Source organism: Aegilops tauschii, chromosome 2 (genome assembly GCF_002575655.3).
Source record: "Aegilops tauschii subsp. strangulata cultivar AL8/78 chromosome 2, Aet v6.0, whole genome shotgun sequence".
Classification (NCBI taxonomy): Eukaryota; Viridiplantae; Streptophyta; class Magnoliopsida; order Poales; family Poaceae; genus Aegilops; species Aegilops tauschii.
The window spans coordinates 125,404,521-125,476,609 of NC_053036.3; the positions used below are offsets into that span (position 1 = coordinate 125,404,521).

Genomic DNA, 72,089 nt, shown 5'->3' on the forward strand with positions numbered 1-72,089 from the left:
ATTTGTATTATATGAGTTATGTGATTTGGTGACCGAATGTTGTTCGGAGTCCCGGATGAGATCATGGACATGACGAGGAGTCCCGAAATGGTCGAGAGATAAAGATTCATATATAGGACGATACTATTCGGACACCAAAAGTGTTCTGGGGTTACCGGGTACGTATTGGGTCACCGGAAGAGGTTCCGGGCTACCCCCGACAAACTATATGGGCCTTATGGGCCAAGAGGGGAAACACACCATTCACAAAGGGGCTGGTGCGCCCCCCATATGGGCTGGCCAAATTGGAGAAGGAAAGGGGAAGGAGGAAAGGGAAAAGGGAATAGGATTCCCCCTTCCCCCTCTTCCCTTCCTACTCCGAGTAGGAATAGGAAAGGAGGGAGGCTGAATTGGGAGGTGCCCAAGTAGGATTCCTCCTACTTGGGACGCCCCCTTGGCTGCCTCTCCTCCCCTCCAACCTATATATATGAGGGGGCACCACTAGAACACACAACAAACATTTTTAGTCGTGTGCGACGCCCCCCCCCCCCCCACAGTTTACGCCTCCGGTCATATCCACGTAGTGCTTAGACGAAGCCCTACGCGGATCACTTCACCATCACCGTCACCATGCCGTCGTGCTGACGAAACTCTCCCTTGACACTTTTCTGGATCAAGAGTTCGAGGGACATCATCGAGCTGAACATGTGCAGAACTCGGAGGTGTCGTACATTCGGTGCTTGATCGGTCGGAACGAGAAGAAGTTCGACTACATCAACCGCGTTGTCAAACGCTTCCGCTTTCGGTCTACGAGCGTACGTGGACACACTCTCCCCCTCTTGTTGCTATGCATCTCCCAGATAGATCTTGCGTGAGCATAGGAAATTTTTGAAATTGCATGCTACGTTCCCCAACAGTAATATTCAAGGAAGATCCAAGCAACTAAGCTTGGGGATGCCCCGGAAGGCATCCCCTCTTTCGTCTCCAACAATATCAGTAACCTTACTTGAGGCTATATTTTTAGTCGTCACATGATATGAGGTTTTCTTGGAGCATCGCTTTATTTTGTTTTGGTTTGATTGGTGTTATTTAGAATAATGTTGTGTATCTTTTATTTCAATAAAAATGTCAAGTATAGCCTTTGCCTTGCTTATTTTGCAAATCTATATGTTGTTGTTTGAAAACAGAAAGTTGCACTCTAGTGCGTGAATTCTTGAAAAAAGTCAGAATGTGATAAAATGTTGAAAGTTTTTGCACAATAAGTTATGATAAATTTTCTACAGTATGCTAATTTTTCAGAATTTTTGGAGTTAGAGAAGTATGAATGTTCTTGCACTCTTTACAGACTGTCCTGTTTAGGCAGATTGTTGTTATGTTTGCATTGTTTGCATATGTTTGCTTGTTTAATGATTCTATCTGAGGATATTAGTATTAAACATGCAGAGGAATTTAGTATGCAATGTTAAATAATAATTTTAGTGGTTTACTATAGTAGATAATGATAAGGTTTTGCATTGATTTATACTAACTTATCTCACTAGTTCTTGTTGAGTTATGAGTGGATGAAGTTTTTGAGATTTAGGGAAACCGTGATATAAAAGGAATTAAGGAGACAAAAAAGCTCAAGCTTGGGGATGCCCAAGGATCCCAATATTATATTTCAAGAAGTCTCAAGCATCTAAGCTTGGGGATGCCCCGGTAGGCACCCCACCTTTCTTCATCGACAACTATCGGTTAGTATCGGTTGAGCCTAAGTTTTACTTCTTCACATGAGTTGTGCTATTTTTGGAATGCCATGTTTTGCTTGTTGTTTTAATAAAATACTTAGATCTGAAAGTTTTAAAATAAGAGAGAGTCCTCACATAGCTACCTATTTTCTCAACTACTCATTTGATCTTCACTTATATCTTTTTGGAATAGTTTGTCTTTTTCTCTCATGATTCACTTATATTATTTTGAGAGATGACATTTTTTATGCTCATGTTCTTCACTTAAATTTGTTTGAGCTTGTGAAAAGCAATTGCAACTTATGAAACTAGTCCCAAAGTGATAGATATTCAAGAGGGATATAATAAAAACTTTCATAAAGATCATTGGACAAAATAAACTTGATTCTTTTTAGTAGTTTTGAGATATGATGATAGTGATATCTGAGTCATGTTGATGAGTAATTATGCTTTAGTAAAAATATTGGTGTTAAGGTTTGTGATTCCCTATGCAAGCACGAGAGTCAATAGTTATGCAATAAAATTACATCCTACTTGTAGTGCATTATTCGGTGTTAGTTCTGCTTAATGCTCAGTTATGAGATTTTCCGTTTCTTGGTTGGATGCTTCTCAATCTTTTGCTAACCTTCACTTGTACTAAGTATGATTACTACTTGTGCATCCAAAATCCTTAAACCCAGTTTTGCCACATGAGTCCACTATACCTACCTATATGCGGTATTCTTTTGCCGTTCTAAGCAAATTTGTATGTGCCATCTCTAATCTTCAAAATAAATTTCCTTTTTGTGTGCTCGTACCGCTCATGAAATGGTAGGGGGTGGCTGATATTTTTCCATGCTAGATGTGTTATTCTAAAGATGAGTGTTTATTCACTTGTCATTGCATGAGAGTACGGCAAAGGTATTAGGGATGCCCAGTCCCGAAATGAAAAATGAATTTACTTTATGTTGTCAAATAATAAATTCCTTGGGAAGTGTTGGTATGGACGGCACACGTGGATTCGGTTAGTCGTGGAATGTGAAAGTATGGTGAAAAAGGAATAAACTTTATTTTTTGTTTGGGAACCGCCTATGATATATCTAGCATGGAAAGTATTGGGAACTACTCGATCGTTTTTGTTGAAAGGAAAGGCATGCCGCCCAAAATGTTTTATCTCTATCTTTTTTTGCTTTGAGCTCTGGCACCTCTACAAATCCCTACTTCCCTCTGTGACGGGCCTATCTATTTACTTTATGCAATTTTTTTACTTGAGTCTCCATCTTCTGTTATAAAGCACCAACTAGGGAGCACTATGATCGTACTTGAGCATTGGATGTACCTAATATGCGAGTGTGTTTCATGAATGGATCAATGATTGAGCATGATGGGCCAGGGATAACTTGCTTTAGTGTTGATATTTTGAAAGGCATGGTTGCTTGTTGATATGCTTGAGTATTGAAATCTTCATGTCAAAACTAGACTACTGCTTTGAACCATATAAAAGTCCATATGTCCATGCTACAAAAGAAAAGAATGTGATGAACACGATAGGCAGCATTCCACATCAAAAATTATGTTTTTATCATTTACCTACTCGAGGACGAGCAGGAATTAAGCTTGGGGATGCTGATACGTCTCCAATGTATCTATAATTTTTTATTGTTCCACGCTGTTATATTATCATTCTTGGATGTTTTACAATCATTTTATAGCAAGTTTATATCATTTGTTGGGACTAACCTATTGACATAGTGCCAAGTGCCAGTTGCTGTTTTTTGCTTGTTTTTTACTTCGCAGAAAATCAATATCAAACGGAGTCCAAACGTAGCAAAACTTTTTGGAGATTTTTTTTGGACCAGAAGACATCCAGTGGGCCAAAGAAGTACCAGAGGGGTGCCCCGAGGGGGGCACAACCTACCTGGGCGCGCCTGGGGGCCCAGGCGCGCCCTGGTGGGTTGTGCCCACCTCAGTGGCCTCCCGCACCACCTCTTCGCCTTATAAATTCCCAAATATCCCAAAACCCCCGAAGATAACCCTAGATCAGAAGTTCCGCCGCCGCAAGCCTCTGTAGTCATGAAAAACCAATCTAGACCCCGTTCCGGCACTCCGGGGGAGGGGGAAATCATCACCGGTGGCCATCTTCATCATCCCAGCGGCCACCATGATGAGGAGAGAGTAGTCCACCCTCGGGGCTGAGGGTTTGTACCAATAGCTATGTGTTTAATCTCTCTCTCTCTCTCTCTCGTGTTCTTGAGATGGCACGATCTTGATGTATCGCGGGCTTTGTTAATATAGTTGGATCATATGGTGTTTCTTCCTCTCTATCTTGTTGTGATGAATTGATTTTTCCCTTTGAGATTCCATTCTTATCGGATTGAATATTTTTATGGATTTGAGAGCACTTGATATATGTCTTGCATATGAATACCGTGGTGACAATGAGGCCTTATATTGATTCACTTGATATATGTTTTGGCACTCAACTCGCGGATTCCCGAGGTGACATTGGGGTAACCTATGCATAGGGGTTGATGCACATTTTCGTCCTACTTTCTCTGGTAGAAATCTTGGGGCACTCTTTCAGGTTCTTTGTGTTGGATTGAGTATTATGAATCTGAATTTGCTTTGGTGTTATTTTAGTACGAACTCTTGATAGATCGATCGGAAAGAATAGCTACAAACAATTTCTTCTTATGTTCTCCGCTAGATAGGAACTTTGGAGTGATTCTTCATCGCACTTTGAGGGATGGTTATATGATCCAATTAGATTAGCATTGTTGAGAGATTGCACTAGCGAAAGTATGAACCCTAGGCCTTGTTTTCAAGCATTGCAATACCGTTTGTGCTCACTTTTGTTACTTGCTACCTTGCTGTTTTTTATTGTTCCTATTACAAAAATCAATATCTACTATCATTAATACACTTGTATCACCATCTCTTCGCCGAACTAGTGTACCTATACAATTTAACATTGTATTTGGTGTGTTGGGGACACAAGAGACTCTTTGTTATTTGGTTGCAGGGTTGTTTAAGAGAGACCATCTTCATCCTACACCTCCCACGGATTGATAAACCTTAGGTCATCCACTTGAGGGAAAATTGCTACTGTCCTACAAAACTCTGCACTTGGAGGCCCAACACGAGTCTATAAGAATAAATTTGCGTAGTACACATCAGACCTCATACCCACGTTTGTTTCAACTCTAGTGTTTACACCCCTAAGGTTGTTAAAGGACAGGTCGAAAACTAGAATTTAATTCTCTTGCAAGAACTTGTCTGAACCCTTGTCGTAGTGCACATGCTCTCGTTCGATAACTTAGGGTCACTCCTTGGGGAGAAGGCTGGGAATCTTTCTGCTATCCAAACCAGATATTAAAGGGCATCACCTAGTCCAATAAACAGGAAAACCCCACTCTGAAGAAGCTAGATAGAGTTCATATGTGTCATCTGACTGGGAAGATTTTTATTCCTTGGCCTTCGCAAGGAATCTAGTTAAAGGGATGTCCGACCATAATCCCTTGCTTCTTGACTGTGGTTTAGCTTCTTCTAGAGCTACTGGCAATAGATGTTTCAAATTTGATGTGTCATGGTTAAAAATGCTGATTTTCTCCCCCTTGTTGTTGATATTTGGTCCAAACCTGTCTTAACTTCTGTTCCCATTGATATTTTAAATATCAAGCTTAAAAGGATTAAGAAGTACCTTAAAGGGTGGGGTGTAATATTTTGGGAATAATAAAGTTAGAAAGGACCTATCAAAGCTTGAGCTCTAGGAGTTGGAGTTACTTGAGGAATCTTGTGATCTATGTGGGGCTGCTTATGAGAGGAAAGTTAATATTCATGTAGATTGATTTATATGCTGATGAAGAGATTTTATGGCACCAAAAATGTCATGAGCACTGGCGGATAGTAGTAGTAATTTCTTTCACAAAGTTTCTAATGGTAGAAGGAGAAAAAGAACACCATGCATGCTCCTAAATATGAGTACTTGCTTATTGAAGGGGAAAAAAATAAATTGTTGGCTCGTGCCACAGACTTTTATGGAAATTTATTTGGTCTTGCACCTTGTTTTTTCTTTACACAGATCCTGCTCTATGGATGAACAGTGAAACTTTATTAGCTGCTGGTAATGCTAACTTGACTAGGGCTTCTACTCATACTAGCTAAGTTTTGGAAATATGCTCTAGAGGCAATAATATTGTATTATTATATTTCCGTGTTTATAATTAAGAGTTTATATTCTATGATATAACTACTATGATCCTGGAATATGCGATTCAGTGGAAAACTCGTATGCACGTGTGAAATGATAAACGGTAAAATATAATTCCTAGTCTTGCCTCTAAGATAGCTCAAGTGTTGTTGGTGGTCACGTTTTCTGGATCTTATAGGATATCCTTAAGTGTAACGATGGTCCTAAAACAACATTGAGAATATGATGTTGGAAGAACGATCATATTGAATTGACCCAAACTTGTTTGTTATACTTTGAGATGCAATCATCACAAGTCAACTGTTATAAACTTATAACATGGAGAGTGAATGTGTGATTTAGCTCCTTAGACCAACAGAGTATCGCAGTCACTTCTTACCATACGATGTACTTTGGGATTGCTCAAACGTCACATGTAACCAGGTGATCGTAACGACAACTTACAGGTGCATCGGAAAGTTTGACAAGGGACTACATAGCTCGAGAGTGGAATTTGCTCCTCCGACGATGGAGAAATATTCTTAGGGCCCTCTCGGTGTGACGACATCCATCATTGTCTGATCATACATAGGTGACTATGTCATGGGGATGTCGGAACACGTCAACAAGAAAGAAGAATAAAACTGGTAACGAGGAGACTGGTATAGTGATCATGTGTATGACTCAAGTGGATACCGATATATCTCACCTCGGGTTTTGTAAACTATCACAAAGCAAAGGGACATCAGACAATAACCAAAAGGTCACTTGAATGTCATTCGTGTACTCACATGGATCGATATGGACGTCCATGGTTCCGCTATCGGTCATTGAACGAATGGGGTTGCATTCATGTCTATGTTCACCGAACCTACAAGGTCACAAGCTTAAGGTAATCATGATTTGTTGAGTGTTAGTAGGATGGGAATAATGAGAATATATTTGTGAAATAGTTTCATTAATATACATAATAGGTTCGAGAGGAACAGGAAGCGTTTGGGGTCACCGGAAGGGTTTCAGAGTTTATCAGGCAATACCGGGTATTTTTGATAAATAATATACAGGGGGGAATGTTTGTAGTGATGTTAAATTAATAATAAAAGGCTCTAGTAATTGCTAGGAGGCTTTTGTAATTAATTTAATATCAACGGGTCTTAAAAGGCCAAGTGACGGAAGACTACTTGGGCCCAAAGGAGTTGGTGTCCCCTTCTCCCCATGGAAAGGGGAAGGGGGTGCAGAATTGGATGGGGATTCCCCCCCTCCTTAGCCGGCCAAAGGGGGAGGCATTCCTTACCCTTGTGGTGCCCCCTCTCCCCTCCCTCCAACCTATATATACTAGAGGATTTGGCACTTTTGAACACACAAGTTTTGGAGCCTCCTATAGTTACTTAGTTCCTCTAATACACATAATTAGAGCTAGTTCTAGTTCCTCTAATACACATAATTAGAAGCCTCGCGTGGCTCTAAGATCCTCCTCTAGTTCTCCGGCAGCGATTGGTTCTGGACGGCGAAGTGTTGCCGGATCATGAAGACCGTACGCTTGCAAAGTATAGAGGTTGTGGTTTTGGTCTTTGGTTCGAGGGACTATTCATGGGTGGTTCGCGGGATTGTTCGTCTACGGTTCGAGGGACCCAAAGTACGATCTACACCAACTCATCTACTTCCTCTGCTACTCGGGGTCGGTAATGATCATGACCCAAACCTCTTATGCATCTTCATATTGTTCCTGTGTGATCGTAGGGCGATTTTTTTGTTTTCTACTATGTTTCCCAACACTAAGCACACTAGAACTGAACGGAGCCCTTGGATTTTAGAGGGTGTGGATAGACAACTGAGAACGGAGCACTTGGATTTTAGAGGGGGTGGATAGACAACTGAAAACAATTCTACCAAAAATAGAGGTCTTTATCCAGTTTAATTTTCTGTTGAAAAATTGTAAGTAGCTAGTGGTTAAAACACCTTACACATGCAAGTCTACAACAAGTAAAGCACGTAAGCAAAACTTGCATGAAATTAAGGGAGTGAGATTAGGAGACTGCAAACACGGAGAAGTTTGACCATGTGTTTCCTATAGTTATGGACACTTTGAACCCGAAGATTCTAGGATCATGGAGACCCTGATTGCAAAGTACATGGAGAACTATGCTAACAAAGGGTTTAAGGAGAGCAACCGAGCTATTCTACCATGGCTTATGAGTGCGAAGTCTAGCCTCGGCGGGGGTAGATCTTCACATAGTAGGATCTCCTTTACCTTACAAACTTATTGGTTCCTTCACACCTTGAAGACTCCTAAGCACACTTAACCCATCTAGGAGGCACACACTCTCCAAAGGTATTAATATAAGGTTGCTTGGTGATGAATATCTTGCTTGTTCTATAAAAGAGAACCTCCTTCAAACTCAAACTCTCAATCGATACAACTGTATTAGAGAGGTTGTGTGTCCTGATAGTAGGATTGGAATCAAAAGGAGAAGAGAGATCCGAAGACATGCCAAGAATGTTGGTGTGGAATGTCCTTTGAACTCAGGACAAGTCTTGAAGCACTCCAAAAAATGGATGTTGAAGTGAAGCACTTCTTATGTGATGTTGGGTGAATTGGTGGAATATGCGGGGTTATATATAGGCTAGATCTAGTAAACTTTTCATACAACCCAGAGACATAGAATGGTTAACTCAGAGGATCCGACTCAAACTAAAGGTGGTGATTTCATATCGCTCGGTGAGTCGGACCTCATTCATAGGCTCCGACTAGCAGTGGCTCACCGGTGCATGCAGCTGGACGTTGTTAGGAATATTCGACCGAAGTGATTCAAAATAGTGCCCAGTGGCTATGAATGGAGTCTTCGGTAACTCTGAATGAACTCATGTTTACAATGGATATCTCTGTGATGGATCAGAGGATCAGAACGGATGTGTCTCGGTGTCCCAAACATGGAGTTGATATAGTGGAAATGGTTGAGGTGCTTTGGGTAATTTTGGAGTTTGATCTCCAACCACATAACAAGAAAAGTATCACCACTCATACTTGACCCCCCTTTTGATAGTATCGACATACCCGTGGACTCGTTGTGATCTTGGATCACCGAGGATAAAATATATGGCATTATCCTTACCAACACTTATCGTTGGAGAACCAAGGGTTATCAAGCATCTTACAGTTGCATCTTTTGGGACATTATATGAAATATTGTTGAATGTGTGTTAGTCAGTTTAGCTATGTTGTCATTCATCATGAAAAGACACCTAAGGGACAAAGATGCACTTTCAAGAACTGGGCATGTAGTCATTTGCTTCACAACAAAAGGTGTAGTAAATTAGTAACTATTGGAAATATGCCCTAGAGGCAATAATAAAATGGTTATTATTGTATTTCCTTGTTCATGATAATTGTCTATTGTTCATGCTATAATTGTATTAACTGGAAACCGTAATACATGTGTGAATACATAGACCACAACATGTCCCTAGTAAGCCTCTAGTTGACTAGCTCGTTGATCAATAGATGGTTATGGTTTCCTGACCATGGACATTGGATGTCATTGATAACGGGATCACATCATTAGGAGAATGATGTGATGGACAAGACCCAATCCTAAGCATAGCACAAGATCGTGTAGTTCGTTTGCTAGAGCTTTTCTAATGTCAAGTATCATTTCCTTAGACCATGAGATTGTGCAACTCCCGGATACCGTAGGAATGCTTTGGGTGTACCAAACGTCACAACGTAACTGGGTGGCTATAAAGGTGCACTACAGGTATCTCCGAAAGTGTCTGTTGGGTTAGCACGAATCGAGACTGGGATTTGTCACTCCGTATGACGGAGAGGTATCTCTGGGCCCACTCGGTAATGCATCATCATAATGAGCTCAATGTGACCAAGTGTTTGGTCACGGGATCATGCATTACGGTACGAGTAAAGTGACTTACCGGTAACGAGATTGAACAAGGTATTGGGATACCGACGATCGAATCTCGGGCAAGTAACGTACCGATTGACAAAGGGAATTGTATACGGGATTGATTGAATCCTCGACATCGTGGTTCATCCGATGAGATCATCGTGGAGCATGTAGGAGCCAACATGGGTATCCAGATCCCGCTGTTGGTTATTGACCGGAGAGTCGTCTCAGTCATGTCTGCATGTCTCCCGAACCCGTAGGGTCTACACACTTAAGGTTCGGTGACGCTAGGGTTGTAGAGATATTAGTATGCGGTTAATCGAAAGTTGTTCGGAGTCCCGGATGAGATCCCGGACGTCACGAGGAGTTCCGGAATGGTTCGGAGGTAAAGATTTATATATGGGAAGTCCTATTTTGGCCACCGGAAAATGTTCGGGAATTTTCGGTATTGTACCGGGAAGGTTCTAGAAGGTTCCGAAGTGGGGCCCACCTGCATGGGGGGACCCACATGAACGTGGGTAGTGGGGGCAAGGCCCCACACCCCTGGTCAAGGCGCACCAAGATCCCACCTTAGAAGGAATAAGATCATATCCCGAAGGGATAAGATCAAGATCCCTAAAAAAAGGGGGATAACAATCGGTGGGGAAGGGAAATGATGGGATTTCTTTCCCCCACCTTTGTCAACGCCCCAATGGACTTGGAGGGCAAGAAACCAGCCCCCTCCACCCCTATATATAGTGGGGAGGCGCATGGGAGGAGCACCCCAAGCCCTGGCGCCTCCCTCCCTCACGTGACACCTCTTCCTCCCCGCTTGCGCTTGGCGAAGCCCTGCCGGGATCCCGCTACTTCCACCACCACGCCGTCGTGCTGCTGGATCTCCATCAACTTCTCCTCCCCCCTTGCTGGATCAAGAAGGAGGAGAAGTCCCCGCTCCGTACGTGTGTTGAACGCGGAGGTGCCGTCCGTTCGGCGCTAGGATCATCGGTGATTTGGATCACGACGAGTACGACTCCATCAACCCCGTTCTCTTGAATGCTTCCGCTCGCAATCTACAAGGGTATGTAGATGCACTCCTCCCCTCTCGTTGCTAGCATCTCCTAGATTGATCTTGGTGACACGTAGGAAAATTTTGAATTTCTGCTACGTTCCCCAACAGTGGCATCATGAGCCAGGTTTATGCGTAGATTCTATGCACGAGTAGAACACAAAGTAGTTGTGGACGACGATTTGTTCAATTTTATTACCGTTACTAGTCTTATCTTGATTCAGCGGCATTGTGGGATGAAGCGGCCCGGACCGACCTTACACGTACGCTTACGTGAGACAGGTTCCACCGACTGACATGCACTTGATGCATAAGGTGGCTAGCGGGTGTCTGTCTCTCCCACTTTAGTCGGATCGGATTCGATGAAGAGGGTCCTTATGAAGGGTAAATAGAAATTGACATATCACCGTTGTGGCTTTTGCGTAGGTAAGAAACGTTCTTGCTAGAAACCCATAGCAGCCACGTAAAACATGCAACAACAATTAGAGGACGTCTAACTTGTTTTTGCAGGGTATGCTATCTGATGTGATATGGCCAAAAGGATGTGATGTATGAGATTGATCATGTTCTTGTAGTAGGAATCACGACTTGCATGTCGATGAGTATGACAACCGGCAGGAGCCATAGGAGTTGTCTTAATTTAATGTATGACCTGCGTGTCAATGAAAACGCCATGTAATTACTTTACTTTATTGCTAACCATTAGCCATAGTAGTAGAAGTAATAGTTGGCGAGACAACTTCATGAAGACACGATGATGGAGATCATGATGATGGAGATCATGGTGTCATGCCGGTGATGAAGGTGATCATGCCGCGCCTCGAAGATGGAGATCAAAAGGCGCAAGATGATATTGGCCATATCATGTCACTTTATGATTTGCATGTGATGTTTGTCATGTTTACATCTTATTTGCTTAGAACGACGGTAGCATAAATAAGATGATCCCTCACTAAAATTTCAAGAGATGTGTTCCCCCTAACTGTGCACCATTGCGAAGGTTCGTTGTTTCGAAGCACCACGTGATGATCGGGTGTGATAGATTCTAACGTTCGCATACAACGGGTGTTGACGAGCCTAGCATGTACAAACATGGCCTCGGAACACAAGCAAAACACTTAGGTTGACTTGACGAGCCTAGCATGTACAGACATGGCCTCGGGACACAAGAGACCGAAAGGTCGAACATGAGTCGTATAGTAGATACGATCAACATGGAGATATTCACCGATGATGACTAGTCCGTCTCACGTGATGATCGGACACGGCCTAGTCGATTCTGATCATGTATCACTTAGATGACTAGAGGGATGTCTATCTAAGTGGGAGTTCATTAAATAATCAGATGAACTTAATTATCATGAACATAGTCAAAAGGTCTTTGCAAATAATGTCGTAGCTTACGCTTTAGTTCTACTAAGATATGTTCCTAGAGAAAATTTAGTTGAAAGTTGATAGTAGCAATTATGCGGACTGGGTCCGTAAACTGAGGATTGTCCTCATTGCTGCACAGAAGGCTTATGTCCTTAATGCACCGCTCGGTGTGCTGAACCTCGAGCGTCGTCTGTAGATATTACGAAACATCTAACATACACGTTTTGATGACTACGTGATAGTTCAGTGTGTGGTGCTAACGGTTTAAAATTGTGGCACCAAAGACGGTTTTGAAACATCGCAGAACATATGAGATGTTCCAAAGACTGAAATTGGGATTTCAGACTAATGCCCACGTCAAGAGGTATGAGACCTCTGACAAGTTTCTTAAGCCTGCAAACTAAGGGAGAAAAGCTCAATCGTTGAGCATGTGCTCAGATTGTCTGAGTACTACAATCACTTGAATCGAGTGGGAGTTAATCTTCCAGATGAGATAGTGATGGTTCTCCATAGTCACTGCCACCAAGCTATTAGAGCTTCGTGATGAACTATAACATATCAGGGATAGACATGATGATCCTTGAGCAACTCGCGATGTTTGACACCGCGAAAGTAGAAATCAAGAAGGAGCATCAATTGTTGATGGTTAGTAAAACCACTAGTTTCTAGAAGGGCAAGGGCAAGAAGGGATACTTCATGAAACGGCAAATCAGTTGCTGCTCTAGTGAAGAAACCCAAGGTTGAACCCAAACCCGAGACTAAGTGCTTCTGAAATGAGGGGAACGGTCACTGAAGCAGAAATACCCTAGATACTTCGTAGATGAGAAGGCTGGCAAGGTCGACATAAGTATATTGGATATACATTATATTAATGTGTACTTTACTAGTACTCCTAGTAGCACCAGGGTATTAGATACCGGTTCGGTTGCTAAGTGTTAGTAACTCGAAATAAAAGCTGCGGAATAAACGGAGACTAGCTAAAGGTGAGATGACGATATGTGTTGGAAGTGTCTCCAAGGTTGATGTGATCAAGCATCGCATGCTCCCTCTACCATCGAGATTGGGGTTAAACCTGAATACTTATTATTTGGTGTTTGCGTTGAGCATAGACATGATTGGATTATGTTTATCGCAATACGGTTATTCATTAAAGGAGAATAATGGTTACTCTGTCTATTTGAATAATACCTTCAATGGTCTTGCACCTAAAATGAATGGTTTATTGAATCTCGATCGTAGTGATACACATGTTCATGCCAAAAGATATAAGATAGTAATGATAGTACCACATACTTGTGGCACTGCCACTTGAGTCATATTGGTATAAAACGCATGAAGAAGCTCCATGTTGATGGATCTTTGGACTCACTCGTTTTTGAAAAGATTGAGACATGCGAACCATGTCTATTAGTATATATGCATGAAGAAAGTCCATACAGATGGATCATTTGGACTCACTTGATTTTGAATCACTTGAGACATGCAAATCATACCACATGGGCAAGATGACTGAAAGGCCTCGTTTTCAGTAAGATGGAACAAGAGAGCAACTTGTTGGAAGTAATACATTTGATGTGTGCAGTCCAATGAGTGCTGACGCACGCAGTGGATATCGTTATGTTCTTACTTCACAGATGATTTGAGTAGATGCTGAGAATATTTACTTGATGAAACACAAGTCTGAATTATTGAAAGGTTCAAGTAATTTCAGAGTGAAGTTGAAGATCGTCGTGACAAGAGGATAAAATGTCTATGATATGATCATAGAGATGAATATCTGAGTTACGAGTTTGGCACACAATTAAGAAATTGTGGAAATTGTTTCACGACTAATACCGCCTGGAACACCATATTGTGATGGTGTGTCCGAACATCATAACTGCACCCTATTGGATATGGTGCATACCATGATGTCTCTTATCGAATTACAACTATCGTTTATGGGTTAGGCATTAGAGACAACCGCATTCACTTTAAATAGGGCACCACGCAATTCCGTTGAGACGACACCGTATGAACTATGGTTTAGAGAAACCTAAGTTGTCGTTTCTTAAAAGTTTGGGGCTGCGACGCTTATGTGAAAAAGTTTCAGGCTGATAAGCTCGAACCCAAAGCGGATAAATGCATCTTCATAGAATACCCAAAACAGTTGGGTATACCTCCTATTTCAGATCTGGAAGCAAAAGTGATTGTTTCTAGAAACGGGTCCTTTCTCGAGGAAAAGTTTCTCTCGAAAGAATTGAGTGGGAGGATGGTGGAGACTTGATGAGGTCATTGAACCGTCACTTCAACTAATGTGTAGCAGGGCACAGGAAGTTGTTCCTGTGGCACCTACACCAATTGAAGTGGAAGCTTATGATAGTGATCATGAAACTTCAGATCAAGTCACTACCAAACCTCATAGGACAACAAGGATGCGTACTACTTCAGAGTGGTACGTAATCCTGTCTTGGAAGTCATGTTGCTAGACAAAAATGAACCTACGAGCTATGGAGAAGCGATGGTGGGCCCGGATTCCGACGAATGGCTTGAGGCCATAAAATCCGAGAGGATCCATGTATGAAAACAAAGTATAGACTTTGAAAGAACTACTTGATGGTCGTAAGGCTGTTGGGTACAGATGGATTTTAAAGGGAAGACAGACAATGATGGCAAATGTCACCATTAAGAAAGCTCGACTTGTCGTTAAGATGTTTTCCGGCAAGTTCAAGGAGTTGACTGCGATGAGACTTTCTCACTCGTAGCGATGCTAAGAGTCTGTTAGAATTATATTAGCAGTTACTGCATTATTTATGAAATCTTGCAGATAGGATGTCAAAACATTGTTTCCTCGACGATTTTCTTGAGGAAAGGTTGTATGTGATACAACCAGAAGGTTTTGTCAATCCTGAAAGATGCTAACAAGTATGCAAAGCTCCAGCAATCCTTCTAAGGATTGGAGTAAGCATCTCGGAGTTGGAATGAACGCTTTGATGAGATGATCAAAGATTTTGGGTTTATACAAAGTTCATGAGAAACTTGTATTTCCAAAGAAGTGAGTGGGAGCACTATAGAATTTCTGATGAGTATATGTTGTTGACATATTGTTGATCAGAAATGATGTAGAATTTCTGGAAAGCATACAGGGTTATTTGAAAAGTGTTTTTCAATGGAAAACCTGGATTAAGCTACTTGAACATTGAGCATCAAGATCTATAAGGATAGACCAAAAACGCTTAATAGTACTTTCAAATGAATACGTACCGTGACAAGATTTTGAAGGAGTTCAAAATAGATCAGCAAAGAAGGAGTTCTTGGCTGTGTTACAAGGTGTGAGTATTGAGTAAGACTCAAGACCTGACCACGACAGAAGAGAGAGAAAGGACGAAGGTCGTCCCCTATGCTTAAGACGTAGGCTCTTCAGTATGCTATGCTGTGTATCGCACCTGAAGTGTGCCTTGCCATGAGTCAGTCAAGGGGTACAAGAGTGATCCATGAATGGATCACATGACAGCGGTCGAACTTATCCTTAGTAACTGGTGGACTAAGGAATTTTCTCGATTATGGAGGTGGTAAAAGAGTTCGTCGTAAAGGGTTACGTCGATGCAAATTTTGACACTAATCCGGATGACTCTGAGTAGTGAACCGGATTCGTATAGTAGAGCAGTTATTTGGAATAGCTTCAAGTAGCGCGTGGTAACTGCATCTACAAGATGACATAGAGATTTGTAAAGCACACACGGATCTGAATGTTGCAGACCCGTTGACTAAAACCTCTCTCGTAAGCATAACATGATCAAACCCTAGAACTCATTGAGTGTTAATCACATGGTGATGTGAACTAGATTATTGACTCTAGTAAACTCTTGGGTATTAGTCACATGGCGATGTGAACTTTGAGTGTTAATCACATGGTGATGTGAACTAGATTATTGACTCTAGTGCAAGTGGGAGACTGTTGGAAATATTCCCTAGAGGCAATAATAAAATGGTTATTATTGTATTTCCTTGTTCATGATAATTGTCTATTGTTCATGCTATAATTGTATTAACTGGAAACCGTAATACATGTGTTAATACATAGACCACAACATGTCCCTAGTAAGCCTCTAGTTGACTAGCTCGTTGATCAATAGATGGTTATGGTTTCCTGACCATGGACATTGGATTTCATTGATAACGGGATCACATCATTAGGAGAATGATGTGATGGACAAGACCCAATCCTAAGCATAGCACAAGATCGTGTAGTTCGTTTGCTAGAGCTTTTCTAATGTCAAGTATCATTTCCTTAGACCATGAGATTGTGCAACTCCCGGATACCGTAGGAATGCTTTGGGTGTACCAAACGTCACAACGTAACTGGGTGGCTATAAAGGTGCACTACAGGTATCTCCGAAAGTGTCTGTTGGGTTGGCACGAATCGAGACTGGGATTTGTCACTCCGTATGACGGAGAGGTATCTCTGGGCCCACTCGGTAATGCATCATCATAATGAGCTCAATGTGACCAAGTGTTTGGTCACGGGATCATGCATTACGGTACGAGTAAAGTGACTTACCGGTAACGAGATTGAACAAGGTATTGGGATACCGACGATCGAATCTCGGGCAAGTAACGTACCGATTGACAAAGGGAATTGTATACGGGATTGATTGAATCCTCGACATCGTGGTTCATCCGATGAGATCATCGTGGAGCATGTAGGAGCCAACATGGGTATCCAGATCCCGGTGTTGGTTATTGACCGGAGAGTCGTCTCGGTCATGTCTGCATGTCTCCCGAACCCGTAGGGTCTACACACTTAAGGTTCGGTGACGCTAGGGTTGTAGAGATATTAGTATGCGGTTAATCGAAAGTTGTTCGGAGTCCCGGATGAGATCCCGGACGTCACGAGGAGTTCCGGAATGGTCCGGAGGTAAAGATTTATATATGGGAAGTCCTATTTTGGCCACCGGAAAATGTTCGGGAATTTTCGGTATTGTACCGGGAAGGTTCTAGAAGGTTCTGAAGTGGGGCCCACCTGCATGGGGGGACCCACATGAACGTGGGTAGTGGGGGCAAGGCCCCACACCCCTGGTCAAGGCGCACCAAGATCCCACCTTAGAAGGAATAAGATCATATCCCGAAGGGATAAGATCAAGATCCCTAAAAAAAGGGGGATAACAATCGGTGGGGAAGGGCAATGATGGGATTTCTTTCCCCCACCTTTGCCAACGCCCCAATGGACTTGGAGGGCAAGAAACCAGCCCCCTCCACCCCTATATATAGTGGGGAGGCGCATGGGAGGAGCACCCCAAGCCCTGGCGCCTCCCTCCCTCACGTGACACCTCTTCCTCCCCGCTTGCGCTTGGCGAAGCCCTGCCGGGATCCCGCTACTTCCACCACCACGCCGTCGTGCTGCTGGATCTCCATCAACTTCTCCTCCCCCCTTGCTGGATCAAGAAGGAGGAGACGTCCCCGCTCCGTACGTGTGTTGAACGCGGAGGTGCCGTCCGTTCGGCGCTAGGATCATCGGTGATTTGGATCACGACGAGTACGACTCCATCAACCCCGTTCTCTTGAACGCTTCCGCTCGCGATCTACAAGGGTATGTAGATGCACTCCTCCCCTCTCGTTGCTAGCATCTCCTAGATTGATCTTGGTGACACGTAGGAAAATTTTGAATTTCTGCTACGTTCCCCAACAGTAACCACATGCAATGCATGTTGCCTTGGTTTACTTACAATCACATTTCCACTGGCTTTTCCCTTAACTTGGTAAATATGGTTTACTTACACATGCATAACAATGTGACACTATCTCTAAGCCATTGTACTGCATATGATGTCTACTAATTAAAGGGAAGTCGTCACCGGAGTATATATGATGTCTACGATTTTTCATTTGTCGAGGATGTCTACAATTTTGGTTTGTCGTGTTACCTCAGTTTTTTCATGAGAAGTTACTTGAGCTCATATTCTTTTTTGTTGATATGTTGACGCATTTTGTGTCATCTTTCAATGCTATGGGTGGGTGCATACAATATCTTTATGTCTACATATGCTCTTATGTTTAGCAAATCGAACATAACCGATGTTGAGCCACACTTGTTATCTTATCTCTCTTTATTCCAGCATCCTCATTAAGCCCAATAACGTGTTGATGTTCCCCCGGGGAGGTCACCCGAGTGAAATATCATTCCTCCTGCCAGGTAGAAACGAAAGAACATTTTCGTTCGCTAAAAAGAACCATTCCCAGCGAACGCATATACATTTGACATGCTGTTGTATAAGGATTTGTCATGTTCTAAAGTAAAAGTTGTCATGTTGTATAAGTAAATGCCAGAAAATTATCATGCCACAACATAGTGATTGACATGCCTTTTATGGATTTGCAATGATTGCAACTTGGAGAATTGCAAGCCTAAAACAAGGAAAAAGGTGAAAAATACCATGCTCATGATTTGCCATGATACACCAATGGGAAAAGGCAAAATATTACATGCTCTCAAAACAGAAATTGCCATCCCGAGCAAACCATTTAGTGTCGTTCACTCTTAACCTCCTTTTCAAAGAACAAACTAACATCGGATTTTTAGGTGTTCCGAGTGAACGCCTAAGGCACGCAGGATCCCGCGCATGAATCATAAAGTGTTCGCTCCCACGTATCCCTCTAAGCGAACTAAGAGCACGTAATATCATTACGGTGCACACGTCCATTTAAAAATATATTAAGTAGAAGTACAGAACAACCATTACAAGATGTGTATTTAACACCTACAACTAACTTAGCTTTCTCCACGCCTTCAACAAGCAAGACTGCGAGATCCTGACAGATGTGGGCTACACCACACCTCCCTTGGTGAAAGGGTGTCTCTTCATAGGACAACGATATGAAGAGACATCCATTGGTGAAAGATGTCTCTTGGTTGAAAGACACGTCTCTTGGTGAAAGGATGTCTATTTGTGGAAAGACATATTAGAAAATAAAATTAAAAAACACAATAATTGTTAGATTAAAACGTTACCAAATTCAGTTTGTAGTTTTCCAAACGATGTGGCCTTAGTTGAGCTAAAGAACTAATGTACCAAAATTTAACATTTCAATTCATTTATGTACCTCAACAACTTTTTCCTTTTGCAACTTACTTCAACAACACTTGAACATTGCAACCCTATACTTTATCTATAAACATTTTAAAATAATTCACCAAAACCATCTAATAATACCCGCATCAAACCATGAGCTTTACACTAGTTCCCTACAAAGTAGATTCCAAACTCTAGGCAAAAAATACCGCGGGACGATTGTTGATTGTTCTATGGTCTTTGGGTAAAAGACAGTGCAGCTGTGTAAATAATTCCGGACGGAGGGAATACTGTACTTAAAAAAAAAAGATGTATGCAGAACATGTGATATCGATGCCAAAGTCAAGGCCTACTCCACAAAGAAAGTCAAGGTAGCTAGCCAAAGTTTGGAGCACATTAAAGAGTAGAACTATTAGAGCACGTTGTGGACTAGAACTACTATAGGAGTGACGGATGTCTAAACCATCTTTACGAGGATATACTGTATGCGGCCTGTACAAACTACCTTTGCGGGGACATCTGGTTGTGTTTGTCGGCACGAAACTTCCTGCTCCCTTCCTGCTTTGTCAAACAACACATTGTTGTCATTTTCAACCAATCTAGGATGATATGGATCGTCCTTTATTCCAACCTATCGAGGTGCTTCATTTGCAAGAGTTTTTTATGTAGTGCTTTATATAGTGGAGCAGAGATAGCTCAAAACTGTACTCCTGAACTGTATCCGTATGCCCTAAACTGTATCCGTATGCCCTAAACTCTTACAAAAAGAAGCAAAACACTTTTTAATTAGTTCTCACTCCTGTGATCCTATCTGAGTTAAAATAAATAAATTATCATCATATCTGAGTTAAAATAAACAAATCATCATCCTATCTGTAAACTACAGATGGATCAGCTGGACCAAACTGTCTTCTTATCTCGAGTAGGCGTGTACTATACCAGGCAAGAGCAATTATGGCCCTGTTATTTTATTTTACCTTTTGAGATTAGTCATGGCCAAGTGGGCTGTAGAAATCGAAATGAGACCTGGCCCGGTCTTAATTTTTACAAGAAGATCCCACTAATTGTTATCAGTGCTCTTCACACTCACGTAGTCCGTTGAATGATATCTCCTGATTCAGATGGGAAATCTGTTGAGCATGTATCGTCTTCTATTATGCGTACAACTAAAGGTAGAAGTGAGACGCATCTGACATAGAAACTTTAGATTTTTCTTCTGAAACAACGGCTCTCCATCTGTTTACACTAAAAGAAACCGCCCACAATTTTAACGAAACCTTATGGAAATAATAAGCAACATCAAAAGGAAACTACGCTACTTTGCATAGAAATCCTACATGCAGTAAGAAATGATGTTTTTCCTATTTTGGAATATCCACGTTTCAGGTAATGCACATATGTTTTGTCTTCAAAAACTATAAAAAAACACACACACTGGGTTTTAAAATGGAAATACCAAGGCAACCAAGTTCCTACCAATAATAGGACATCTGATTCGTGACTGTGGCCGCCTTCCTTGGCTGACTAGTTGATGGCAGTGGCGGCATTTGATCATGACTTAAGACTTCCTTGGCCATGGCCAGTTTGACTTCATTGTTGGCGGAATAAGCCACGGCGACGCGTCGAGTGCGCGTGTGCGCGCGTGCTGGTGCGGTCTGAGCCACCCTGGGTCCGTGGTGGGAGTGCATGGTGTGTGTGTGTGTGTGTGTCTGCGCGTGTGTGCACGTGGGCCGTTGTTAGTTGGCGAGAAGTGTGGAGGGGTGACTCCGTCGGGCGCGGGACCCGGGTCATGTAGACTGCGTGCGCGCGCGTTGGGTGCGTGAGCCAGGGAGCGCGGGACGTGGGGGGTGCGTGGGAGCGCGGCGCGTCGTGTCAGTGCACGCCCATATAAAACCTACTCCCTCCTATACATTGTAGGTCGCGGGTTGAGTTCGTGCTCAAGAGAAAAAAACATCGTCCGAGCGGTGGTGGCGTTCGTGCACCGGCAACTCAGTGTCCATCTTGCTTCCTTCCTCTTCGTTTCTTCTTCGGTGTGTGTCAAGGAGAGAAGTCCAGAGAGTGAGAGGTAGAGCGAGGGCGAGCTAGGGTTCGGGCTAGAACCCAACATTTGGCATCAGAGCCGTGGGAGGGGTCCTGCCGGCGGCCATGGCGATCGTCCCACACGGCGTAGGCGGGGGCACGGTGTCGATGGCGATGCCCATGCTCATACCAGACAATTACACGGTGCGAGCGATCAAGGCCGAGGCCATCCTCAACGCCCAGAGTCTCTGGGAGGCGGTGTCGCCGGCAGTCGACGCCGGGAAGAACAATGCGGCGAAGGCGGTGTTGTTCGGTGCGCTCTCCGAGGACCTGCTGATGCAGGTATCAACGAAGACGACGACGGAGGTGTGGGCCAGCTTGAAGACCTGTTTCGTCGAAGCTGACCAGGTCCGGGCGGTGCGGCTAGCCACCCTCCGCGGCGAGTTCGAGCGACTGCGCATGGCGGACGGGGAGACGTTGGACGTGTTTGCCAGAAAGATCGGCGGAATGGCAGCGCGCTACGTAGGGCTCGGGACGACGGCAGAGATGGTGAAGAAGCTGCTGGACTCGGTGTCGGACCGGCTGTACGCGGCGGTTGCCGGCATTGGGCAATTTTACAACGTCGAGACGATGTCGTTCGAGAGGCGCTCAGCCGGCTGAAGACATTCGACGAGAGGTCACGACAGCGGCGCACGCAGGCCGACAGAGAGCGGGCGGAGGAGCAGCTAATGCTCACGGCGGCGCAGTGCGTGGCTTGGCGGCTTCGACGACGTTGATGGCGATAGCAGCACCTCGTCGGGCAGCGGAGGGAAGCGTCATGGACGCTGCTACAACTGCGAGCAGCGGGGTCACTTCAAGCGCGACTGCACCAAGCCGCGGAAGGCGCCAGCGGCGGAGCATGCTCTTGTGGCGGAGGTCGGCGACGACGACGGGCCAACACTCCTCTGAGCCGTGGCTTAGGGGGTAAGTGTTGGCGGAATAAGCCACGGCGACGCGTCGAGTGCGTGCGTGCTGGTGCGGTCCGAGCCGAGCCGCACTGGTCCATGGCGGGAGTGCACGTGTGTGTGTGTGTGTGTGTGTGTGTGTGTGTGTGTGTGTGTGTGTGTGTGTGTGTGTGTGTGTGTGCACGCGCGTGTGTGCGCGAGGGCCATTGTCAGTTGGCGAGAAGTGTGGAGGGGTGACTGCATCGGGCGCGGGACTCTGGCCACGTCGACTGCGTGCGTGCGCATTGGGTGCGTGAGCCAGGGAGCAGGGGACATTGGGGGGGGTGCGTGAGTGGGGTGTGTGGGAGCGTGGCGCGGCGCGGCCCGTATAAAACCTACTCCCTCCTGTACATTCTAGCTCGCGGGTTGAGTTCGTGCTCAAGAGAGAGAAAATGTCGTTCGAGCGACGGTGCGTTCGTGCGCCGGCAACTATGTGTCCATCTTGCCTCCTTCCTCTTTGTTTCTTCTTCGCTGTGTGTCAAGGAGAGAAGTCCAGAGCGTGAGAGGTAGAGCGAGGCGAGCGGGTTCGGGCTAGAACCCAGCATTTATGGACGCCATAAATTTCACCGAAGTTGCATATGTCATAACCCACAAAATTCTGCTGTGCATTGGGGTTATGCCATGTATTTTATTTGTGATATATTAAACTTTTTTATAGGAAAAAGTCATAATGGAAACTTTATTTAATTTTCATAAAAGTTATATTGTTTGTTAATTGTGCTAAGATAAAAGGAGGTGCCTGCTGCTACGTGCTAGCAACAAATATCTCACAATCCAGGCTAAGGTATGCACAATGTGTCCCTGAAAAAAAAAGTATGCACAATGTGATTGGCTTCCCTACAACAGTGTTCGAACTTGACAGTAGCAAAACCTCAACATATAAATTAGCATTCTTCAAATATTGCGGCTCCAACACCGATTGAGTTACCTTTGTTCTGCATCGTGTCAACAACATCAATGCAATCTGAATTTACCAAGATTTTGTTGCGCCCCACCTGCCTTGCAAAGGACCGCCTTCACCATGGTTGCCCAATCGGCGTTGGGGATTGTACATTTGCTCACCGCTAAAATATTTTCATGGTCATTGCGTAGCACTACACTAGTAGCATCATTTTCCTTGAGGATGTGAAAAGCTACATCGACATTAAGTTTAATATAATTCTCGGGCGACACCTCCCAGCCGCATATGCAAATACCTGCACTTTTCCTCTTTGTTCGGGAACAACTGAGACTTAATGTGAGGATCGGGTGAGTTCACCTCGCTAGCGCTTTGACCACTTTGCCTCAGACTGCCTGCCGATGCTTCCACTACATGTGACATGTGAAAACTGCTAGCAACTCATCCGAAGCAATCTCCGAAGGAATAGCCGCCCTAGCTTCTCTTGTAGTAACACTTGAGAATGGCCAGTCATTGTAGTTGACTAGAGTAGCTTCAGATATTGCCACACCCACGCCTAAATGTCCTCAATTTTCTCTCACTCCGAGGCACAAGAACACGGCGTGCTCGAGGCTCTTACAATCAACATAGAAATTCGTACATTGTGGATGTGCCTATTCGCCAGAACTCCTTGCACAGTATAGCTTCTTTCGGTACTCTCCAAACATTTTGTTTCTTTGAAGGCACTTAAAGTTGTTGACGTGTATATGTGGATTGCCTAGCTTTTTTCATAAGTTCAAATTTTTGGTTGTGTTGGCTAGTGCATGAAGGTTAACATGGTATCATAGCTAAAGTCTTGAGTTCAAGTCCTGACTTTCATAATTTATCTAACATTGTTGTTGCCCCCCTTTATGTCCAGTATAGGTTTCTTGAGACATACCTGGGGTGTTGAAGTGTATATGTGCATAAGCTTAACAACAGTGACCATATTTTCTTTCACAATATATCTCTACAATAGGAGCCAAAGTCAAAAGTACTTCCCAATTTATCACCACGTTGAAAAAACCATTTGCAATTGTAGGCTGAGTTAACTGAAAGGAACCGTTTTTTTGTGATCCTCCGGAATATAAAACCCTCTATCGTCCCAATTACCAAGGATATATTAAGAATACACTGGACGTATACAGGCCAGAAGATGTCCCATACCAGTTCTTCATCATAGGATCTAGTTTAATCATTGGCCAACTCACTAACCTTGGTTGGTACAGTAGACCCCCTTCCCATATTGATTCTCCTCGATGAACTAATAGGTATTCATGGGTCACTCCAAAATGTTAATTTTTTATCAATCACCAACCCTCCAATATATCCCCTTTTAAAAGTTAGAATGCCTTCCCAAATACTCTGCCAAGTATAAGACTAGCTTTCTTTAGCTTCGAATTTAGCAAACGACCTAAAGTTGAACATTTTGCTTTCAGAATTGTGGCACATAGAGTTAGGCTTACAGAGAAGACACAACATTGTTTTGCCAACAAAGCTTTGTTAAAACACCATAGGTCGCCGAATTCCATTCCTCCATTAATTTTCTGGGTGCACATCTTCCAGCAAGCGAATCAGTGCACTCAATCTTCCTAGCAGTATTTGGACATACATGAGATAACCCCTTTTCATACTTGAGCGGGTAGCTTAAACACTGACATTGCATAAGCATAAATTGCATGTGCGACAACCTTAATTAGCACTTCACTTCCAAAAGAAAGTTTCTTCTGTTCCCAACTTGCTAGAATTTCTGCAGACTATGTCAGTAGGGTGTTGAAAACAATCGGTCATGTCAGCCCCGACCTAAGTACTCATCCTTGATTGCATTAGTAAGGATATTCAATATGCTACACACCCTCCCTAGTATCAGCAAGCATACACGGGCTAAAAAGGATACCAAACTTTGCTCCGCTCACTAGTTGACAAGATGCCATGAAGTATGCGTTAAGGGAACACCGAGGACTGGTAGCATCACGTCTGTCAGTTCACATAAGGATGAGAGAGTCATCCGCAAATATTAAGTTTGAGTCTGAAGGTATTGATCGCAAGAGCCAACCAAATTCAAAGCGACGTTGAACCGCATTGCAGCTCCTCCTAGCATCCCATTGATGAGATGAGGTAGAGGAGGGAGAAGGCAGTCGAGTATTGGAGATCGACAAGAAAACTCACTAAGAAAGTCAAGGTGCACTGTACCGCCGGACACATTTTTGGTTCAACAATTTTGCGTATGATCGGCCAATGCGTTGTACCGCCGGACACGAGATGCGTGACTTCAGCTTCAAGAGTAGCTGGACAACACTATCATATGACCATTTATATGCTTCACATGCGATAGCATCCCCAGCTCAAAGTGTTCCATGGGTGATGCCAATGGAAGGCTGGACTAAACTGAATACGAATGGAGCTTGGACAACTGATGGTGGTGCAGGTGCTAGCATAGTACTCAGAGACAGTGCAGGCCACATCATTTATACATCATGCAGGGTGCTATTCTCTTGCATAAACGCCTTAGAAGCGGAACTTAGTGCATGTATAAAAAGGGTTGTCACTTGCAATTCAAAGAACGGAGGTGCCTATTCACGTGGAAATGGATTCCCTGTAGATGTAGGTTGTGAACACGGTCAATGATGAGGTCATTGATAGATCAATTTTCTCCTCGCTGGTGAGGAAAATTAATCATTTGAGGAGTCTTCGTAGAACTATAGTTACACATGTTTATTGTAGTTAAAATTGTATCAGTGATTTCCTGGCTATGTTTGCTAGAACTAAAAGCAGAGCAGTTGAAGAGGTCGTTGATCTTTGTAACTTGAATTGTCACCACCTGAGTAATACAAAGTTCACCCGCAAAAAAAAACAACAACAAAAAACTAGCATATCTCAGCATGTGTAATGCGCAGCGTGCCATGGAAAGCCTAAATATCGTTTTTTCTTCACCATTTTCTATTAAAAAAGAAAAAATCCAACAAATTCATTCCACCCAAATTAAGTGCGGCTACTCGCTCGACGGGCTTGCAGGCAGCAAAGGCGTTCCCGTATGGCGGCAGCGCGCCAGCTCCACGGCCTCCTCCGCCTGCCGCCTCCCCGCCCCCTCCGCCCCGTCTTCGTGCCACCGCCTCCCTGCCGCGCGCGCCCTCCCCCCGCCTCCCTGCGTATTCCACACCCACCATCTCCTCTCCCCACGAAACGCCTCTCCAGCGCTCCCGAAGCCAAAAGCGAGACGGCGGCGCCGCTATTGGAGGAGGGGGAGAATGGAGCGACGGAGGATGAGGCGCGGGGGGCGCAAGAAGGGGCGGAGGGATACGTGGAGAGCGTTGGCGCCGGGGACCCCGCGGGCCCTCCGGCCCATCACCTCGCGGTCCGCGCTGGTCTTGGGGACCCGGTGTTCTTCCTCCTGACTTTCGTCGCCGTCACGGTGAGGCACTGAGTCTCTGCCATCTAATTTCAGTTTCCATTAGAGTTTTTGAAAGATTAATTCTTCCATATTGCTGCAATCTTGAGGTCATGGAGTGTCTCTTCTTATTTCCTACATCTTGTGTTGCCTTGTCAGACATCCGTTGCCTTCATCAGCATGGTAGCGGTGGCGATTCCTACGATGCTCGTAAGTCTGGCTTCTCAATGCAATTTCGAGTTGATGTTACTAGAAAACGGGAAATGAATGAGCACGCGATTTTAAATTTGTTGTTTGGTGTGGGGGAGTGGAAATTGAGAAGGGATTAGGCATAAAAATTTGTACTCATGCCAAAAAAAAATGCATTATGTTAACCCTTCACCATAATTTACATTATCTTCCCTTATCTATTCCCTCGTTGATTCCCACGAACCAAGCAAAGGAATAAAGTTTCCTAACATTCTTACACATAATTCTTATCATGCGCCAAACAGAGGGTTTGGAATAAAACAACTCATCCCATTTCTAATGTCAATACAACTCTCTGCTCTAAACTCATACTCCCCTTCCCAAATACTCCCTCCCTTCCGGTATGGAGGACCTATCTCAAAATATTCAGATTTCCGTTGTATTAGTCCCACTTTTATATTAGTCCCACTTTGAGTCTCAGTGAGTTAAAAATGCTTCGAATCCGACGCAACATTTAATCCATGGAGATAAGAGAGGGGGAATTACACTCTTAGGCTGTCCTCAATGGGAGTGTCATAAGCATATCATGCATGTCAACTTAGACATTTTCGCTGATGTGGCACACAATTAAATGAGAAAAGAGAAGATTTGGCATCATATCATGATACCATATCATATTAAATGATGTACATTGTGTCATGCATGATAGTAAATGAGGCAATCTAAGATACTAGCTTATGATACTATGCACTGTAGAAGTAGTATCATACACTATCATCATACTAGTTGGAGATGGGCAAATGATGATAGTGTATGATATTACTTCTACAGTGCATAGTATCATAGTACCATATCATACACTATCATCATATGCGATGTGCCCCCTCCCAAAGAGACGGGGTCCTCGGCCGTTTCTTGCACAAGTGGCAAATGTTGGGTTCTGGACGATGGCCCTGGTGAGTTCTTGGTAGCGCCGACCGGCCATGGCCATGGGGTGATGGGGATGGTGCGCCAGTCTGGTCTGGCGATGGGGTGGGCTATAGCTCGGCGTGTTTGCCCCGTGGTGAGCGGCTTTGAGGTACTTCGGTGGCGATGTGCCCTTGGCCAGACGATGCGTCCTCGCGGTTTAGACATGGGAGGGGAGTCGACGACGCTGCAGCCCGGTGTGGCTTTGGTGGCCCTGGTGCCAGCGTTGTGATGCCCAGCGGCAGGCGTCTGCGCTCCACGAAATGCTACGGCTTGGTGCTAAAGCGGTGCTCTTATCGGCGTGGTGTTGGGAAGAGTTGCCAGGGCCGACTTGGATGCATACTTGCATGGTGTAGGGGTTCGAGTCCAAGGTCGGGCCGCTGAGGCTGCCCATGATCTTGTTGGCTTGGTGGTCGTGGTAAACTCGATCATACCCAGGGCCAGGCCTGGTTTCAGGCCGGGCTTTGTCAAGCCTGAAGTGACAATCCCAAGCCCGAAGCCCGAAAATATGTGCTTTCTCAAGCCCGAGCCCGGCCCGAATGCAAGCCTGAAGCACGAAAGCCAGCCCGAATCCAGTTTTTCAGTCTACACACGTGTAGGCCCGATCCGAAGCCCGAAAGTCCGGCCTGAAAAGGTGAGAAATGGTAGCTCGACCCGAATATTCTTTCGGTCTGTAAAATGAAGCCCGAGCCCGGCCCGAGAGGCAAGCCTAGCCCGGACCGGCTCAGGTTTTTCGGGCCGGATCATTGGACCGAGCTTCCCATGAACGGGTTTAGGTGGTGGTGGCGGCTGTTAGGAATAAGCAACTTGTATTCCCATGAGGCCATAGGCCGATATATATACATGTACAGGTGTGGAACATATGCAGGAAACCCCTTATACAACAGGATAAATACAAAGGGGTACATGACTTATATTATAACTCTAACACCCCCCCTCAAACTCATGGTGGATGAACAACACTGAGTTTGGAGAGATAAAAGCCATGTTGTGCTCTAGTCTGGGCCTTCGTCAGGAAATCAGCCAACTGTAACTCGGAAGGCACATACTGAAGAGCAATAACCTGATCCTGCACAGCAGCGCGCACATAGAAAGCATCAACACCAATATGCTTGGTGAGCTCATGCTTCACAGGATCGCGCGCAATGCTAATAGCACCTGTACTGTCAGATAAGAGCAGAGTCGGTGTAGTGACAGAAACACCAAAATCCTGAAGTAACCAGCGTAACCAAGTCACCTCTGCCGTCAAAAGAGCCATGGCTTGCAACTCAGCCTCAGCACTCGAACGGGAAAGTGCAATCTGTTTCTTCGTCTTCCAGGCAATGAGAGAACCACCAAGAAAAACACAGTAAGCAGAAAGTGAATGGCGATCAGAAGGATCACTAGCCCACGTAGCATCCGAATAGGCCTGAAGCTGTAAAGAACTGGAGCTAGGAAAGAATAGACGGTGAGAGATCGTGCCCCGAAGATATCGAAGAACACGAAGGAGATGACTATAGTGAACCGATGTGGGAGCAGAGACAAACTGACTCAGAATATGAACCGGATAAGAGATGTCCGGACGAGTGACAGCAAGATAGACAAGACTGCCAACGAGATGACGATAACGCGTCGGGTCAGGGAGAGGAACACCATCAGTAGCACGGAGGTGAACATTGAGCTCCATAGGAGTCTCAACAATGCGTTCGTCAGTAAGAGCAGCACGAGCAAGAAGATCCTGGATATACTTTTCCTGGGATATAAAAAAGCCATCAGAGGTAGAAGAGACTTCAATCCCAAGAAAGTAGCGAAGAGGTCCAAGATCAGACATAAGAAACTGCTCACTAAGACGGGCCTTTACAAAGGCAATATACTCGGGGTCATCCCCAGTGATGATCATGTCATCAACATAGAGAAGAAGAAGAGTCCGACCACGAGGAGAAAGGTGAATAAACAATGCTGGATCATGAGCACTTGCTGAAAAACCAGCAGTAGTGACCACAGAGGCAAAACGCTCAAACCAGGCGCGAGGGGCTTGCTTAAGGCCATAGAGAGAGCGACGAAGACGACATACCATGCCATCAGGAACATAATACCCAGGTGGTGGCTGCATGTACACCTCCTCACGCAGCTCACCATTAAGAAAGGCATTCTTAACATCAAGCTGAGATATAGACCAGTGGCGTACAGAGGCAACAGCAAGAAGTGTACGAACAGTGGTCATATGGGCCACAGGAGCAAAAGTCTCGTCATAATCACGACCATGCTCCTGCTGAAAACCACGAGCCACAAGACGAGCTTTGTGACGCTCAAGAGAACCATCAGAGCGAGTCTTAACCTTGTAGACCCACTTACAAGTGATGGGACGGACTCCGGGAGGAAGAGAAACAAGATCCCAGGTACCAGTGCGTTCAAGAGCAGCAATCTCCTCTGCCATCGCAAACTGCCATTCAGGATGAACAACAGCCTGACGGTAAGAAGTCGGCTCAAGAACAGCAGCACCAGCGGTGGGAAAGCCAAAGCGATCAATAGGCGGACGAGGACGAGAACGCAAACCATAAGTAGGCTGAGAGGAAGAGGACGACTCATCCAAGGAAGCATCCACAGGTCGGGAACGACGAGTGTAATGCTGAGGCAAAGATGGAACAAGAGAAGGAGGAATCACCAAGGTAGAATCGGGGGGTGGCGACGAAGAAGTCACCGGAGATGAAGGTGTAGAATCCAGTGACATGCTAGGTGAGGAGACCGGGGAAGATGGTGGCGGCGAATCGACGAGGGGTGGAGAAGCAGAGGGAGTGGAACGAATAGGCACAGGCGCGACGGGGGTGATAGGTGAGTCAGGAAAAGTGAGGAAAGAGATATCCTCCACTGAAAAAAACGAGGAAGATGGGCGTGGGTAGAAAGGACAAGACTCATCAAAAGTCACGTCTCGAGAGATACGCATCCGACGACCGATAGGATCCCAACAACGATAGCCCTTATGCTCATCACTGTAGCCTAAGAAGACACACTCAACAGACTGAGCGGTCAGTTTGGTGCGTTCGCGAGGGGCAAGAAGAACATAGCAAACACAACCAAACAAGCGAAGCATCGAATAATCGGGAGAACGATCAAAAAGACGCTCAAAAGGAACACCACCCTGCAAAGCAGCGGACGGCTGAAGGTTGATAAGATAGGCGGAAGTGGAGATAGCCTCGGCCCAAAAATGAGGCGAAAGAGAGGCGGCGATCATCATCGCACGAGCCGTCTCAAGAAGGTGACGATGCTTGCACTCAGACACGCCATTCTGAGCATGAGCACCAGGACAAGAGAACTGGGCAAGAGTACCCTGCTCAGCAAGGACCCCACGCAACAGCTTGGAGATATACTCGCCAGCAGAGTCAGCACGGAAAACACGAATAGGTGTAGAGAACTGAGTGTGAACCATGGCAGCAAAACGCTTATAGATAGATAACACCTCACTACGAGAAGACATAAAATATATCCAGGTGTATCGAGAGAAATCATCTATAAAAATAATATAGTAGCGATGACCGCCTTTCGAGGCAAAGGGAGCTGGACCCCAGACATCGGAGTGAACAAGGTCAAAAGGACGCTGAGACATAGTGTCACTATGAGGATAAGGTAACTGGACCTGTTTACCAAGCCGACAACCCTGACAGTCTAAAGACACACCGCCGGAGACAGAGCCAAGAAGACCACGTCGAACTAAGGATGAGAGACGAGAGCCACACAAGTGACCAAGGCGATGATGCCACTGCTGAAAAGAGCTGGTAGACAAGGCAACAGAGGGGGAAAGACTGGCGGCGGTGGCAGCGGAGGGAAGGTGAAGCCAGTCAAGCTCCCAGAGACCCTGAGAGTCACGGTGTCGGGGGCCAGCACCAAGGAGAGCACCAGTGTGACGGTCCAGAACAGAACAAGAGTCAAAGTCTAGAATCACCCGACAACCGGAGTCAACAATCTGATCACCAGAAAGGAGCTGCATGGTAAGTCGAGGAACATGAGCAACATCAGGAATATGAAAAGATGAGGTGCTAAGAATGCCTCGACCATTAACCGGGAGGGAGGTACCATCAGCAGTAAGAACATGAATAGGAGAATCAAGAGCACGAATAGAAGACAAGGTGGATGAATCATGAGTCATATGAAAAGATGCTCCAGTATCAAGAATCCATGGAGATGTACCTGACTGTGGTGAAGGTGGTCTCACAATACCAGAGGAGTCAGTAGCAGAACCAGTAGAACCCGTCGGTGAAGAACCAGAGCATGCAGCGAGCAAGCACCGAAGGCGCGTAATCTCCTGCTCAGTCAGGAGCTCAACGGAAGAGGGCGACGTAGATGCACCCGGCAATGAAGAGCCGGAGACAGTCAGCAGACCACGAAGTCCCACAATCTCCTGCTCGGTGAAGTACATAGCTGAAGTAGACGACGCAGTAGCACTGGGAGAGAAGCGGCCACCAGGCCCACCACCACCTGTGGAAACCGCCAGAGGAGGCGACAGAGCATAACCAACATCATCCGTAGAGGCCATGAGAGGAGCCGGTATATAGCGACAATCACCATGTGCAGAGGCTGTAGGAGGAGTCACAGAAGAGCAACCACCAAGACCGTCTGGAGAGAACGATGTAGAACGACCATCACCATCTGCGAAAATCGCCAGATGAGACGACTGCACAGATGGATGAGCACCAAGCACCGAGGAAAGGCACATGTGCGAGACAGGATCAGTGTAGGGTACACCAAAAACACCGTCAAAAATCACCGGAGACGCCTTTTTTTTTAGAGTTCAGGAGGCTCGATCTGGCCTCGAGCGGAAGTTAGGGCGAGAAGCGAGTGGGCGGGCAGCTTCGATTCCGGGGCGTCACGTCGAGCAGAGAGGAGGACCAGCAGCGGGATCGGACGTGGGGACCGCGGCGGAGAGGGAAGCAGCCGCGGCGCCACGAGAGGAACGACCTGATGCCGATGGAGTGAAGGACGGCGTCCGGCGGCCGCGACAGCAGCCTGAGGAGTCGGCGATGTGAACTCCGGCAGGGCTTCGGCGGGAGCGGCGCCTCTCACGCCAGGCTGGAGCGGCGGGAGCGGCGGACGGCGGAACCGGGCGGGAGCGGCGGGAGCGGCCTGGCGGGAGGGGCGGGAGCGGCCTGGCGGGAGCGGCTGGAGCGGCCTGGCGGGAGGGGCGTAGCGGCGGAAGAGGCGCCGGCGGGAGACGCAGCAGCGAAGAGAAGACGCGGCGGCGGCGGGATGGGATCGGAGCACGAGTTGCGCGTGTGAAAAAAGAGACCTAAAGCTCTAATACCATGTTAGGAATAAGCAACTTGTATTCCCATGAGGCCATAGGCCGATATATATACATGTACAGGTGTGGAACATATGCAGGAAACCCCTTATACAACGGGATAAATACAAAGGGGTACATGACTTATATTATAACTCTAACAGCGGCGACGCGGCGGGGTGTGTCTCCTCCTGCTGTGGTGGTTGGCCTTGTCGGCATACTCCGGTTTGGTCTAGCTTCGGTGGACTTTGGGAGTTGTGGTCATGGCTTGGGAAAAATTCTTACTACACGTGGCCGAGTCTGACGCCTGCGGGTGCCTTCCCCTCCTTGGAAGCGTTGTCATGGCTCTGACCACAACTCCCTTCCTCGTGCACCAGGGGAAACCCTAGATCCGGCTCTTTGGACTAGGTGGCGGCAACGCCGGTGTCATGGTGTTGGTCCCCTCCTTGGAGGCATCGTCCAGGTTGCTCGTGGAGTCCCCCATGGTGGCTGCTGCTCAGGGCGTGGGCCTTCAGGTACAATGTACACCGACATCAACACTTCCTCGATGACGCTTCCTTCAGGTCCGGCCGGGTCCCGCTGTCCATATGCCGACTCCTTCTAGGCGCATAGGTGAGGGGCACATTGGTCCAAGCTGTTCGAGAGTCATGGTTGTTGCAAATGTCTCCGACTTCAATCATGGTGCAGTCCGGTTGCTCCCTGTTTTGCCTCATCGTCTTCAGCTAGATGTTGGACTGGGTGAGGCATGTTCGTAGTAGGCATGGTGGGTGTGGTTGCTAATCCTGGAGATTAGTGTTGTAATAGCCGAAAGGCATTGTACCTGGCTTTTTTGCCTATTCTTCTTTAATGGATGATACACATGCTATGCATATTCTAGAAAAAAAAGGAATATGCTAGATGTCTTAGTAATATTGCTACACCACTTACCATGTTAAGAAAGATGGGAGCACCAATGTATGTAGCCTAATGGCATGCCATGTGATTTCCCGAACTATTTCCCTATATACATATGACCTTCTTCACTTGAAAGAGGCGGCCGGGGGCAAGACTTTGGACGCTTACTTGCTCACTTTGGGCGCGTTTGTTATCTAACTGAGGAAATATAGGCTCCCAACAATGTTCTGCATTTCGTTTGGTTCCCACAAAGCCCAGGTTGCATGACAACAGTAATGCAAACACGACGTTTGGTTGCAAGTATGTTGTCCCCAGATGAAATGTGCTGCTGTTTGGTTACGTGCAAGACATGCGGTTGGGGTCGCAGTGTGGATCCACATGGCTTTGAGGTTACGGGCGCTGCCCGAACTCACGAGGGACTGCCGCGAGGGGCGCTGCCCCATTGAACCTGGTCACATTTGCCCTGAGACTAAACTAGTGCTAGAGTTCCCTTTGGATTAGCCTAGTGCTAGAGTTTCCTTTGGACTACCCTAGAGCTAGAGTTGACCTTGGACTAGCCTAGTGCTGGAGTGCCTTTGGTCTAGCTGAATGGTAGGGTTGCCTTAAAATCCGGCGATAACCAATGTGGTCCTTGGACACTAGCTAGAGTTAGAGTTGCCCTTGGGTCTACACTGCCAGCCGTCACCCATGAGGACCTTCAATGAGGACATCACCAAGAGATTGCAAATCCCCCCTACCCGGGGTTGGAAGTGCTGTGGAGTTGGGTGATGGAGAGAAAGGAGTATCTCGTCTCTCTGACGAACTACCCTCGGACCCAAGCGTTCCCACAAATCTATTTTTCGGGCTTACCTGACAACACTCTTATCTCTTTAACAGAAAGTCTGGAACTCATGACTGGACCCACATGGAACTTCATGTCTTCATGTATATATTCCAAATGCCAGTGTTAACATATTATCTTGTTTTGGAGCTGCTAATAATGTGGCATGTCGTTAGTCATAAAACCAATGTTTATAACAGTAACATGCTGTATCGACTAATATACTTTGTGTCAGTTTATGTTATGTGTGCGCAAGTTAGGAGAAGCAATGGTTGTTTTGACGATAGGGGGAAATTAAAAAGAAAAAGTTATGAGAGTTGAGGAGCTGATTGCTGAAGATTGAAATAAGAGAATGTGTGGTGTCCGAAAATGACAGGTTGAGAGGATGGTTATGTGCTGTGAAAATACCCATCAGCTTCTGCACATCGTTTTGCCCCTTTTACATACTATTAGTATGACTTTTATTTGATGGAGTTTTCAGACTCGGTTCTATTCAACAGGCTATGAGGAGAGCTGCAAATTCATTTGCTCTGCTGGCTGATGCAGCTCTGGATGAGTTACCGAGTACGATGACAGCTGTAAGGCTCTCTGGCATGGAAATCAGTGATTTCACCCTTGAACTTAGTGACTTGAGGTAAAACAACATAACTATATACCTGAGTTTCATATGGATGCTCATCTATTCTTTTGGTTATAGGAAACCAAAGATTTATCCATCTACCTATGTTGTAGCACTATAGTTGCAAATTGATGTAGGTTTATATTATTTGACACACATTAATTGCAGCTGACCTGCCCTCAATTTCACATCTGTAGACCGAACTCAGTTTTAAATCCGCACACTGAATATGATATTGATCTAAAGTTGCTTACAGTTAACATCGTAGACACATATAGTCGAAATCTGAAGAGGCCTAATTTTGCGAATCTGTCATAAGCATGAGAACTCTTGATAATTATTCAACTCATTAGTTCATCCCATTGTGTCTGTTCCTGAAACAACCATTTGCAGCCAAGTGATAGCAGATGGCGTGAACAAGTCAACCAATATTGTTCAAGCAGTAGAAGATGGAATAGGACAAATGAGGAATATAGCTCGGCAGAAGACTAAATGTATGTGTCCGTAATGCTTATACTTACCACACCAGTGCTTATACTTGTTGCATCACTTGATCTCTGATATATATGGTGATGCACGCAGAGAATGGTAGACAAGCGAGGAACTTGCGGAATATTACCACCGCAGGGCCAGCTAAAAGTTTAAATGATTCGTCTAGCCAATACATCGACGGTAGAAGAAATGATCAATCATCTGTTAAGAGTATCTCGACACTTTTCACAAAACGAGATGACTCGTTGCGCCAAATGGCGCATAAGACTGCTTTTGGATGGGAAGTGAACGCTTAGTAATATATTACCTCTGTTCATTAATACAAGATGTTTTTTAGACTGAACAGAGGGAGTACAATTGTTGGTAAGCCACCTTGGTTCTATATGAGGTAGAATGAGAAACTGAAGAGGCAACGAATGGTCTTCGATTTATGAACATGCATACACCGTGTACTTAGGATGCTCCAATTTGGAAATATTGTGCAGCGCCGAAAATGAACTTGTGATAGACGAATTAAGTGTTCTTCCAAAGATGCAATCTGCACATTTTAGGTTGATACTTTTGGATTTTTGGTTTTTATCATAACATAGGTTCACGATCGACAATTTGACTTGTGACTGTGGCCGCACAGTCAAACCATGTGGCTTGCACCACGCAGAGAATGATGCAATTGTGGACTGAGGTTAAGGTGAACTGGTGCTAACACGTGGTCAACTTCTTTGGCTGACTCGTTGCTGGCCATACCGAGCTTGACTTCCTGGCCGCCGCCCGAAATTTGACGGAAGCTGCGCCTGTCATAAGCCACCAACCAAACTCGGCTATACATTGGGGTCACGCGATGTATTCTGCGGCAACCTTGGAGCATCTCCAGCCGCACCACCAACAGGTCCCCCAGACTCCTTTTTTGGCGCCGGCGTAGAAAACAGCCCTATCACGCATCAGAAGCCCAATTTTCGCCGGTTAGGGCCGAGACTGGCGCCGGCGGACCCAGGCCGAACCCGGCGGGCTAGGGGCGCCGGGGCGATCGTTTTTGGCGTGAAAGAACGGCGGGCCCGCCGAGTCAGCGACCCGCGCCTCGTCGTCCTCACACCGCCTCGGTTTTCCGCGGGGAATCAATGTCAAGGCTGCCGCCGGTCAACCTTCCATTGATTCCTCACGGGGCGGCGTTGTGCGGCGACGCGCCCCCTTCCCGCCACGCGTACACACGGCGTCACCCCCCCGGCCGCTATATAAAGGAGTGCTTCCCTCGCCGGTGGACACACCCGCTCGCAGCCCCTCTCTCCCCGTGCACCGCCACCGCCTTCGAGCCCTCTTTCCTCTCCCTCCCCGTTCACAGCCACCGCCGATGATGGGCGAAACGTTCCCCGGCGATGGGGCGGCGGCGAATGGCTTCGGTCGCCGCTCTCTGCATGAGTGGGAAGCCCATCTCCTGCACGAAGCCAACTACCCGGCGCCTCCCGACATGCGCGCGCCGGGGCAGTGGAGGCTTAGCGTCGGGGCGTCCCCGACGTCACACGCCCCGACTACTTCCGCGCCGAGATCGGGCGTGCGCGGGCGTCTCTGACGGAGGAGCAGCGGGCCCTCCCGGAGTACAACGCTAGCAACCACGAGGCGTGGGCGGCGTACTTCGAACGTCGGCAGGCGGAGCAGGTAGCCTCCACCAACAACGTGCCGGTGGTGCGGGGGACCAAAAACAGCGACGGCCGCCGCCTGTGGTGGGGCGCCCCGGGCCGCATGCTCCATGCCGTCCTCGAGCACCTCGAGGGCGGCAACGAGCCTCCGCTGATGTACCCGGCCGCCCCGGTCCCTCGCCGGAGTGGCGGCCAATGGATGCCGAGGAGGATCGGCTCCTCTTCCTCCTCCTCCCACTCCTCCGGGTCGCCGGCGCTCTTCAGCGTTGAGGCCGAGCCCGCGGAAACGCCGCTCGGCCGGCGCACCCGCAGCGCCGGCATTGTCATCAATGAGGGCGGGCGCGCCTCCTCCTCGGCTCCTCCCCACTTCGTCAAGCCGAAGATGCTTGACGGAGCCGGGGCTCGCCGTCGTAAAGACGGAGCCGGAGCTCGACGACGAGGCGGCCATGAAGTGGGCGCGGGGGGACTGGGCGCGGCTGGAGATGGAGCGCCAGCGCCGCGCCCTGGCAGAGATCGCCGCGCGGCGTCGTGGGCGCGAGGAAGGGGGCGTCATCGTGCTTGAAGACAACGACGATGACGCGCCGCCACCGGCCAAACCTGTCCGCTAGGGCGACCCCGGGCAAGGGTCCAACAGCGTGAAGAAGAAGAAGGACGACGGCGACTACGTCGCGCTCAACGAGTTTTTTATTTTGTAAATTTGAAGTTTTCTATGTAAAAAGAATGAAGAACGCTGAAATTTATGTCCTATTTGCCGAATCTTTGTAATGTTTGCCGAATTTTAGCCGAATTTATTTTCAAAAATATTAGAAAAAGGGCGACTGGGCGGTGGCCGGGAACCTGATTGCCCCCACGCTGATTTTTAGCGTCGGTTCGCCCTCATGCGGCGATTTTCCGAGCCCTATCCAGTGCTTCAACAATATCGATACAAGTTCATGTAGTCATTCGGGTTTTGGACGGTCCACGCCACTTCCGCCCCTCGTCGGTGTCTCGCGGGCCCACCTGGCAGTGACGCTACTGCAGCGGCTCCCATCTGTCACGCTCACGCCGGAACGATGGATCCTGTCCGTTGGATGAAACCGCACTTGCGTTGGATTCCCAGCATACCTAGCCGAGGAGCAGAGGCCAACAAAAAACTTCGTTAAACCCCAGCAGAGCGAGGGCGCGCGGCGGCGGGGCGGCGGGCGTAGGCGGCGGGGCTCGGCGAGAATGTTCGGTTGCGCCACTAGCGGCGAGAGTGCGGGGCGATAGCCGACGGCTTGAGCGCGTGATTGAATTAGCGGTCAAGCGGGGGACGCGCCGGCTCGGGCTGCGGTAATTCCCCAATCGCCTCTTGCTTCGGCGCCCGAGATTGAGAGCCCCCACGGGCCAGGCGCCGCAGGACCTCACCGGAGTGGTGGGCATGCCGGCGGCGATGAGAGGTTGCCGTGCCGGCGGCGAGCGGCGATAGCAGGCTGTCTCCCTCACATTCTCAGCCTACAATGTTAATCGAAGCTGCGCTAACTGGCTCGGGTTGATTTTCCAATAAAAGGTTTGCCCCGGCTCCTTCGCAATCCTGGCTCCGCAGCTGCTGCCCTCAAGTGTTCATTATTATGCAAAGCTAGGCCACATTTCTGTTGTAGTAGTGAGTACTGGCAACGAGCTTTTTCCTATAAGATGCCTAGGTTTTTTTCCCATCCGACTGCATATAATTTACCTTTGCTGCCTAAATTGCAATATTTATGCTCCCAGCTTTAATCTGGCCCAAGTTGTAATGTCATATTCTGTCAGGAGCAATGGTGGATATACTCTGAATCATGCCCAGCTGAAAACATCTGTGTACAAATTAATTCTGCCGAAGTAACATCCTTGCTATGTTTGCATGATTTAAGTCCTCATTGTGGATGTAGCTGCTCTCTTCTAACAATAAGCATGCTATGTCTGCTGTTTTTTTCTTCATGTTCGAGTCCTTTCTTTTGCTACAGACAGATTTCCACTGTTGTTCCCTTCTTTAAATGTTATTCCTTGGTTGGGTGCTTTTAATCAGGTACAATGGTTCCTGCCAACCTAAATTTAATCCTGCACCATATGTTCTGAAAACAGAAAGCTTTGATTTGTTGCTCTAAGCGAGCCTTGACACTGAGGATAACAGTTGCAACGTTTTTCTTTTGCAGGAATTTTTCATGTAACTTGTCCTATTATTTCCTGGGTGGTCCTCACTGTTAACTTTTCAAGGAAGTTTGCTCCATGAAGTACAAAAGTAGTGGACATTCTTCCTTCTTCCGCTTATGCTGTCAGTGTAAGGAGGGGATTGGCGGCCCTCTTCTATGCACCGAGCAGTGCTAAGTTTCATGCGTCAAGCCCTTGTAAAAAGAAGCTGCCCTCCGGCGTTGCGACTTTACTCTGTGGCTTGTTGCTTGAAGAGCTTAGATCATCAAGAACCTGCTGGAAGCTTCTTTTTCAGCGAGTATAAAAACCCGTGTCTTCCTCCCTTGATCACACTAGCAGTTCGTACATCAAACTGGAACAAGGCCAGGAAGATTACCTTCAGGGAGTGTGTGAAGTTATATGGGCTATCCCGGTCAGTTGGGCTGTTTGCATTGCTTATGCAACCCTTCTTGCCGCGAAGAATCAGAGAGATCCGGTGCTTCATACGGAGCATTGTTGATTACTGTGGAAGTGCTGGCCCAGAGTTGTTTGAGTTGGCACCTATGTTGGTCAGTAATTTGGGTGGGTCAATGACATTACTACAAGTTCATGCTACAGCCATTCGGGTTTTTGTAGAGTTGTCAATGTTTGAGGATGCTCTTCTCACTTACATTGAGGCCAAGAAGGTTGGAGTTGAACTGCAGTTGTGCAACTTCCTGCTGAAGTGTTTAGTGGAGAGGAATCAAATCATGTCTGCGAGGAGTTTGTTTGATGATATGAATACTTCTGGTCCATCACCAAATGTGTACTCTTATTCAGTTTTGATGAGTGCTTATACACATGGAGATAGGTTATGCTTGGAGGAAGCTTTTGAGCTTCTGTGTGAAATGGAAATGAAAGGCGTGAAACCGAATGCGGTAACCTATGGCACTTACCTCTATGGGCTTTGCCGTACCAGACATGTGTCATCTGCATGGAATTTTCTTCAAATGCTTTGTCAGAGAGGCTACCCTCGCAACAGTTATTGTTATAATGCTGTGATTCATGGTTTCTGTCATGAGGATCAGGTTCACAAAGCCATGGAGGTGTTTGATGGGATGAAGAAGGGCGGGTTTATCCCAGATGCCCATAGCTATAGTATATTAGTTGATGGGTTATGTAAGCAAGGGGATCTATTGGCAGGCTATGACGTGCTTGTCGAAATGGTAAGAAATGGGATTGCTCCTACTCTGGTCAGTTATACTTCACTTTTGCATGGTCTTTGCAGAGCTGGAAAGGTTGAATTGGCATTTGACTTGTTTAGGAGGCTCAAAGAACAAGGTGTCAAGCATGACCACATAGTTTACAGCATTTTTCTTGCTTGTTGTTGCCAACATTTGGATCTGGAGGTTGTCTATGACCTTTGGAATAACATGGTTCATCATAATTTTATTCCAGATGCTTACGACTATACTAGTCTAATATATGCATTCTGTAGACATAGTTACCTCAAAGAAGCATTGGGAGTATTCGAACTCATGTTTGAGAAGGGAATAAGCCCGAACATTGTGACATGCACCATTCTAGTTGACAGTTTCAGCAAAGAAGGGATGATCAATGAAGCCCTCCTATTCCTGGATAAAGTACGCCATCTTGGAATTGTTCCCAACCTTTGTATGTACAGAGTTATCATAAATGGTCTGTGCAAGGTCAACAAATGCGATGATGTGTGGGCCTTTTTTGCAGACATGATAAAAAGAGGCTGTGTTCCTGATACTTTCATCTATAGTATTATTATTGATGGCTGTGTGAAAGCACTGAAACTTCAGGAGGCTTTCAGATTGTTTCATAAAATGTTGGATGAGGGTACAAAACCTAATATATTCACATATACTAGCCTAATAAATGGTCTTTGCCATAATGACAGACTTTCTGAAGCTGTGACATTGTTTAAGCATATGATTTGGGAAGGATTGACACCAGACAGGATTTTGTATACATCTCTTATTGCATGCTATTGTAAGCGTTCAAACATGAAGGCAGCTTTGGAAATTTTTAGAGAGATGGAGAAAGGGGGTTTGTCAGCAGATGCTTTTGTTTATACTTGTTTAATTGGGGGCTTCAGTAAAGTGCTTGCGATGGATGGCGCACAATGGTTGATGGAAGAAATGATAAATAAGGGGCTTACACCTACTGTAGTAACTTATACAGATATCATAGTTGGATACTTCAAAACTGGAGATGAGAAGAAAGCTCATATGATGTATAACAGTATGCTCCAGGCAGGCATTACACCAGATGACAAGCTGAGTAGTATGTTGGGATTTGGCAATGATGGAGATAGTTTTCAGGACTCCCTGGAAGAGAAGGATATATCATAAGTTTTCAAATTGTGCTCTATGGGTGAACGATTACTTTCAACAATTCACTGGTGGTGGAGAGGGAGAGCAGTTGAAAAACTTGGTATACAGTGAGCAGCTCTCAGTGCTGTAGCGAGCTTGTACAAGCGATACTAGAATTGCGAGGGCCTTGTGTATCAAAGTGGCCTGAAGACATAAGCATGTCTATCCACGTATTCCTTAAGTTTTCTTATTTGATAGTCAACTGAGAAGCATTTTTATTGAGATGAAAGCAGAGAGCAGCCGTGATTGATGAGATCTGGCATACAGCATGTCATTACAGACCCAGGATCAGATCTAGACTGGTGTCTGTGTGTCAAGTGAACAGTGCTAGGCAGCATCTAGGCAATCTCAGAGATGTATATGATAACCTACAGTTCACCAGGTTTGCAGCTGTTATATTGTTTTACTTTTTTTTTCAGTCCTTATTTACACCGAAATTCTACTGTCGGTGTTCTACACCACTTGGTTCCATGCCAACCTTAGAAAAGGAACCTCTCGAAATGGTATATTGGTATTACACCATGCTGCAGGGAAATGTTCTGCACCTATAATATCTTAAGCTAATAGGTCGTCGTATGAGTTGGTGAGTTTCATACATACCTTTGTTGTTTAATGAAATCAGAGCACCTCTGGACCCTCTTTGTACGCATACTGATCTGTACATCTGTTTTCCTGTTGAAAGTTTAGGAGGATTTAGTTTTAGTTCGGTAAATTGAGCAAAATATAGTCCAAAAACGACTAAAAATTAATAAAAAGATATAAAGAACAGTGTAAGTATGTATTTGTTACCTTTTCCGCATCCTTCTGGTGCATGTATTCCAAGTTTACTTCTTGTCCATCATTTCAATACCATTCCATGTTTCTATCTCTACTGGGTTAGTTTTTGCATGTACAAGCATTCATCATTTGCAGCAATATTTCTGACAAAAATTGTTGGATTGCATCTTCCTTTGGACGATTGAGTTGCTTGTGTTAATATCCGCTAATGCCTTCATCAGGGTTTCGTGTTACATGGACTTCTGTGGATGAACATATCAAAGACGATCTTGATCTTCAGAGTACTGCTCAAGAGGAAGAGGTAGCAGATTCTGCTCAGAATTTTCTACAGCATATTCGAGCGAGTTTCCATCTCGTTGGTGATACTTAAATGGTGCTAATGTGCTAGGTGCAGGCTATTATACTTGTAGCAGAAAGCATGGGAGAAGGCACTCGGCGTGCTTTGAATAAAATTGTGCAGTTGAGGCTGAGAAACTTGTATGTTGCTTCATATTCCTCTTTCCCTTCAGCATCACACTTCCTTTATACCATGTATTTTATGTGTGATAGAAAAATCATATAGTTTTGGTCTCTGTCTGTTCACATTCATATTGCCATGTACCGAAGTATAACAATTCATAGGTTCACTTTTTTAACTAAAACCACGACAAGAATTATGGAACGTAGGGAGTACATAACAATTCATGTCACAAGACACAAGTGAATGCTGCCAGCTTTCCACAGTTGAACTAAGCCGCTTGATTGGGGAAATCAAATTTGTATTAACAAATGTAAATCTAATAACAAGAGTGTTTGGTTGATTGATTCCATTAATTCTGTAAATAATTGAGGGGTGGAATCTTCCTTTCTAAAACTTTGAATTTCATGGGTACATTTTAGTCATTTTGTTTGTTACTCTTCATGGCTACTATTTATTTCAAGAGCCAAAACATCAATATTGCTACCTGTATCTGACCATTTGAAAAGAGAATATTGTTCTTTTATATAGTGCAGCCCGGTACATGAATATGGCATGCTATTTCGCAAGAGAACGTGCACATCAATTACTGTTAGATTTAGGTTTAACTTCATTACCTATCCTAAGCTAGTGCACCTATATGAAACTCTAGTGGAAGTGTTGGGTCATTACCATAGTTGAAAAGCAGAGTCCCATGGTCGTGTGCCTCCCACTCTCCCAGCAGCGAGGAGTTGGTCAACAGACGTGTAGGATTCCCGCGGCACAACCTTGTGGTGGCCGGTGGTGGTGGATGGTCTTCGCCTCTCTCAACTAGGTATAATGTGTTTCTTTTGCACCGTGCCGATGTACTCCTGTGTCATTATAATAGGACTTATGTTTCTTTTGGGCCTATGTCCCGGTGAATCTCAATACAAGTAATGCATGAGTCATCACCAAGATCACTTGTGTCATAATTGGGAGATAGGAAAACTCTTGGTTGGTCAATGGGATTTGATGGTGAATTTATGCCTACCCCCCTCCTAGAATTAAGGTACCATTGTCAGAATGCTCGTCTTAATTCATAATTTGAATTATTTAGACAACACGATTTATGTTACCTTTCTTTCATGACAAAATCTTCTAGTTGAGCCATGTAAAACATTCTTAATGAAGTCAAAATTAAAACATGCCATGATGGTAACACAAACATCATCGATTGCATAGTCGATACAAGAGAAGAGATGTCATTACGATCAATATCTTCTTTCTTTATTCACGCCTCGCTACAAGTCTTCGTTTGAACCTTTTGAGATTTTCCTCAAGAGTCATGTTTGATTTTGCAAAGCCATTTACACCCTACCATTTAAACTCATTTGGAAAACTCTATTAAGTTACATACATCAGTAGAGTCCATAGTCTTCATTCTACATGGCGAAAGACCATTAACATTTAATGTTGAGGCTCAATGCTAGGTGTTGTATTTGGGATTTCATAGTCCTCGGTTCCACATGATGCATATGAACAAAGATTTCATGGATATTCAGTATGTAAGATCGCTTCTCCTCAAGATTTGTGTTCCTAGGCTCCGGCTCCCATGAGCACATTATTTTTGTAGAACATATATCATGCTCCAGAGTCTAATGTCTTAACAAGTACAAATTTTTATTCTAATCCGCATTACCATTGGATAGAAAATGGAGAAGAACTAACGAAGCATGGCACATGATTATAACAGCATTGATCAGAATTATAATCATAAGCCACATGGTACATTAGTATCATGATTGACATAGATTGGCAAACTTGCAACTTTAGAATTAATGTGTGCTTCAGATGTCATAAGGGAGTAAGTATACATAGTCATGGTTAAAAAAAGGAGTTAGAATATTAGCGTGTTTTTCATCCATTCTCCAAATTAGACTTCTCGTTGGTTCCATCTTAATAAGAGAACTTCCTTTAATTGTGGTGATATGGTCTTACTAGGATAAGTGACTGTGATATCTCATCTTTAATGAGACGTTCCATTCCCTCCTCGGCATGTGGTATACTAGAACAACCTCAATTTCGATGATGTCTCATTATTTACACTTCTCTTACAGTTTGGTTCTACCAAAGCGCACATGATCATTGCAAACTATTCATGAAAATAACTCGCCCCATGGCTAGACTAACATCACATGATTGTAATTCAACTTAACTAGGGATTTAAACCACACATAATCATTGTATTACAGGGACTAAGTGGTTCACCTCAAAAACATGAAGAATCAAATTGCCTTCTAATGTATTATTCTTTATTGTCCTTATGACAAAACCCTAAGTCTCGACTTTATCAGGTGAAGTGCCCTTAAAATGCTCCTCAATAGAGGCCAAGCACTCCTTGGCATAGTTTGAGTCGGGAATTGAGTCTCTTATTTCAGCTGAGATGGTTTTCTTTATTGGACCTCTCGCACTATTTTGCTTAATGTCGTAAAAAAAAATCTTAGCGTAATTCTCAATGTTAGTGGTAGGAGTCGTGGGAGCTTTCCCATGTAATGCATGTTGTAGGTTGTTAAGCCCAAGCATGAAAATGTTCTTTTCCTTCCATTTGAGAAAATCAAATGGAGTGGGCGCTTCCCCATGTAATTCTCAATGTTAGTGGTAGGAATCGTGGGAGCTTCCCATGTAATGCATGAAAATGATCTTTTCCTTCCATTTGAGAAAATCAACTCCATCATCCAAGTAAATGGTACCATTGTTGGTGTTCATTGCTAAAAAGAGGTGATAACTTGAGCGTCATAACAAAACTTCAACCGTGAATTAACTTTGTAATTGATCTGAATTAGAAACATGTTTAATTGTTGCTCTAATCTTTCTTACCATTGAGTTGAAAACGAAAAGAAACTTGTGTATTTATAATTGACCATAGAAATAATCAACATTAGTCAGAATATTATCATATGTTGTAAGAACTTTTGCTCATTAAATATTTGACCAAAACTTTTTGTTGGTTTTATTTTGCTTGGAGAAACTTCAAATTGCATAAAGAAACCCAAAATATTTTCTTTGGGGCGTAACCCTCTCAACAACGCGCCACATCGGAACCCGGGTCCCCCCCCCCCCCTCCCAGTGTCGCGCCGTATCTTGATCTGGATACGGTGGCAAGTGAGCGAGGATCGGGTCGTTGCATCCTTAGTGGCGTGCTACATTGGTGCCCGGATGTAGTGGAAAATAAGGGTCTTCGCATTTGACCCGACGAGTGTGAAGGGTAAGGAAACTAGCCAAGCCTAGGAGGATCCACTTAGGTAGCTGGAATGTAGGTTCCCTGACAGGGATGCTTCGGGAGCTAGTTGATGCAGCGGTGAGGAGAGGTGTTGATATCCTTTGCATCCAAGAAACCAAATGGAGGGGATAGAAGGCGAAGGAGGTGGAGGATACCGGCTTCAAGCTGCGGTACACGGGGATGGCTGCAAGCAAAAATGACGTAGGCATCTTGATAAATAAGAGCCTCAAGTATGGAGTGGTAGACGTAAGAGACGTGGAGACCGGATTATGTTGGTCAAGCTGGTAGTTGGGGACTTAGTTCTCAATGTTATCAACGCGTATGCCCCGCAAGTAGGGCACAATGAGAACACCAAGAGGGAGTTCTTGGAAGGCTTGGAGAACATGGTTAGGAGTGTACTGATTGGCGAGAAGCTCTTCATAGGAGGAGACCTCAATGGCCACGTGGGTACATCTAACACAGGTTTTGAAGGGGTGCATGGGGGCTTTGGTTATGGCATCAGAAATCAAGGAGATGTCTTAAGCTTTGCTCTAGCCTACGACATGATCGTAGCTAACACCCTCTTTAAATAGAGAGAATCACATCTAGTGATTTTTAGTAGTGATCAACACTCTAGCCAGATTGATTTCATCCTCTCGAGAAGAGAAGATAGGCGTGCATGCCTAGACTGTAAAGTGATACCCGGAGAGAGTATTGTCCCTCAGCATAAGCTTGTGGTTGCTGACTTCTGCTTTCGGGTTCGTGTCCAGCGGGATAAGCGTGCCAAAGTCGTAAGGTGATACCACATTAAAGTTTTCTAAATGAAATCTCCTACTGGTTCCATTTTTCCAAAAAAATAAACATGTTTTCTAGCATAAATCCAGGGAAAATTTTATTTAGAAAATTTTAATGTGGTATTAATGTTGACGCCATTATTATGATTTTTTAGTGATGATCTCGTTTTTAGTACCATTTGAATGTTAAAATATTAAGATTGTAGAATGATATTAATGTTAAGCACAATTATGACTCGCTCCCTAAAGTTTCTGAATATTTTATTAGGAAATTTATTTGGGCATGAAGTGTATCTTGATGTCATCCTTATTGCATTTCCTTAAGGGTGTGATTATTGCTAACGAGTTGAGGCCATGTCAGGCAGAATGCTAATGGCTGTGTGGTTGGTTTTCCGCACCGCACTGTGTGATCTAATAATGTTTGGCTAGTGCCTGTTGGAAAAAATTAAAGTATTTGTCGATGCATTTTAAATGCCCGGCTAAGTTGTACTCCCAAGTCTGATGTCAGCCTAGCCATGAGGCGAGATCGGTTACCTTTTGACTGAATGATCATGTGTGCTATGATACAGTTAAGATGCATGAGAAGTGTCAATAATGAGACATCATCGAAATTGAGAGCTTGTTCTATTATACCACATTTAGGCTTACTAAGACCAATAGCACTTACAACAAAAAAACTGTGTTACTTCTCCGATTAGGATGGAACCAACAAGAAGTCTTATTTGGCTAATGAATGAAAACCTCACTAGTGTTGTGACTACTTTTATTATGTTTATGTGTACTTACTCCCTAATGAATAATAGAAAGCACACATTAATATTAAAGAAGCAAGTTTGTCAGTCTAGTCTCAGTTATGACATTAACATTGCTTGTGGCTTGTGATTATATTTCAGGTGAACTTTGTTTATAATCATGTGACATGTTTTTTTATTAAGTTCTTGTCCGTCTTACGGACCAAGAACTAAAATTAATGCATGTTAAGACATTAGACTCTAGAACGTGATATATGTTCTACTAGAGTAAAGTAATCACCAAGAGCCTAGGAACACAAATCATGCGATATGAGTTCCTATGCATCATGCACTAAGAAGGAATCATACACTAAGAAGGACTAGGAAATCTCTATTATATCACCTAATGTTGAGCCTCGGTATTTCCCTATGACAAATAATGAACTAATTGGTGCGTGATTGCTCATCGTGTATTGTTGCCATATAGGGTGAAGACTACAAGCTCTGGTGTATGGAACTTAGTAGAGTTTTCTAAGTGAGTTAAAATGGTAGGCCATAAATGGCTCTGTAAAACTAAACGTAATTTTGAGGGAATTTTTGAAAGGCTCAAACAATGGCATGTAGCCAAAAGGCTCATAATAAAGAGAGAAAAGATTGATCACAATGGCATCGTCCTGTCTTGACTGAGGAATTGTCACAATGCTTGTGTTATCATTCTGGCATGCTTTTATGCTGATTGAATTTTTAAATATCCTGCGAGGCTCAACATGAAAGTTTTGTCATGAAAGATACTCCCTCCGTTCCAAAATAGATGACCCAACTTTGTACTAAGTTGGGTCATCTATTTTGGAACGGAGGGAGTAGGAAACATGGCATGTTGTAAATAATTCAAGTTATGCACTAAGTCAAGCGCGCTGATACAATGGTACCTTAAGTTTGTGGTGTGAGTTTCACTGCCTTTTGTGGATGAAATCTCATTGGCCAACCAAGAGATTTGATGATGCCTCATGCAGTATTTGTATGGAGGTTCACCGGGACATGAGTCCAAAAAGAGTATAAGTCATATTATATTGGTATACACTGATAGAGTATGTACGAAACACATTAGGCTCAAGTACTCTGTCTCACCTGCTCCGAATGTCGATGGTGATAAAATTGTGACATTTCAATGATCGAGGAATCAGTTAAAACTGACCTGATAATGCCAGTTCTTTATGCTTCGGTTGTCAAAAGCACCATATGTAATAAAATATGAACATATCCTTATTTATGTGAGGTGTGTGTGGATATTAGGAATTCTACTGCACGCCATGTTACATCTCCACTTTTGTGGAAAGAGCTACATCATGGGAAAGCTCAAGAAAGGACAACCATGGCATCATTAGTGATGCAAACTAGTTCGTGTTATGTTAAGAGGCTACCAGACATGTTATATGTCGAAGGAATTCTTTTCCCAAAATTAAAAGTAGTAGACAACACCTTTAAACCAGTTATAGTGATTATGAACATGCAATGCTCTATGCGAGTAATAACATGTCAATTGTGTTGCCAAAACTATTGACACTATATTAATGTTGTGGAAAATAGAGTCCAAGATTAAACATATGATGTTTGTCTTTTGCGGTTCATCTTGCTAAAGGATTACCACTGACCCTTCTATGGCTATGTTGTCAGACATAGGTCTGGAGATCCTTTTGATGACAGTCAAATAAACCAATTCCCATAAAGTATTATGCTTTTCATTTCAAGATATGGTACTGTAAGTACCGAGGTTCGGTGACATTTCTTTTGTCATTGTGACACTTTATTTTGGTTTGTTATTTCTATTGAGAGTTGGCCTATGATGTTTGCTTGTTAACCTTATGATAAAGGGGTAGAATGTTGAAATTGATCTCCTGGTATAACAAACCGAGAGAAAGTGGGGGAGAAATGTCTCTTCCCCTACGCACATGTTTGATCCTGGCACCCAAAACCGAAGTTGGTTTCAGTTCCTTAGGGCATGTACAATGGTTCTATCTTAGGAATGCCGCGTAGGATAAATGATGAGGTGGAGGAGAGAGAAATCATAAGAAAAGGCTTGTCTTCTCTTAAATAAGAGATGATCTCTTAGCACAATATGTCTCACCATGTTTTTAGGAATAGCTAGTTATTGAAGATAAGGCTAAGAGATGACCCATTGTAGACATGTTTTTTGTCATCTTTAAATTACGTGCAAGACTTAAGATAAGACTATCTTATCAACCATTGTACATGCCCTTAGCGTCTCTGGCGCGCATGCACAAACACGTTTTATGGGTTAAACCCCCTATATTCCTAAATCTCAATCCTGCTCGTGAGTGCCCGATCTCTGATTATCTTTTCGGTGTTCTAATCATGAGATTAGGATCCAATCACATCAATTCATGTCTCTCATATTGTTTACTTCATTTTTTGGCTGTCCAGTGGCAATCAGCACCTTGAAAATGTGGTTAACCAACAGTTACTTGTACTACTTGTATAATGAAGAGGGAACAATAGGTCATTTGTTCTTGCAAATGACATATGACGAAACAATTACTTTTCACCAGGAAAAGAATATCTACAAAAGGTTTACTAGGATAGCCCCATCTCCAAAATAATTGAGCACAAGCCTCTAGCTGGAATAACTATAATATATTCAGAGCTTTGCACTATCAAATGTTTCCTCCATCTTTAACTGTTTCTAGTCTAAGTATCTACTTGTACATAGCTTTAGAATGATGACGTACAAAAAGGGCAGAAGAACACTTTGTGATGAGACGCCAAAAGCGTGATATCCGTGGATATGCCCCGGAATAAACCATGAACTGGAACTGGTTAGGCTTAAGGGCCATCCTTTATATGGGAGGGAATATATATTTCGAGTATTATCTTAAAGGGAAAAAATATTATGTCAATTGAGCGGTTCTGCCTGTTTATATGGTACATTGTTTTCTTTTTCAAGGCTTGTTGGTACCATGCTTCGAGAACAACATTTTGCAGTTTTGGATATATTCTTTTTTTTTTTGAAATATCTCCTTCTCTGAGCAGCAGCAAATATTCCTGGTTGGTTTTGGTTTGTTAGTTCAGCATGAATTCCATGCTCTTTTTCATTTTGGTTTCCGTCATGTTCAAAAATATTAATACCCCCCCCCCCCCCCCCCCCCCCTCCCCCCACCCAAAAAAAGCATCACTGCAAAAAAAGAAAGAACAAAAACTGGTATTTTTTGAAATCGGAGCCCTCAGGAGTATCCATTAATTAAGAAAAAGAGAATTGCCTGGTTAGCTAGTGGAAAGCCACACTACTATTGGACACTCATATGTTACAATTTAGTTGGAAGTAAGTTGCCTGAAAATTAAATTTGGATTAGTCGATTTTGTTGGGAAGGAAGAAAAAGGCATGGCAGATTACCGAGGCCGCTGCTGACAACACTGGGGCGAGCGTAGCGAGGCCCGGGGATGTCGGCAAGGCCTCGACCAGGAACGAGCCATAGCCGGCGGCAGGCTGAGGCGACTTCAAAGGTTAACTGTTCGGGGTCGGGGGAGGGTGTAGGTTCATCGAATAAAATATCTTATGATCACCGACTTAGAGGGATGGCTGGGAGGTGGCCCAGCACGACGACGATGCTGGCGGAAGTGCCGCCGGCCGCAGGCGGTCACTGGCCATTGGTCATATGGGAAAACGATGAACAGTGGCGGGCGGGAGGTGGTAGAAGGCCATCTGATCATTCGCTTTAGATCGGACGGTCCAGAAAAAAAACAAATGGCCCAATTTTTTTGTCCAGTACCCCTATCCAGCCCCCATCTGTAATCCATGTTGAACAGGATAAAATACTACTCCCTCTGTCCCAAAATTCTTGTCTTAGATTTGTCTAAATACGGATGTATCTAGTTACGTTTTAGTGATAGATACATTCGTATCTAGATAAATCTAAGACAAGACTTTTGGGACGGAGGGAGTACCCGGCGAGGGGAGAGTGCTTCTCACGCGAAGCTTAATAATGACATAAAATATCATGGACCCGTTCTTTCTCTCGGAAGGATCATCCGGCAGCCCACTGAAGCACCTAAGAAACTGTTGGATTTCATTTCAAAGGAAACACCACCACCCACCCACCGGAGACTAGTCTAGCGAGTGAGCTTGAGAAAATAGGAAAATAGTCAAGGCGAGGCGAGGCCGCCACATAACTCCGAGGCCAACAAGAAGAGAAGATCCTATGGAATCTCCCTCTCGTCTCCCCTCCTTTACGTGCGAACGCGACTATACAATTCAATCCAATTCAATTCGAGCAGTGCAGTGCCCCCGTTCTGCTGGGGAACAAAAGTCGCTGCTGCACCCACGGTTTCCCTGCGGGAATATGCTTCTTGTGTGATCCGGATTCCAGTCACCACTCTTTCTCTATCCGTCGTCCCAGGACCAATGACCGATCTTCTCTCTCATCCCCGACACCGAAATCGCTACGTCCACACCCTACTTAGCCCCCTCTAACTTGGGTTTCCAGCTAGGCACTCAATAAATAAATAAAATCGAAGTTCAATGTTTTTCCAGACGGTGCATAAGCCTTCGAAAGTTTTTCAATTTTTCCTAACGAGTGCAAAAGCCTTTGTCAGTTTGCACATGAGAGTTCCCATTAAAATTCCTACTATTTTTTGTGAAAATTTTATAGTGTAGTAACTGCAAGGTTAAACATCTAAATACCGAAGTTTTACAAAAACCATCTGTACAAGTATGCCAAGCACACTTGCACAAAATGATCCGCCCATAAGCTCAAAGTTGCCTTGTACGTCAATAGTGCCCGCAAAGTTTCAAACAGTTTTTACGAAAATTGTATAGTGTAAACGTGAGGTTGAATAGTCAAATATAAAAGTTTGTGGGACTCAATTGCACGAAATGATCCGCCAATATGCCCAGAGTTGCTCCTCCATACCTAAACAACGCTACTCGTAAAAAATTCAAACTACTCTGTGGACAATCTATAGTCTGGATGCAAGGTGTAAATTTAAATACTGATGCTTTATGAAACCTACTGCTTGTCTGGTTCGGCCTACCGATAAGCTCCAAGTAGCTTCTTTGTACGCGGACAATGCTGGTCAAATTTGAGATGATTTCGAGTGAATTTTCCGTGTGAATACAAGGTTCAAATTCTAAACATCGGGATTTCATGGAGATAATATCTTCCATTTTCGTGCGACATCCATACATAAATACTTGAATTGGAATTTTTTAAATCAAATTCAAATTCTATCAAAGTATTATGGAATCATTTTTTGAGGATAAAAAAAATTGATTGTACAAAATTAATTTTTGAGAGACAAACGAGATACTACCCGTGATATTAATTTTTAAGCTAGAGCAGAGCAGAAGGTTCTCAACACCCGGGTGCCCATAGCGCGGCCTCACGCACACCGCCCCACGCCTCACGCCCCTTGCCACGCTTAGCATATGCCGGTAAATATTCCAAGAAGGTCACCATCCTCTTCCTCCGCAACCGCTTACCTCACTAACCACGTACGTAAGGTGCCCGCGCCTATATTACCACCACCCTTCGCCGCTTCACCTCTCATTAATCCACCAACACCACCGCTTGCTCCCCTTCATATCGTAGATTGTTGTTGCATTGCCCTGGAGGAGACGAGGTCATTAGTCGATTACCAGCTGCCGATCTGTTGCGGATTAATTGGGCAGAAGGCAGTCGGTGATCTCTTGATTGATTTGCGCACCATGAAATTCGGAAAGTGGCTCAAGCGGCAGATCGAGCAGAGCCTCCCGGCGTGGAAGGACGAGTTTCTGAGCTACAACGAGCTCAAGCCCGTCATCGGCGCCGTCTCGCCGGCCGAGTTCGTCGCCCGCCTCGACGTTGAGATCGAGAAGATCAACGCCTTCTTCATCGAGCAGGAGGAGTTCTTCATCATCACACACAGGGTACGTATATGCGCTGATCACTGTCCAGACCCAATGGCTTCGCTTGCCCTGTGAATTTCTCTGACGGTTTATGCGTTCTTGGCGGTGTGTGTACGATCAGGAGCTGCAGGGGGCGATCAGGAGCGCGCTGGAGAGGAAGCCGGCGGTGCCGGCGGCGGCGCACGAGGCGGAGATCGCGGCGATCCGGAGGGAGATCGTTAACTTCCACGGCGAGATGGTGCTGCTGCTCAACTACAGCAGCGTCAACTACATCGGCCTGGCCAAGATCCTCAAGAAGTATGACAAGCGCACGGGCGCCGGGATCCGGCTCGCCGTCATCGAGACCGTGCTAGTGCAGCCCTTCTTCACGGCGGAGGCGGTGTCCCTGATGGTGAGGGAGTGCGAGGCCATGATGGAGGCGGTGTTCCCCACGGCGCCCGGCGAGGGGCAGGCGGCGGCGCGGCGGGACCGCGAGGCCCTGGTCGCCGCGGAGCAGAGGATCTTCCGCAACACCGTGTCGGCGCTCCTGGCCATGCAGGACGTGCGCAGCGGCAGCTCCACGCGCGGCCGCCACTCGCTGCCGCCGCTCAACCTGCCTGACTCGGACTGGCTCCGCTCCTTCTAGCCGCCGGGCCCCCATTCCCCGTCCAATGCCCCCCGCCGGCCTCTTCTTGGTGGTCTCCCCAGCCACCACAGCCACAGCCCACAGATATGTAATTGGTTATCTGTAGTTTCTAACTTCTTTTTTGTCTCCTTTTCATTTTACCACATGCTGGTGTAAGATGGTAACAAGATGTGAGCATACAAATTCATACTCCTGTGCATTATGCTCCTAAATCTTTGTCAGGACACTGACCGAGCGTCAAATCTACTTGAGTTTCTGCTTAAATATGGTTTGAGTGCGTCGTAGAAAATTAAATCTAATTCAAACTGTCATGATGATCAAGAAAAATCATGGTTCAAATTTTCTAAGAAACAAATTAGCAGTTCTTTCAGCTCTGGCTCCTGATGAGTCCAGAGGTCAAGGCAAAACGTCCAACGGAAATTGATCGTTCCCCAATGGTTATACTGTTTCAGGATTTTCAGACCAATCACGAGTTAATCCATTAGTCTGAGGCTGATAATGCTAAGTGACTGGATCAAGCAAATCGACACCGAGGGTTCATATGTTTAGAGAAACAATTCCGTCAGACTCGAGCTACGCAAGATGATTCCTTCGCCGAAACGAATATACCTTTGATATTGTAGCGAAGCGGCCAAAAGACCGCATCAAAAGCGACGAAGATAAACTATTTATTGTCAATGTGCACAGCCTGCGATTTTGGTTGGGGATTCACCAACTCGTTGTCATAAAAATTGTTGCAGCGAGTAAGAACAAGTTTCATAGTCCGCGCCGTTCTCTTTGTTTTTATCGATTCTTTCTTCCTCTCATGTTGGAAGATGATAGGTATATTCTTGCTCCAGGATCGACGGTAGGTAGTAGGTGCAAAGGAAGATGGACTGAATTTGCAAGGCAATTCCGAATTTCTATATATCCTCCAAAATGCTAAAACTCGAACAATGAGATAGCAAGCTGAGTCTGTTTTTATTTTTGGATGATGGATGAAAATGGGCCATGCATTTTAAAATGCGCGGCCGCCTCTGGTGCATGAGAAATCAGATTGATTCCTGCATAAGAAGGAAGAAGCATGTCCAGAAAGTATTCAACCTAAAAAAGCCGCCTCCGGTGCAGCCGCGGTAATCAGCTCAAGCCGGTAGAACCCTGATTTATTTTTTCTTGTGTGCGTCGGAAGAACCCTGATGTTCTTCACGTTGCTTCATTACCCAGCTGGTCACTCGATTGAGACTTGGTTAAGTCTTAGTCGACTGAGATCTAAGCACACCCTAGTGCAAAACATGAACAAGTAATTTTTTAGCATGAAGAAGCTGCATTGCTCGACAAATCAACAGCGAGCGAGCAATCATTCAGCCGTAGCCTCGTGGCTCCTGATGGGCCAAGAGGCCAGGGCAAACACGTTGGACGTTGATAGCTGGTGTGACATGATCTGCTCAAACGGCCATGCTGTTTCCAGAATCTTCAGATCACACGAGTCAACCCATCATTCAGTCAGAAGTCCAAAATCTCCATCGCGAAGATGATAAGGCCTGATGGCGGGGTGATACTGAAAACAGCTCGACGCGCAGGGTTTATGTGACTACAGAAATATTTCTGTCAAACTCGAACCACGCAAGCGCAAGATGATTCCTTCGACGAAACGAATATGCCGTAATAATGTCGCGAAGGGGCAATAAGACGACATCAATGGTCGTTAACAGTGTCTGTTTTCAAGATTGCCCTGCTGATAAGAACCTAAGACTATTATAGGAGGCTTTGCCGGTGTTCATTACAAAATGGTTGCGATGAGTAATCGGAGGTTATGATAATACATAAATACTCCTCACGCACAGCACGCATCTGGCATCTCCTCTGTTTCTCTCGTTGGAAGATGAGAGGAATATTCTTTGTTCTAGATTGATGGCACATGATGATGAAGTGAAGTAAAGCCCACGTATTTGCCAAAGAACAAACACGGAGGATATCCCTCGGAAATGCCAATACTCCAACACGGAGAACGCCAAGTTGTGTCTGCATACAGGTCCACATACATTTGAAAGAGACGTAGAGAGTTGATGGATGGCAGTTTTATACGAGGAAAACTGTCGGTGAGAGTGAGACGGCGCCAGGCACAGCAGGCCCCGGCGATTAGTCTTTGCTTATTACTAGTCCCTAGACGATGACAGCAGATGCATCACACAATGCCACCCCCCTTTTTGAATTTGTTTCTCTAAAGAAGGGATTAAAATGGTGGCACCACCACATACGACGCAGATTTTGGTGAAAGTTAGTCCTAAACTGAAGATTTTTAAAGAATACAATCCTGACATGACTTTCTGAGATGCCTGAAATTCTGGAAATTTGCCCCAAACCAAAATTTTAAACCTTGAAAAGGGGGCGCAAGACATGCCAACATTTGTGGAAAGTGATGGAGATAATGGGTTCTTCCCCGCAAAAAAGAAAAGAAAAGAGAAAGAGATAATGGGTTCTTACATCACTCGACAAGCATCCCAACCCAGCAAAAACCGGGCGCAAGTAAAGAAAAATGGAAAGAAAAAGATAACCAGTTTCCTAGAGCTTGCATTGGTTATCATTTCTAGCCTAGACAATTCTTTTTGTTCTTTTCCTCTATTTTCTCTATGCCACTGTAACACACTTGATTATTATTTTACCTATGTTGTAAAAGTTTTTCCACAACACTACCTTGTTATAGAAAAAAGTGAAGATGGAAAAAAAAATCCGGCAACATAACCTATGTTGCAAAAAAATCCCACAACCCAACCTATACTGCAAAAAAAAAAATCCCGCGACACAACTTATGTTGCAGAAAAAATCGGCAACGCAACTTATGTTGCAAATGTTTCTGCAACAAGAGCTTTGTTGCAAAGTAGAACAAGGCATTCAACTGCTAGATTGATCAGATCTGATGGCCCGCAAGGCGACGGATCTTTTAAAAAGATCGTCGACCGATGCATAGCAGGCCCCTTATTATATTGATGCGCTAAAATCTTAGCAAGCTCTTGTATGCAATCGCCATGATTTACTTGTCATTTTATTGTTAAGCACTTATTGGTAAGAATTAATTACTTACCAACAAAATATGTTTTTATCTGGTAAATTTATAAAACATGAGATGAGACAATTGATTCTATTTTAGGGAGAATGGATGAAAGAAAAATCAGAGATGTGAGGAAAAAAATCAAAGAGAAGAAGGAAAGTGTGGAATGTATATAAGGAAGGTTGGACGAAAGAGAGGTGAAATAAAAACCTTACGTTCTTTAAGTAGTATAAAGATAAAGATAAAGAAGTAAAGATAAAGATAAAGATTTGCCCATTGTGTCAACGACTTAGTGTTGGGAAACGTAGTAATAATTCAAAAAAATTCTACGTGTCACCAAGATCAATCTAGGAGGTGCTAGCAACGAGAGAGAGTGTGTGTGTGTGTATCTTCATACCCTTGAAGATCGCTAAGCGGAAGCATTACAAGAACGCGGTTGATGGAATCATACTCGCGGCGATTCAAATTGCGGAAGATCCGATCCAAGCGCCGAACGGACGGCGCCTCCGCGTTCAACACACGTACAGCCCGGGGACGTCTCCTCCTTCTTGATCCAGCAAGGGGGGAGGAGAAGTTGAGGGAGAACTCCGACAGCACGACGGCGTGGTGGTGGAGCTCGTGGTTCTCCGGCAGGGCTTTGCTAAGCACTACGGAGGAGGAGGAGTTGGAGGGGGGAAGGGCTGCGCCAGGGGAAGGGTCCGACTGCCCTCCCACCCTCCCACTATTTATAGGGCGAAGGAGAGAGGTGGCCGGACCCCCTAGATGCATCTAGAGGGGGGGCGGTGGCCAAGGGGGGTGCTTGCCCCCCAAGTTGGTGGGGGGCGCGCCCCCACCCCTAGGATTTCAACCCTAGGCGCCTTGGGCCCCTTTCCCACCCATGTTCAGCCCACTTGATCCCCCAGGGTAGGTGGCCCCATCCGATGGACCCCCGGACACCTTTCGGTGGTCCTGGTATAATATAACCCCGAAACCTTCCGGCGACTGAAACTGGACTTCCCATATATAAATCTTCACCTCCGGACCATTCCGGAACTCCTCGTGACGTCCGTGATCTCATCCGGGACTTCGAACAACTTTCGGTAACCACATACAATTTCCCATTACAACTCTAGCGTCACCGAACCTTAAGTGTGTAGACCCTACGGGTTCGGGAACCATGCAGACATGACCGAGACACCTATCCGGCCAATAACCAATAGCGATCTGGATACCCATATTGTCTCCCACATGTTCCACGATGATCTCATCGGATGAACCACGATGTCGGGGATTCAATCAATCCCGTATACAATTCCCTTTGTCCATCGGTATATTACTTGCCAGAGATTCGATCGTCGGTATCCCTTGTTCAATCCTATACCTTGTTCAATCTTGTTACCGGCAAGTCTCTTTACTCGTTTCATAACACATGATCACGTGGTTAACTTCTTAGTCACATTGAGCTCATTATGATGATGCAATACCGAGTGGGCTCAGAGATACCTCTCCGTCATACGGAGTGACAAATCCCAGTCTCGATTTGTGCCAACCCAACAGACACTTTCGGAGATACCTGTAGTGCACCTTTATAGTCACCCAATTACATTGTGACGTTTGATACACCCAAAGCATTCTTACGGTATCCGGGAGGTGCACAATCTCATGGTCTAAGGAAATGATACTTGAAGGGAAAACCAACTCTCAAGAGGTAGCAAGAAGGATTTCTGGCGCCGTTGCCGGGGAGTCTACGCAAAAGTCAACATTCCAAGTACCCATCACAAACCCTTATCTCCCGCATTACATTATTTGCCATTTCCCTCTCGTTTTCCTCTCCCCCACTTCATCCTTGCCGTTTTATTCGCCCTCTCTTTTTCGTTTGCCTCCTTTTTCGTTTGCTTGTCGTTATGGCTAGTCCCCTTTCTTCTCCGTTGTCTCCCGAGAATGAAGTTCTTAATTTTAAGCAAAGGGAGGGAGAAAATTTAAAAGACGCTTGGTATAGAATTTGCAATGCTCAATATAGATCTACCAGGAAGCAATCTACTTCTGTTCTTCTCCGCAATTTTTATGTAGGCGCTACTCCTTGGTACAGATATATCCTTGATACCATTACCGGAGGGAATTTATTGGGTAGCCATACTTTTGATTCTTATAATGCTATGATAGATTTGTTTGGCTCACCACCTCTTTTGGTTAATGGAACTATGTTAACTTTGGAGCATGTAATGCAAAGATTTGAAATTATTGAAAATAAAGTTGCTACCGTAGAGTTAATTGAAAATTTGGATAAAAAGATCCGCAACCAAATTACCCAATATGGATCTAAAGTAGGAGTCACTTTGAAAAATATTAAGGAGAAGGAACCCATAGTTAATGAAAGAATAAATCAATATTCCACTAGAATCGATAAACTTGAGGGTATCATTACCAACTTGGGAACCGCTTTTTCTTCCGTAAAGAATACTCCAAGTCCTCCAACTAAAATTACCAAGCTTATGTATGTTCCTAAAAATAAGGGTGAATCCTCTAGTAAGGAAACTGCGGATCTCAAATCTATAAGTATTCATCCCAATCTTTTTGCTATCATTAAGGAACCATTTGCCACAAATGAATTTTTCGGTTATGTGCCTGGAAGTTTGATAATTAATAAAAAGAAAGAAATTCCTAAGGATGATAGATGTCTCATTGAAGAATTGCCCACCAAAGGTGGCAATACCTAGATCTATCCTTGCTATTATGCCTAGCTAGGGGCGTTAAACGATAGCGCTTGTTGGGAGGCAACCCAATTTTATTTTTAGTTTTTTTGCTTTTTGCTTCTGTTTAGGAATAAATATTTGATCTAGCCTCTGGTTATATTTGTTTTTATGTTTTAATTAGTGTTTGTGCCAAGTTTAACCTATAGGATCTTCTTGGATGATAGTTATTTGATCTTGCTGAAAATTTCAGAAACTTTCTGTTCACGAAAATAATTGTTAAAAATCATCAGAATATGATAAAATATTGATTCCAATTGCTGCTGATCAATCAACAAATTTTCTAGGTCGTCCTATTTTGGATGAATTTTTGGAGTTCCAGAAGTTTGCGTTAGTTACAGATTACTATAGACTGTTCTGTTTTTGATAGATTCTGTTTTTCGTGTGTTGTTTGCTTATTTTGATGAATCTATGGCTAGTAAAATAGTTTATAAACCATAGAGAAGTTGGAATACAGTAGGTTTAACACCAATATAAATAAATAATGAGTTCATTACAGTACCTTGAAGTGGTGTTTTGTTTTCTTTCGCTAACGGAGCTCACGAGATTTTCTGTTAAGTTTTGTGTTGTGAAGTTTTCATGTTTTGGGTAAAAGATTTGATGGATTATGGAACAAGGAGTGGCAAGAGCCTAAGCTTGGGGATGCCCATGGCACCCCAAGATAATCTAAGGACACCAAAAAGCCAAAGCTTGGGGATGCCCCGGAAGGCATCCCCTCTTTCGTCTACTTCCATCGGTAACTTTACTTGGAGCTATATTTTTATTCACCACATGATATGTGTTTTGCTTGGAGCGTCTTGTATGATTTGAGTCTTTGCTTTTTAGTTTACCACAATCATCTTTTCTGTACACACCTTTTGAGAGAGACACGCATGATTCGGAATTTATTAGAATACTCTATGCGCTTCACTTATATCTTTTGAGTTATATAGTTTTTGCTCTAGTGCTTCACTTATATCTTTTAGAGCACGGCGGTGGTTTTGTTTTATAGAAACTATTATTCTCTCATGCTTCACTTATATTATTTTGAGAGTCTTAAACAGCATGGTAATTTGCTTAAATTGGGAAATTAATCCTAATATGTTAGGTATTCAAGACTAGTAAAAAACTTTCTTATGAGTGTGATGAATGCTAAGAGAAGTTTGATGCTTGATGATTGTTTTGAGATATGGAGGTAGTGATATTAAAGTTGTGCTAGTTGAGTAGTTGTGAATTTGAGAAATACTTGTGTTGAAGTTTGCAAGTCCCGTAGCATGCACGTATGGTAAACGTTATGTAACAAATTTGAAACATGAGGTGTTCTTTGATTGTCCTCCTTATGAGTGGCGGTCGGGGACGAGCGATGGTCTTTTCCTACCAATCTATCCCCCTAGGATCATGCGCGTAGTGCTTGGTTTTTGATGACTTGTAGATTTTTGCAATAAGTATGTGAGTTATCTATGACTAATGTTGAGTCCATGGATTATACGCACTCTTACCCTTCCATCATTGCTAGCCTCTTCGGTACCGTGCATTGCCCTTTCTCACATTGAGAGTTGGTGCAAACTTCGCCGGTGCATCCAAACCCCGTGATATGATACGCTCTTTCACACATAAGCCTCCTTATATCTTCCTCAAAACAGCCACCATACCTACTATTATGGCATTTCCATAGCCATTCCGAGATATATTGCCATGCAACTTTCCACCGTTCCGTTTATCATGACACGCTCATCATTGTCATATTGCTTTGCATGATCATGTAGTTGACATCGTATTTGTGGCAAAGCCACCGTTCATAATTTTTCATACATGTCACTCTTGATTCATTGCTATCCCGGTATACCGCCGGAGGCATTCATATAGAGTCATACTTTGTTCTAGTATCGAGTTATAATCATTGAGTTGTAAATAAATAGAAGTGTGATGATCATCATTCATAGAGCATTGTCCCAAAAAAAAAGAGAAAGGCGAAAAAAAGAAGGCCCAAAAAAATAGAATAAAAAGGGACAATGCTACTATCCTTTTTTCCACACTTGTGCTTCAAAGTAGCACCATGATCTTCATGATAGAGAGTCTCTTGTTTTGTCACTTGCATATACTAGTGGGAATTTTTCATTATAGAACTTGGCTTGTATATTCCAACAATGGGCTTCCTCAAATGCCCTAGGTCTTCATGAGCAAGCAAGTTGGATGCACACCCACTTAGTTTCTATTGTTGAGCTTTCATGCATTTATAGCTCTAGTGCATCCGTTGCATGGCAATCCCTACTCCTTTCATTAACATCAATCGATGGGCATCTCCATAGCTCATTGATTAGCCGTGTTGATGTGAGACTTTCTCCTTTTTTGTCTTCTCCACATACCCCCCATCATTATATTCTATTCCACCCATAGTGCTATATCCATGGCTCACGCTCATGTATTGCGTGAAGGTTGAAAACGTTTGAGATTACTAAAGTATGAAACAATTGCTTGGCTTGTCATCGGGGTTGTGCATGAAGAGAGCATTCTTGTGTGACGAAAATGGAGCATGACTAAACTATATGATTTTGTAGGGATGAACTTTCTTTGGCCATGTTATTTTGAGAGGACATAATTGCTTAGTTAGTATGCTTGAAGTATTATTACTTTTATGTCAATATTAAACCTTTATCTTGAATCTTTCGGATCTGAATATTCATACCACAATTAGGAGAATTACATTGAAATTATGCCAAGTAGCATTCCACATCAAAAATTCTGTTTTTATCATTTACCTACTCGAGGACGAGCAGGAATTAAGCTTGGGGATGCTTGATACGTCTCCAACGTATCTATAATTTTTTATTGTTCCATGCTATATTATATTCTGTTTTGGACATTAATGGGCTTTATTATACACTTTTATATTATTTTTAGGACTAACCTATTAACCGGAGGCTCAGCCCAGAATTGTTGTTTTTTGCCTATTTCAGAGTTTCGCAGAAAAAGAATATCAAACGGAGTCCAAACGGAATGAAACCTTCGGGAACGTGATTTTAGGAACGAACGTGATCCAGAGGACTTGGACCCTACGTCAAGACATCAACCAGGAGGGCACGAGGTAGGGGCCGCGCCTACCCCCATGGGCGTGCCCTCCACCCTCGTGGGCCCCACGTTGCTCCACCGACGTACTTCTTCCTCCTATATATACCTACGTACCCCCAAACTACCAGATACGGAGCCAAAAACCTAATTCCACCGCCGCAACCTTCTGTACCCGTGAGATCCCATCTTGGGGCCTTTTCCGGAGCTCCGCCGGAGGGGGCATCAATCACGGAGGGCTTCTACATCAACACCATAGCCTCTCCAATGATGTGTGAGTAGTTTACCTCAGACCTTCGGGTCCATAGTTATTAGCTAGATGGCTTCTTCTCTCTTTTTGGATCCCAGTACAATGTTCTCCCCCTCTCTTGTGGAGATCTATTCGATGTAATCTTCTTTTGCGGTGTGTTTGTTGAGACCGATGAATTATGGGTTTATGATCAAGTTTATCTATGAACAATATTTGAATCTTCTCTGAATTCTTTTTTGTATGATTGGTTATCTTTGCAAGTCTCTTCGAATTATCAGTTTGGTTTGGCCTACTAGATTGATCTTTCTTGCAACGGGAGAAGTGCTTAGCTTTGGGTTCAATCTTGCGGTGTCCTTTCCCAGTGACAGTAGGGGCAGCAATGCACGTATTGTATTGTTGCCATCGAGGATAACAAGATAGGGTTTATATCATATTGCATGAGTTTATCCCTCTACATCATGTCATCTTACTTAAAGCGTTACTCTTCTTATGAACTTAATACTCTAGATGCATGCTGGATAGCGGTCGATGTGTGGAGTAATAGTAGTAGATGCAGGCAGGAGTCGGTCTACTTGTCTCGGACGTGATGCCTATATTCATGATCATACCTAGATATTCTCATAACTATGCTCAATTCTGTCAATTGCTCAACAGTAATTTGTTAACCCACCGTAATACTTATGCTCTTGAGAGAAGCCACTAGTGAAACCTATGGCCCCCGGGTCTATTTTCCATCATATTAATCTCCCGTCAACAAGTTATTTCTAGCGTCGTCTTTATTTTGCTTTCTTTACTTTGCATCTTTATCATAAAAATTCCAAAAATATTATCTTATCATATCTATCAGATCTCACTCTCATAACTGACCGTGAAGGGATTGACAACCCCTTTATTGAGTTGGTTGCGAGGATTTATTTGTTTGTGTAGGTGCGAGGGACTCGTGCGTGGCCTCCTACTGGATTGATACCTTGGTTCTCAAAAACTGAGGGAAATACTTACGCTACTTTGCTGCATCACCCTTTCCTCTTCAAGGGAAAACCAATGCAGTGCTCAAGAGGTAGCACTGAGGCATAGGGGATGCCACTCATCTTTTCTCTTTCTGCTGCCGAGGTCGGGCATTGAGCTGTGCTCAATCTCACACCTTGCAATACAGGCAAAATCCCCTTCTTGGACTGATCCATATTGAACTTCTTCAATATCTTGTCAAGGTATGTGCTTTGTGAAAGACCAATGAGGCGTCTTGATCTATCTCTATAGATCTTGATGCCTAATATGTACAGCTTCTCCGAGGTCCTTCATTGAAAAACACTTATTCAAGTATGCCTTTATGCTTTTCAAAAGTTCTATATCATTTCCCATCAACAGTATGTCATCCACATATAATATGAGAAATGCTACAGAGCTCCCACTCACTTTTTTGTAAATACAGGCTTCTCCATAAGTCTGTATAAACCCAAACGCTTTGATCATTTCATCAAAGCGAATGTTCCAACTCCGAGATGCTTGCACCATCCCATAGATGGAGCGCTGGAGCTTGCATACCTTGTCAGCATTCTTAGGATCAACAAAACCTTCTGGCTGCATCATATACAATTCTTCCTTCAGGAAACCGTTAAGGAATGCCGTTTTGACGTCCATTTGCCATATCTCATAATCATAGAATGAGGCAATTGCTAACATGATTCGGACGGACTTCAGCTTCGCTACGGGTGAGAAGGTCTCATCGTAGTCAACTCCTTGAACTTGTCGATAACCCTTAGCGACAAGCCGAGCCTTATAGACGGTCACATTACCATCCGCGTCAGTCTTGTTCTTCTTAAAGATACACTTATTCTCTATGGCTTGCTGATCATCGGGCAAGTCCACCAAAGTCCATACTTTGTTGTCATACATGGATCCTATCTCGGATTTCATGGCTTCAAGCCATTTGTTGGAATCTGGGCCCGCCATCGCTTCTTCATAGTTCAAAGGTTCACCGTTGTCTAACAACATGATTTCCAGGACAGGGTTGCCGTACCACTCTGGTGCGGAACGTGTCCTCGTGGACCTACGAAGTTCACTAGCAACTTGATCCGAAGCTTCATGATCATCATCATTAACTTCCTCTCTAGTCGGTGCAGGCACCACAGAAACATCTTCCTGAGTTGCCCTACTCTCTGGTTCAAGAGGGGGTACTTCATCAAGTTCTAATTTCCTCCCACTTACTTCTTTCGAGAGAAACTCTTTCTCTAGAAAGGATCCATTCTTGGCAACAAAGATCTTGCCTTCGGATCTGAGGTAGAAGGTATACCAAATAGTTTCCTTAGGGTATCCTATGAAGATGCACTTTTCCGATTTGGGTTCGAGCTTTTCAGGTTGAAGTTTCTTGACATAAGCATCGCATCCTCAAACTTTCAGAAACGACAACTTAGGTTTCTTCCCAAACCATAGTTCATACGGTGTCGTCTCAATGGATTTAGACGGTGCCCTATTTAAAGTGAATGTGGCAGTCTCTAAAGCATAACCCAAAAATGATAGCGGTAGATCGGTAAGAGACATCATAGGTCGCACCATATCCAATAGAGTGCGATTATGACGTTCGGACACACCATTACGCTGGGGTGTTCCAGGCGGCTTGAGTTGTGAAACAATTCCGCATTTCCTTAAGTGCGTGCCAAACTCGTGACTCAAATATTCTCCTCCATGATCTGATCGTAAGAACTTTATTTTCTTGTCATGTTGATTCTCTACCTCGCTCTGAAATTCCTTGAACTTTTCAAAGGTCTCAGACTTGTGTTTCATTAAGTAGACATACCCATATCTACTTAAGTCATCAGTGAGGGTGAGAAGATAACGATAGCCACCGCGAGCCTCAACGCTCATTGGACCACATACATCAGTATGTATTATTTCCAACAAGTTGGTTGCTCGCTCCATTGTTCCGGAGAACGGAGTCTTGGTCATTTTTCCCATGAGGCATGGTTCGCACGTGTCAAATGATTCATAATCAAGAGACTCCAAAAGTTCATCTGCATGGAGTTTCTTCATGCGTTTGACACCAATGTGACCAAGTCGCCAGTGCCACAAGTATGTGGGACTATCATTATCAACCTTACATCTTTTGGCATTCACACTATGAATATGTGTAACATCACATTCGAGATTCAATAAAAATAAACCATTGACCAGCGGGGCATGACCATAAAACATATCTCTCATATAAATAGAACAACCATTATTCTCGAATTTAAATGAGTAGCCATCTCGCATCAAACAAGATCCAGTCACAATGTTCATGCTCAAAGCTGGTACTAAATAACAATTATTGAGGTTTAAAACTAATCCCGAAGGTAGATGTAGAGGTAGCATGCCGACGGCGATCACATCGACCTTGGAACCACTCCCGACGCGCATCGTCACCTCGTCCTTCGCCAGTCTCCGCTTATTCCGCAGCTCCTGTTTTAAGTTACAAATGTGAGCAACCGCACCGGTATCAAATACCCAGGAGCTACTATGAGCGCTGGTAAGGTACACATCAATAACATGTATATCATATATACCTTTGGCGTTGCCGGCCTTCTTATCCGCTAAGTACTTGGGGCAGTTCCGCTTCCAATGACCATTTCCCTTGCAATAAAAGCACTCAGTCTCAGGCTTGGGTCCATTCTTTGGCTTCTTCCTGACAACTGACTTACCGGGCGTGGCAACTCCCTTGTCGTCCTTCTTGAAGTTCTTCTTACCCTTGCCTTTCTTGAAACTAGTGGTCTTATTCACCATCAACACTTGATGTTCCTTTTTTATCTCCACCTCCGCTGATTTCAGCATCGAATATAACTCAGGAATGGACTTCTCCATCCCTTGCATATTGTAGTTCATCACAAAGCTCTTGTAGCTAGGTGGAAGCGACTGGAGGATTCTGTCAACGACCGAGTCATCTAGAAGATTAACTCCCAGTTGAGACAAGCAGTTGTGCAACCCAGACATTTTGAGTATATGCTGCTGACAGAACTGTTTTCCTCCATCTTACAACTGTAGAACTTGTTGGAGACTTCATATCTCTCAACCCGGGCATGAGCTTGGAAAACCATTTTCAGCTCTTGGAACATCTCATATGCTCCTGTTGCTCAAAACGCTTTTGAAGCCCCAATTCTAAGCTGTAAAGCATGCCGCACTGAATCAGGGAGTAATCATCACTACACGACTGCCAGGCGTTCATAAGGTCTTGAGTTGCTGGGAAAATGGGTGCACCACCTAGCGGTGCTTCAAGGACATATGCTTTCTTGGAAGCTATGAGGATGATCCTCAAGTCATGGACCCAGTCCGTATAGTTGCTTCCATCGTCTTTCAGCCTGGTTTTCTCTAGGAATGCGTTGAAGTTGAGGGCAACATTAGTGTGGGCCATTGGATCTACAGGATAGATTGTAAAGACAATTTTAGACTAAGTTCATGATAATTAAGTTCATCTAATCAAATTATTTAATGAACTCCCACTCAGATAGACATCCCTCTAGTCATATAAGTGATACATGATCCAAATCGACTAGGCCGTGTCCGATCATCACGTGAGACGGACTAGTCATCAATGGTGAACATCTCCATGTTGATTGCATCTACTATACGACTCATGTTCGACCTTTCGGTCTCTCGTGTTCCGAGGCCATGTCTGTACACGCTAGGCTCGTCAAGTCAACCTAAGTGTTTCGCATGTGTAAATCTGGCTTACACCCGTTGTATGCGAACGTTAGAATCTATCACACCTGATCATCACGTGGTGCTTCGAAACAACGAACCTTCGCAATGGTGCACACTTAGGGGGAACACATTTCTTGAAATTTTAGTGAGGGATCATCTTATTTATGCTACCATAGTTCTAAGCAAATAAGATGCAAACATGATAAACATCACATGCAAATCATAAAGTGACATGATATGGCCAACATCATCTTGCGCCTTTGATCTCCATCTTCGAGGCGCGGCATGATCACCATCGTCACCGGCATGACACCATGATCTCCATCATCGTGTCTTCATGAAGTTGTCTCGCCAACTATTACTTCTACTACTATGGCTAATGGTTAGCAATAAAGTAAAGTAATTACATGGTGTTTTCATTAACACGCAGGTCATACAATAAATTAAGACAACTCCTATGGCTCTTGCCGGTTGTCATACTCATCGACATGCAAGTCCTGATTCCTATTACAAGAACATGATCAATCTCATACATCACATATATAATTCATCACATTCTTTCGGCCATATCACATCACATAGCATACCCTGCAAAAACAAGTTAGACGTCCTCTAATTGTTGTTGCATGTTTTACGTGGCTGCTATGGGTTTCTAGCAAGAACGTTTCTTAGCTACGCAAAAGCCACAATGGTGATATGCCAGTTGCTATTCACCCTTCATAAGGACCCTCTTCATCGAATCCGGCCCGACTAAAGTGGGAGAGACAGACACCCGCTAGCCGCCTTATGCAACAAGTGCATGTCAGTCGGTGGAACCTGTCTCACGTAAGCGTACGTGTAAGGTCTGTCCCACAACGCCACCAAATCAAGATAGGACTAGTAACGGTAAGCAAATTGACCATATCATCACCCACAACTACTTGTGTTTGCTACCTCTTGAGCACTGCGTTGGTTTTCCCTTGAAGAGGAAAGGGTGATGCAGTAAAGCAGCGTAAGTATTTCCCTCAGTTTTTGAGAACCAAGGTATCAATCCAGTAGGAGGCCACGCATGAGTCCCTCGCACCTACACAAACAAATAAAATCCTCGCAACCAACGCAATAAAGGGGTTGTCAATCCCTTCATGGTCACTTACGAAAGTGAGATCTGATAGATATGATAAGATAATATTTTTGGTATTTTTATGATAAAGATGCAAAGTAAAGAAAGCAAAATAAAAATGGCGCCAGAAATAGCTTGTTGTCGGGAGATTAAATATGATGGAAAATAGACCCGGGGGCCATAGGTTTCACTAGTGGCTTCTCTCAAGAGCATAAGTATTACGGTGGGTAAACAAATTACTGTTGAGCAATTGACAGAATTGAGCATAGTTATGAGAATATCTGGGTATGATCATGTATATAGGCATCACGTCCGCGACAAGTAGACCGACTCCTGCCTGCATCTACTACTATTACTCCACACATCGACTGCTATCCAACATGCATCTAGAGTATTAAGTTCAAAAGAACAGGGTAACGCTTTAAGTAAGATGCATGATGTAGAGGGATAAACTCATGCAATATGATATAAACCCCATCTTGTTATCCTCGATGGCAACAATACAATACGTGCCTTGCTTCCCCTACTGTCACTGGGAAAGGACACCGCAAGATTGAACCCAAAGCTAAGCACTTCTCCCATTGCAAGAAAGATCAATCTAGTAGGCCAAACCAAACTGATAATTCGAAGAGACTTGCAAAGATAACCAATCATACATAAAAGAATTCAGAGAATATTCAAATATTGTTCATAGATAAACTTGATCATAAACCCACAATTCATCAGTCTCAACAAACACACCGCAAAAGAAGATTACATCGAATAGATCTCCACGAGAATCGTGGAGAACTTTGTATTGAGATCCAAAGAGAGAGAAGAAGCCATCTAGCTAATAACTATGGACCCGAAGGTCTGAGGTAAACTACTCAAACATCATCGGAGAGGCTATGGTATTGATGTAGAAGCCCTCCGTGATCGATGCCCCCTCCTGCGGAGCTCCGGAAAAGGCCCCAAGATGGGATCTCACGGGTACAGAAGGTTGCGGCGGTGGAATTAGGTTTTTGGCTCCGTCTCTAGTAGTTTGGGGGTACGTAGGTATATATAGGAGGAAGAAGTACGTCGGTGGAGCAACATGGGCCCCACGAGGGTGGAGGGCGCGCCCAGGGGGGTAGGCACGCCCCCCTACCTTGTGCCTTCCTGGTTGATGTCTTGACGTAGGGTCCAAGTCCTCTGGATCACGTTCGTTCCGAAAATCACGTTCCCGAAGGTTTCATTCCGTTTGGACTCCGTTTGATATTCTTTTTCTGCGAAACTCTGAAATAGGCAAAAAACAACAATTCTGGGCTGGGCCTCCGGTTAATAGGTTAGTCCCAAAAATAATATAAAAGTGTATAATAAAGCCCATTAATGTCCAAAACAGAATATAATATAGCATGGAACAATCAAGAATTATAGATACGTTGGAGACGTATCAAGCATCCCCAAGCTTAATTCCTGCGCGTCCTCGAGTAGGTAAATGATAAAAACAGAATTTTTGATGTGGAATGCTAGTTGGCATAATTTCAATGTAATTCTCTTAATTGTGGTATGAATATTCAGATCCGAAAGATTCAAGACAAGAGTTTAATATTGACATAAAAATAATAATACTTCAAGCATACTAACTAAGAAATTATGTCTTCTCAAAATAACATGGCCAAAGAAAGTTATCCCTACAAAATCATATAGTCTGGCTATGATCTATCTTCACCATACAAAGTATTTAAATCATGCACAACCCCGATGACAAGTGATACGTCTCCAACGTATCTATAATTTTTGATTGCTCCATGCTATATTATATTCTGTTTTGGACATTATTGGGCTTTATTATACACTTTTATATTAATTTTGGGACTAACCTATTAACCGGACGCCCAGCTCAGAATTGCTGTTTTTTGCCTATTTCAGAGTTTCGCAGAAAAAGAATATCAAACGGAGTCCAAATGGAATGAAACCTTCGGGAACGTGATTCTCGGAACGAACATGATCCAGAGGACTTGGACCCTACGTCAAGACATCAACCAAGAAGGCACGAGGTAGGGGGCGCGCCTACCCCCCTGGGCGCGCCCTCCACCCTCGTGGGCCCCCTGTTGCTCCACCGACGTACTCCTTCCTCCTATATATACCTACGTACCCCCAAACTACCAGATACGGAGCAAAAAAACCTAATTCCACCGCCGCAACCTTCTGTACTCGTGAGATCCCATCTTGGGGCCTGTTCCGGAGCTCCGCCGGAGGGGGCATCGATCACGGAGGGCTTCTACATCAACACCATAGCCTCTCCGATGATGTGTGAGTAGTTTACCTCAGACCTTCGGGTCCATAGTTATTAGCTAGATGGCTTCTTCTCTCTTTTTGGATCTCAATACAATGTTCTCCCCCTCTCTCGTTGTGACGCCCCCGATTCGACCGTACACTAATCATGCATGCAAATGTGTACGATCAAGATCAGGGACTCACGGGAAGATATCACAACACAACTCTACAACATAAATAAGTCATACAAGCATCATAATACAAGCCAGGGGCCTCGAGGGCTCGAATACAAGTGCTCGATCATAGATGAGTCAGCGGAAGCAACAATATCTGAGTACGGACATAAGTTAAACAAGTTTGCCTTAAGAAGGCTAGCACAAACGGGCATACAGATCGAAAGAGGCGCATGCCTCCTGCCTGGGATCCTCCTATCTTCTCCTGGTCGTCGTCAGCGGGCTGCACGTAGTAGTAGGCTCCTCCGGTTTAGTAGGAGTCATCGTCGACGGTGGCGTCTGGCTCCAGGGCTCCAGCATCTGGTTGCGACAACCAGGTAGAAAGGAAAGGGGGAAAAGAGGGAGAAAAGCAACCGTGAGTACTCATCCAAAGTAC

General features: G+C 44.5%; 3 protein-coding genes across 8 annotated transcripts; all 3 read left to right on the top strand.

Annotated features, from left to right (window-relative positions):
• Positions 1-26,137: 26,137 nt before the first annotated feature.
• LOC109770047 (uncharacterized) lies at positions 26,138-36,343 on the top strand. Its single transcript, XM_020328753.4, has 5 exons — positions 26,138-26,571; positions 26,707-26,757; positions 35,171-35,304; positions 35,683-35,783; positions 35,872-36,343. Coding segments are annotated over exons 1-5 (666 nt in total). The 5' UTR covers positions 26,138-26,193; the 3' UTR covers positions 35,874-36,343.
• A 2,171-nt stretch (positions 36,344-38,514) lies between these two features.
• On the top strand, positions 38,515-49,740 carry LOC109770046 (uncharacterized). 6 transcript variants are annotated; one of them, XR_012202060.1, is made up of 5 exons: positions 38,515-38,940; positions 39,563-42,299; positions 42,916-42,995; positions 43,083-43,171; positions 49,571-49,740. XR_012202060.1 is itself a non-coding variant. In XM_073508210.1 (5 exons), the coding sequence occupies exons 2-5, from the start codon at positions 42,272-42,274 to the stop codon at positions 49,620-49,622; spliced, it is 249 nt and encodes an 82-aa protein (XP_073364311.1). In that variant the 5' UTR covers positions 38,523-38,940; positions 39,563-42,271; the 3' UTR covers positions 49,623-49,740. The 6 variants fall into 6 exon arrangements, 2 of the variants coding, with proteins under 2 accessions (XP_073364311.1, XP_073364312.1); XR_012202061.1 differs by lacking the exon at positions 49,571-49,740 and adding an exon at positions 48,384-48,657; XM_073508210.1 differs by having other exon boundaries at positions 38,523-38,940.
• A 3,623-nt stretch (positions 49,741-53,363) lies between these two features.
• Positions 53,364-54,632, top strand: LOC109770066 (SPX domain-containing protein 6). The gene is made up of 2 exons (XM_020328771.3): positions 53,364-53,816; positions 53,917-54,632. Exons 1-2 carry the CDS (start codon positions 53,616-53,618, stop codon positions 54,418-54,420), a joined length of 705 nt encoding a protein of 234 aa, XP_020184360.1. The 5' UTR covers positions 53,364-53,615; the 3' UTR covers positions 54,421-54,632.
• Positions 54,633-72,089: the final 17,457 nt, after the last annotated feature.

Excerpts from the sequence above, each read along its gene's own strand:
- LOC109770047 (XM_020328753.4), top strand. The coding sequence starts at position 26,194 with ATGGCGGCAGCGCGCCAGCTCCACGGCCTCCTCCGCCTGCCGCCTCCC. Across the intron at positions 26,572-26,706 it reads TGACTTTCGTCGCCGTCACG|ACATCCGTTGCCTTCATCAG; the intron begins GTGAGGCACTGA and ends TTGCCTTGTCAG. Across the intron at positions 26,758-35,170 it reads TGGCGATTCCTACGATGCTC|GCTATGAGGAGAGCTGCAAA; the intron begins GTAAGTCTGGCT and ends TCTATTCAACAG.
- LOC109770046 (XM_073508210.1), top strand. The coding sequence starts at position 42,272 with ATGTATATGATAACCTACAGTTCACCAG. Across the intron at positions 42,300-42,915 it reads GATAACCTACAGTTCACCAG|GGTTTCGTGTTACATGGACT; the intron begins GTTTGCAGCTGT and ends TGCCTTCATCAG. Across the intron at positions 42,996-43,082 it reads GTACTGCTCAAGAGGAAGAG|GTGCAGGCTATTATACTTGT; the intron begins GTAGCAGATTCT and ends CTAATGTGCTAG.
- LOC109770066 (XM_020328771.3), top strand. The coding sequence starts at position 53,616 with ATGAAATTCGGAAAGTGGCTCAAGCGGCAGATCGAGCAGAGCCTCCCG. Across the intron at positions 53,817-53,916 it reads TCTTCATCATCACACACAGG|GAGCTGCAGGGGGCGATCAG; the intron begins GTACGTATATGC and ends GTGTACGATCAG.